The sequence below is a fragment of the Aegilops tauschii genome, chromosome 5 (genome assembly GCF_002575655.3).
Source record: "Aegilops tauschii subsp. strangulata cultivar AL8/78 chromosome 5, Aet v6.0, whole genome shotgun sequence".
Classification (NCBI taxonomy): Eukaryota; Viridiplantae; Streptophyta; class Magnoliopsida; order Poales; family Poaceae; genus Aegilops; species Aegilops tauschii.
Window position 1 is genome coordinate 347,304,932 of NC_053039.3, and position 72,089 is coordinate 347,377,020.

Here is a 72,089-nt window from a genome sequence, read left to right on the forward strand (position 1 = left end):
ACGATCTGAGCTTCTTATCTGATCCTAGGCTCGGTTATTTCGTCAATGTCCTGGTCCACGGATCAGGACGGCCACGTCCGAACTCCGTCGCACGCCTATGCCGCGGTCCCACAAACGCGCCACTGTTTCCTACCGTATATTGCGGACGGCCCTTTTTCCTTCGCCCCTTGTCAGATGCGTCAGCGCTATTATTCCGGATCCCAAGTCACGAACGCGCAATCGCGATTTCGGGAGCATCCGCGCCCGGTCGCCGCTTCCGGAGAAATGCGATTGTTCGGACTATCCTCATGTTATATCCAACACAAAAACCCCACCCCACAACGTATCGTCCTCTTTTTCTTTTGGACCCTCCCTTTCTCACTCGGTTTCCTGTCGTAGTGGGACATTTATCGCTGGAGCCTCCTTCTTTAAAATCAAATGACACCCACCTCACCTTGGTCATGCGTTGCAACAAAGATGATTTTTTTTTCATATTTACTGTATAATAAAGTGGATTAAACTAACACATACTATTGACACAAAATAGTAAATAACTAGAGAGATCAGTCTCAAAGGGCCATTCAACTTCGCAAATGCACACTGACATGGGAGGTAAGTGGCAACCTGAATGTATTCCTAGTCACCAATAAGCTCCACCTCCAGCCCAGATACCATTCATTGCTAGAAGGGATAATTGATGTTCTTCTCTTCCTCGTACTTCCCCACATCTTCTACTCCTAGTCTCTCCGCCAACCCGTTTCGTTGACGCCAACTTCAGCGCGTTGACGCCTCTTCTTCTTCTTCTTCTTCTTCTTCTTCTTCTTCTTCTTCTTCTTCTTCTTCTTCCTCCTCCTCCTTCCTTGCCAGTTTTAATTCTCATTCCTACTTATTTTTTATAATACTCTTTCTTTCTTGTTTCGCTTTATATTTTTGGAACACTCTTTCCATCTCCAACACCATGGACCACTTGGTCGCTTTAGTTCCTTTTTTCCTTCTTATTAAATGGAGCACTCTCCCTTTCAACTATAGCATGAACCACCTCGCCAATCTAGTGTCGTGTTGTACTCATCCACGAACTTTCGGAAACCGTCAACATGTGGAAATCCTGCAGAGCATGGTCGTCATCCATCTTGGTGAACGCTAGGTCGTCCATGTCGCGGGCGCATGGTGTCCGTTGTCCATGTTGGCAAGTGGTGCTCGACCACGTCGCTGAGAGCCTGTTGATTGTCCTTGCCGACGAGCGCTTTTAAAATGATTCAAAGTGATGAACTGCTTGCTTAATTAATTAATTACACAAATAATTAAAAACCTATTTAATTCTTCGCACGCCTGATTAACCGCAACCAAATCGACTAATTACCCGCCTAATTGGAAAAAAAATCTCTACTTCTAATTATCTATAGGCATAATTAAGTGTCTACCTAAACCATTAATTACATTAATGACTTGGTTTCAAAATTGATTGGGTGCAAAAAAATACTTTCTATTTAAATGGACCTAATTAATTGCATACATAATTAACCGTCTAGTTAATTAATTACATCAATGGTTATACTTTCAAATTGATTCAGCGCTCGATTTCCAAAATATTTTTGCATGAATGGCTGCTACGAGTGACGACGACTACCAAGTATTGTAGGACACATTTCCTTTACGAATTTCTTGATATTTGAATGGACAAACTTGATTTGAGAATGTAGTATGTGTGTCTCTGTGTATTAATGACAAGAAATATAATATGATTGTGTCCACGAACACCTGTACGTGGTGGTATGGCGACACGCCTTCCGTCATGGCCGTCCTTGACGTCGTGATGCACGCCTTGGCATTCTCGAGTATCATGCAAGTGTTAGGCCCGGCCGCGACATCCTCCATGGTGTCGCGCACGGCGTCCTCCGTAGAGGCGCGCGGATGCGTACGCCCACAAGTAAAAGATATGTTATTTTGTTGTTTAGGAAACTTGTGATAGTCAATTAATAGTGGAGATAATAATAATGACATAGCGCGCAGGATTACTGATTTGTTATTGAGGAATATCTCATTTTGTTTTGGAAGGTTATCGAGGAAAATATTACGTCTATATTTTAGGAAGGTAATCTCAAATATATGGTGCGAGTTTTGAATTCTTAATTACCTATTTATTGACGTGATTGGAATGAATCAGAACCTGCCAAAGTAAGCACGCAACAAGATATCTCCTTCAATAAGATTTGGTTTTTTAATGGAAAGGAGAAAAACCACTTGGTTGGAGGTGACGAATAAAAACCGAACGAAAATAAATCATACCAGGCTACCAACTCCTCCATTAGGAGTAGAGACTAGCAGAACGCCCGTGCATTGCTACGGGCTATGCATATATAAATTAATTAAACAAATGATTAAGGTTGTATATAAGGTCAAAGTTCATTTGTTCTCAAAGGTCCGGACGTGTTCAGACATCGAATGAACGCTTAGTAGCCTCTTCAAAATTCAACCGTATGGACAGTCCGAGCTCCCCCAAATTTAGACCATATATGGGGGAGAAATGCGATTGTTCGGACTATCCCCATGTTATATCCAACACAAAAACCCCACCCCACAACGTATCACCCTCTTTTTTCTCTTGGACCTTCCTTTTCTCACTCGGTTTCCCGCCGTAGTGGGACATTTATCGCTGGAGCCTCCTTCTTTAAAATCAAATGACACCCACCTCACCTTGGTCTTGCAACAAAGATGAATTTTTTCATATTTACTATATAATAAAGTGGATTAAACTAACACATACTATTGACACAAAATAATAAATAACTATAGAGATCAGTCTCAAAGGGCCATTCAACTTCGCAAATGCACACTAACATAGGAGGTAAGTGGCAACCTGAATGTATTCCTAGTCACCAATAAGCTCCACCTCCATCCCAGATACCATTCATTGCTAGAAGGATAATTGATGTTCTTCTCTTCCTCGTCCTTCCCCACATCTTCTACTCCTAGTCTCTCCACCAACCCGTTTCGTTGACGCCAACTTCAGCGCGTTGACGCCTCTTCTTCTTCTTCTTCTTCTTCCTCCTTCCTTGCCAGTTTTAATTCTCATTCCTACTTATTTTTTATAATACTCTTTCTTTCTTGTTTCGCTTTATATTTTTGGAACACTCTTTCCATCTACAACACCATGGACCACTTGGTCGCTTTAGTTACTTTTTCCTTCTTATTCATGGAGCACTCTCCCTTTCAACTATAGCATGAACCACCTCGCCAATCTAGTGTCGTGTTGTACTCATCCACGAACTTTCGGGGACCGTCAACATGTGGACATCCTGCAGAGCATGGTCGTCATCCATCTTGGTGAACACTAGGTCGTCCATGTCGCGGGCGCATGGTGTCCGCTGTCCATGTTGGCAAGTGGTGCTCGACCATGTCGCTGAGAGCCTGTGTGTGTGGACATGGCGGCCGGGGGAGGAGCTCATCGGCGAGGCGCGGCGACGGGGGGGGCGACGGGGACGGAGACGGGCGGTGACGACGGGGACGGGGACGACGGGGACGGGGACGGGCCGGGCGGGGACGACGGGACGACGGGGCGCGGCGACGGGGCGGGACGCGGCGACGATGACGATGGGGACGACGGGGACGGGGATGGCCGGGCCGGCGACGACGACGGGGACGGCGACGGACGGCGACACGGACGGCGACGGGGGCGGCGACGACGGGGCAGAGGAGAAAGAAGTAGAGGGAGAGATGAAAAACTGAATTTTTTTGAAGTGTTTTCTTATATAGAACACCCCTTTAGTACCGGTTGAAGCCACCAACCGGTACTAAAGGTCAGTTTTGGCCAGGCCAAGCGGCGAGAAGCGCCAACCTTTAGTACCGGGTGGTGGCACCACCCGGTACTAATGACCACCCTTTAGTACCGGTTGGAGCCACGACCCGGTACTAAAGGGGGTGCGCTGCCAGGCGAGGGGCGCAGAAGTTTAGTCCCACCTTGCTAGTTGAGGAGCGCCAAGACCAGTTTATAAGCCCCGGCGCGGGCTCTGCATTGAGCTCCTCTCAAAAGCAGGCCTTCTGGGCCTACCTCTCCTACTCGGCCTGTGGGCCTACTGGGCTTGCGGGCCTGCATCCTGGCCCAACTACAGGTTGGGTTTCTAGTCGTATGCAGGCCGCTCTGGCCCAGTAGGTGGGCTTTTTAATTTTCTTATTTTTTTGCTTTATTTATTTTTGAGTTGTTTTTTGCTGTATTTAAAGTTTCTTTGTGAATATTTTTGCTTTAGGTATAAAAAATTACAAACTTTCTGTTAGTGCCGGTAGTTTTCAAATTTGAATAGTTTAAATTTTGAATTATTTGAAATTTGTGTGAATAACTTAACTTTGAAAATAGATTTTTCAGTGATTCTTTTTTTTATGTTTAATATTAGTGTGTTTTATCATTATATTCAATTTGGTAATGCTTAGGTTATTTAAAAAATAAAATGCCTTTGTAACAGATGAGTTTTCGTCCGAAACCCTGATACTTCGAAAGAGATTGTCCATTTTGTACACGAAGTGCATCCAGTTTTTGCGGTAACCCTCTCTACTTTTTTGCACATGCTATGTGGGTGAAATTATGATACCATGCCAACTTTCAACCTTTTCTGAGTTCATTTGAATTGCTTTTCAATTTCAGGGTCATTTAGCTGAAAAAAATCAGTAAATGCATCAAAGAATTTGTTTGCACATAAAATTTCTTCGCGTTTCAAATGCCAAAACACATAACTACCCTAACTATTACAAAGATTCCCTCCTGGGTGTGAAACACAGAAGAAAGTGATGATAGTGAAGCCGATCACAGCCCAGATCTTTGGGTGTGAAACTTTTTCTTCGTGTGTGTCCCTTTGCGCCGTAGCCATGGAAAATCTTCATCATTTAACATGATGCTCGGGTCAATATTCACTGTGAATGGAGCAATTTCATCAAACTTTTCATAATCTTCTGACATGTCTGTCTTGTCATCCACTCCCACGATGTTTCTCTTCCTAGAAAGAACTATGTGGCGCTTTGGCTCATCGTATGATGCATTAGCTTCCTTATCTTTTCTTTTTCTCGGCTTGGTAGACATGTCATTCACATAGAAAACCTGTGCCACATCATTGGCTAGGACGAATGGTTCGTCTGCATACGCAAGATTGTTGAGATCCACTGTTGCCATTCCGTACTGCGGGTCTTTCGTTACCCCGCCTCGTGTCATATTGACCCATTTGCACCGAAACAAAGGGACCTTCAAACCACATCCATAGTCAAGTTCCCATATGTCCTCTATGTAACCATAATATGTTTCCTTTCCCGTCTTGGTTGTTGTGTCAAAGCGGACACCACTGTTTTGGTTGGTGCTCTTCTTATCTTGGGCGATCGTGTAAAATGTATTACCATTTATCTCGTACCCTTTGAAAGTCATTATATTAGAAGATAGTAACTGGGACAGCGAGTACAGGTCATCTTCAATAGAGGCGTCATGCATGGTACGTGTCTGCAACCAGCCGGCGAAACTCCTGGTTTGTTCACGTGTAATCTAGTCATCAGACCGCTCCGGGTGTTTGGAGCGTAGAAAATTCTTGTGTTCGTCCATATACGGAGCCACCAAGGCGGAATTCTGTAGAATTGTGTAGCGTGCTTCAGTGAGAGAATGTCCGTCCATACATATTAGTTGATTCCCTCCTAGCGTGCCTTTTCCCTCCAGTCTGCCCTTATGCCGCGATTCAGGAACACCAATCGGCTTAAGGTCAGGAATAAAGTCAATACAAAACTCAATGACCTCCTCATTGTGATGGCCCTTGGAGATGCTTCCTTCTGGCCTAGCACGGTTATGAACATATTTCTTTAAGACTCCCATGAACCTCTCAAAGGGGAACATATTGTGTAGAAATACAGGACCCAAAACGTTAATCTCTTCGCATAGGTGAACTAGGACGTGCGTCATGATGTTGAAGAAGGATGGCGGGAACACCAACTCGAAACTGACAAGACATTGCACCAAATCATTCTCTAACCTTGGTATGATTTCTGGATCGATTACCTTCTGAGAGATTGCATTGAGGAATGCACATAGCTTCACAATGTCTAACCGAACGTTATCCGGTAGAAGCCCCCTCAATGCAACCGGAAGCAGTTGCGTCATAATCACGTGGCAGTCATGAGACTTTAGGTTCTGGAACTTTTTCTCTGCCATGTTTATTATTCCCTTTATATTCGACGAGAAGCCAGACGGTACCTTAATACTAAGCAGGCATTCAAAGAAGATTTCCTTCTCTTCTTTGGTAAGAGCGTAGCTGGCATGACCCTGATGTATGCCGTCTTTTCTGTGCATACGTTGTTGGTCCTCCCGTGCCAGGTGTATCTTTTGTCTTCCCATACACGCCCAAGAAGCCAAGCAGGGTCACGCAAAGATTCTTCGTCACGTGCATCACGTCGATTGCGGAGCGGACCTCTAGGTCTTTCCAATAGGGCAGGTCCCAAAGTATAGATTTCTTCTTCCACATGGGTGCGCGTCCGTCAGCGTCATTCGGAACAGGTTGTCCGCCAGGACCCTTTCCAAAGACTACCTTCAAATCCTTGACCATATCATGTACATCAGCACCAGTACGGTGGCGAGGCTTCGTCCGGTGATCCGCCTCACCTTTGAAATGATTGCCTTTCTTTCTTACGGGATGCCTGCTCGGAAGAAATCGACGATGTCCCAGGTACACATTCTTCCTACAATTGTCCAAATATATACTGTCGGTATCGTCCAAACAGTGCGTGCATGCGCGGTATCCCTTGTTTGTCTGTCCTGAAAGGTTACTGAGAGCAGGCCAATCATTGATGGTCACAAACAGCAACGCCTTTAGGTCAAATTCTTCCCCCATGTGCTCATCCCATGCACGTACACCTGTTCCATTCCACAGCTGTAAGAGTTCTTCAACTAATGGCCTTAGGTACACATCAATGTCGTTGTCGGGTTGCTTAGGGCCTTGGATGAGCACTGGCATCATAATGAACTTCCGCTTCATGCACAACCAAGGAGGAAGGTTATACAAACATAGAGTCACAGGCCAGGTGCTATGGTTGCTGCTCTGCTCCCCAAAAGGATTAATGCCATCTGCGCTTAGACCAAACCATACGTTCCTTGCGTCATCTGCAAACTCCTTCCCGTACTTTCTCTCGATTTTTCTCCACCGCGACCCGTCAGCGGGTACTCTCAACTTTCCGTCTTTCTTACGGTCTTCTCTGTGCCATCGCATCGCCTTGGCATGCTCTTTGTTTTGGAACAAATGTTTCAACGTGGTATTATAGGAGCATACCACATCACCTTGGTAGGAATCTTCTTCCTGGGGCGCTCGCCCTCGACATCACCAGGGTCATCGCGGCTGATCTTATAGCGCAATGCACCGCATACCGGGCAAGCATTCAAATCCTCGTACTCACCGCGGTAGAGGATGCAGTCATTTGGGCATGCATGTATCTTCTGCACCTCTAACCCTAGAGGGCAGACAACCTTCTTTGCTTCGTACGTACTCTCGGGCAATTCGTTGTCCTTTGGAAGCATATTCTTTATCATTACCAGCAACTTTCCAAATCCCTTGTCAGATACACCATTCTCTGCCTTCCATTGCAGCAATTCCAGTGTGGTGCCCAACTTTTTCTTGTCACCTTCGCAATTCGGGTACAACAATTTCTTGTGATCCTCTAACATGCGCTGCAACTTCTTCTTCTCCAAATCACTTGCGCAGTTTATCTTTCCATCAGCAATGGCCCGACCTAGATCATCAGCGGGCTCATCTGATGCCTCTTCTTCAGCTTCTTCCCGCATTGTCGGCTCAGCTTCTTCCCCCATTGTTGTATCATCGTATTCAGGGAACCCATGGCCAGGATAGTCGTCGTCGTCCTCTTCTTCTTCATTGTCTTCCATCATAACCCCTCTTTCTCCGTGCTTGGTCCAAACATTATAGTGGGGCATGAAACCGGACTTAAACAGGTGGATGTGAATGGTTTTTGACGTAGAGTAATTGTGATCATTCTTACAGACAGCACATGGACAAGGCATAAAATCATCCGCCCGCTTGTTTGCCTCAGTCGCAAGCATAAAAGTTTGCACGCCATTAATGAACTCGGGAGAGCATCGGTCATCGTACATCCATTGTCGGCTCATCTTCATTACACAACACCGAAAAGACCAAATTAATACAAGTTCATACATAAAGTTCATACAACACTTAAATACAACAAACAAATAACTCTCTAACTAAAGCATTTAAATGCAACAACAAATGCGATCAAGATCGCAACTAAGGTAACAATTGATCCAACAGCATAATGATACCAAGCCTCACTATCAATGGCATATTTTCTAATCTTTTTAATCATCAAGCGCATTTTCTGCATCTTGATCTTGTGATCATCGACGACATCGACAACATGCAACTCCAATTCCATCTTCTCCCCCTCAATTCTTTTCAATTTTTCTTTCAAATACTCGTTTTCTCTTTCAACTAAATTTAATCTCTCGACAATAGGGTCGGGTGGAATTTTCGGTTCACAAACCTCCTAAATAAAAATATCTATGCCAACTTGATGGGCATAATAATTTGTCATAAACACGAAATGCAATAACTAGTTTTAAAAGAGAATATACCACATCCGAATCATAACAAGGACGAGGGCCGACGGGGACGGATGTCAAAACCATGGCACTATGTATAACAAACAACGTACGGGTAAGATAATTACACGAGTAACTATATATCCAAATCACACAAACATCAATTTGGTAATGTAAAACATTCATGAACAAGAGGCTCACCACAAGGTGGTGCCGGCGACGGGATGGTGCGGGCGATCGACGGTGGTTACGACGAAGATTTAGAAGGCACTAAGTAAACCACACCTACATATGCAAACTAAGTGTTATTTTTTACCTCAGATTGCATATAAATCAAATACTAGCACATATATTTCCTCCCAAATTACTAAACTCATAAATTAATCACTATACAAAGCATTGCAAGAGCTAATCTAGCAATGAGAGATGAAAGGACAAAGTTGCTAACCTTTGTGATCATTTGAATGGATGGGGGCCTTCAAATCTTGACAAATTTTGGGCAAAATGTGTGATGAGCTCGAGAGGAAGAGGGGAAGAACAGAGAGGAGAGGGGAAAGGGGAAGAACAGAGCGAGCTCGGGTGGACGAAGGGTTTATGTACGACGACCTTTAGCACCGGTTCGTGCCACGAACCGGTACTAAAGGTGCTGGAGGGGCCCCGGACTGACAACATCCTGCCACCACTCACTTTAGAACCGTTCCGTGGCACGAACCGGTGCTAAAAGTTAGCCACGAACCGGTACTAATGAGAGCGGCCGGCTAGCCGTTGGAACCGGCACTAATGCACACATTAGTGCCGGCTCAAAATCAAACCGGCACTAATGTGCTTGACATTTGACCCTTTTTCTACTAGTGCCTGTTGATTGTCCTTGCCGATGCACGCTTTTAAAATGATTCAAAGCGATGAACTGCTTGCTTAATTAATTAATTACACAAATAATTAACAACCTACCTAATTCTTCGCACGCCTGATTAACCGCAACCAAATCGACTAATTACCCGCCTAATTGGAAAAAATCTCTACTTCTAATTATCTATAGGCATAATTAAGTGTCTACCTAAACCATTAATTACATTAATGACTTGGTTTCAAAATTGATTGGGTGCAAAAAAATATTTTCTATTTAAATGGACCTAACTAATTGCATACATAATTAACCGTCTAGTTAATTAATTACATCAATGGTTATACTTTCAAATTGATTCAACGCTCGATTTCCAAAATATTTTCGCATGAATGGCTGCTACAAATGACGACGACTACCAAGTATTGTAGGACACATTTCCTTTACGAATTTCTTGACATTTGAATGGATAGACTTGATTTGAGAATGTAGTATGTGTGTCTCTGTGTATTAATGACCAGAAATATAATATGATTGTGTCCACGAACACATGTACGTGGTGGTATGGCGACACGCCTTCCGTCATGGCCGTCCTTGACGTCGTGATGCACGCCTTGGCATTCTCGAGTATCACGCAAGTGTTAGGCCCGGCCGCGACATCCTCCATGGTGTCGCGCACGGCGTCCTCCGTAGAGGTGTGAGGATGCGTACGCCCACAAGTAAAAGATATGTTCTTTTGTTGTTTAGGAAACTTGTGATAGTCAATTAATAGTGGAGATAATAATAATGACATAGCGCGTAGGATTACTGATTTGTTATTGAGGAATATCTCATTTTGTTTTGAAAGGTTATCGAGGAAGGTAATCTCAAATATACGGTGTGAGTTTTGAATTCTTAATTACCTATTTATTGACGTGATTGGAATGAATCAGAACCTGCCAAAGTAAGCACGAAATAAGATATCTCCTTCAATAAGATTTGGTTTCTTAATGGAAAGGAGAAAAACCAGTTGGTGGGAGGTGACGAATAAAAATCGAACGAAAATAAATCATATCAGGCTACCAACTCCTCCATTAGGAGTAGAGATATATGGTGCGAGTTCTGAATTCCTAATTACCTATTTATTTACGTGATTGGAATGAATCAGAACCTGCCAAAGTAAGCACGAAACAAGATATCTCCTTCAATAAGATTTGGTTTTTTAATGGAAAGAAGAAAAACCAATTGGTGGGAGGTGATGAATAAAAACCGGACAAAAATAAATCATAGCAGGCTACCAACTCCTCCATTAGGAGTAGAGATAGCTCCCGTGGATATAGGTCCCAAACATGACGCCTCTATGTTTGCGAGACAGGGAACCGAGAGCAACTAGTTAACGAGCGCTCCTTCGGGAGCCTCGCAACGATCAACGCCACTTGGCGCGGTCTCAGCCGCCCGTCACGTGTCGCGCTCTGGGGGCTTCCTTCGGATTTGTTTTTTATTTTTCCGTGCGTTTTTGGCTTTTAAAATGTTTTTATTTTTTTGATGTTTTGGTTTTTCACCGGTCTTCCTTAATATATTTGGACCAAAATTTTTTTGAATTTTTTTGCGCAAAAAAACGCGTTTTCTTATGTTTTTTTTCCTTTCGCGAGAGTCACAGTTTTGCTTCCGCGAGAGGCACGGTTTTGCTTTTTGCGAGAGTCACGGCCGTGCCTCTCGAAAACGAACAAAAAAACAAGTTTTCTGTTTTTTTCCTTCTGCGAGAGTCACGGTTTTGCTTCCGCTAGAGGCACAGTTGTGCTTTCACGAGAGTCACGCCCGTGCCTCTCGGAAACGAAACAAAAACGCGTTTTCTACTTTTCTTCCTTTTGCGAGAGTCACGGTTTTGCTTCCGCGAGAGGTGATGTCTGCTAAACTACGTCGGTATTTCCCCAAAGAGGAAGGAATGATGTAGCACATCGACGGTAGGTATTTCCCTCGGTGATGAGACCAAGGTTATCGAACCAGTAGGAGAACCAAGCAACACTACATAAACATCACCTGCACACAAACAACAAATACTCGCAACCCGACGTGTTAAAGGAGTTGTCAATCCCTTTCGGGTAACGGCGCCAGAAATTGGCAAACGGACGTGAGAAAGTTATAATAATTTGATAGATAGATCTCGCGGGAACGGGAGATAAAATAAATTGCAGCAAGGTATTTTTGTATTTTCGGTTTAATAGATCTGAAAATAAAAGCAAATAAAATAGATCGCAAAGGCAAATATAATAAGAAAGAGACCCGGGGGCCGTAGATTTTACTAGTGGCTTCTCAGACTATAATCCTTATGACTCTGCTAGACTTCGTTGCAAGCGCTTCTGGATAGCCAGCCAAATGAATTTCTATTCCTCACTACTGTTTGACAAAGACAAGGTATTTGACCATGAGCAAATTCCTCATTTGGATATGGAGTCTTGATGTTGGCTTGAACTACGTCGGTATTTCCCCAAAGAGGAAAGGATGATGCTGCACAACAATGGTAGGTATTTCCCTCAGTGACGAGACCAAGGTTATCGAACCAGTAGGAGAACCAAGCAACACTACGTAAACAGCACCTGCACACAAATAACAAATACTCGCAACCCGACGTGTTAAAGGGGTTGTCAATCCCTTTCGGGCAACGGCGCCAGAAATTGGCAAATGGAGGTGAGAGAGTTGTAAATATTGATAGATCGAACGCCAAATAAAATAAATTCCAGCAAGATATTTTTGTATTTTTGGTTTGATAGATATGAAAATAAAAGCAAATAAAAATAGATCGCAAAGGCAGATATAATGAAGAAGAGACCCGGGGCCGTAGGTTTCACTAGTGGCTTCTCTCGAGAAAAATAGCAAACGGTGGGTGAACAAATTACTGTTGGGCAATTGATAGAACTTCAAATAATCATGACGATATCCAGGCAATTATCATTATATAGGCATCACGTCCAAGATTAGTAGACCAACTCCTGCCTGCATCTACTACTATTACTCCACACATTGACCGCTATCCAGCATGCATCTAGTGTATTAAGTTCATGGAGAAACAGAGTAATGCAATAAGAACGATGACATGATGTAGATAAGATCTATTTATGTATAAATAGACCTCATCATTTTATCCTTAGTAGCAACGATACATACGTGTCGGTTCCCCTTCTGTCACTGGGATCAGGCACCGTAAGATCGAACCCATCACAACGCACCTCTTCCCATTGCAAAATAAATAGATCAAGTTGGCCAAACAAAACCCAAATATCAGAGAAGAAATATGAGGCTATAAGAAATCATGCATATAAGAGATCAAAGAAGACTCACATAACTTTCATGGGTAAAAAAGATAGATCTGATCATAAACTCAAAGTTCAGCTGATCCCAACAAACATACCGTAAAAAGAGTTACACCATATGGATCTCTAAGAGACCATTGTATTGAGAATCAAAAGAGAGAGAGGAAGCCATCTAGCTACTAACTACGGACCCGTAGGTCTACAAAGAACTACTCACGCATCATCGGAGAGGCACCAATGGACATGATGAACCCCTCCGTGATGGTGTCTAGATTGATCTGGTGGTTCTGGAACTTGCGGCGGCTGGAATTGATTTTCGTCGACTCCCCTAGGGTTTCTAGAATATTGGGGTATTTATAGAGTAAAGAGGCGGTTTGGGAGGCAATCGAGGTGGGCACAACCCACCAGGGCGCGCTTGGGCCTCCAGGCGCGGCCTGGTGGGTTGTGCTCCCCTCGGAGCACCCCCAGGTGCTTCTTCGGCCCACTGTATGTCTTCTGGTCCATAAAAAATCCACAAAAAGTTTCGCTGTGTTTGGACTCCGTTTGGTATTGATTTCCTGCGATGTAAAAAACATACAAAAAACAGCAACTGGCACTATGTCAATAGGTTAGTACCAAAAAATGATATAAAATGACTATAAAATGATTATAAAACATCCAAGAATGATAATATAACAACATGGAACAATCAAAAATTATAGATACGTTGGAGACGTATCAACATCCCCAAGCTTAATTCCTGCTCATCCTCGAGTAGGTAAATGACAAAAACAGAATTTTTTATGTGGAATGCTGCCTAACATGTTCATCACATATTCTTTTCTTTGTAGCCTGGACATTTGGACTTTTATATGGTTCAAAGCAATAGTCTAGTTTTGACATGAGGACTTAAATACTCAAGCATACAAACAAGCAACCATGTCTTTCAAAATATCAACACTAAAATAAGTTATCCCTAGCCCATCATGCTCAATCATTGATCCATTCATGAAACACACTCGCATATTAGCTACACCCAATTCTCAAGTACAATCACAGTGCCCCTTGTTGGTGCTTTATAAGAGAAGATGGAGACTCAAATTAAAAATAAAAATTGCATAAAGTAAAAGAAAGGCCCTTCACGGAGGGAAGTAGGGATTTGTAGAGGTGCCAGAGCTCAAAGCGAAAAACATAGAGATAAAAACATTTTGGGAGGCATGCTTTTCCTGTCAACGAGAACGATTGAGTAGTTCCCAATACTTTCCATGCTAGATATATCATAGGCGGTTCCCAAACAGAAACTAAAGTTTATTTCTTTTTCAACCATACTTTCACTTTCCATGGTTAGTCGTATCCACAGGTGCCTTCCATACCAACACTTTCCTAGGAATTTATTATTTGACAACATAAAGTAAAATCATTTTTCATTTCGGGACTGGGCATCCCTAATACCTTTGTGTTAATCTCGTGCAATAACAAGTGAATAAACACTCATCGTGAGAATAACATATCTAGCATGGAAATATATTAGCCACCCCCTACTGGTTCATGAGTGGTACGAGCACACAAAAGAGAAGTTTATTTTGAAAATTAGAGATGACACATACAAATTTGCTTAGAACAGCAAAATAATACCGCATATAGGTAGGTATGGTGGACTCATGTGGCAAAACTGGTTTAAAGGTTTTTGGATGCACAAGTAGTGATCATACTTAGTGCAAAATGAAGGCTAGCAAAAGATTGAGAAGCGACCAACCAAGAAACGAATAATCTCATAAGCGAGCATTGGGCATAATTAACACCGAATAATGCACCACAAGTAGGATGTAATTTCATTGCACAACTATTGATTTTCGTGCTTGCATAGGGAATCACAAACCTTAACACCAATATTCTTACTAAAGCATAATTACTCATCAACATGACTCACATATCACATCATCATATCTCAAAACTATTACAAGGAATCAAGTTTATTTTGTCCAATGATCTTCATGAAAGTTTTTATTATATCCTTCTTGGATATCTATCACTTTGGAACTAATTTTCATGTGTTGCTTTTGATAAGCTCAAACAAATATAAGTGAAGATCATGAGCATAATATTTCTTTCTCTGAAATTAATTTAAGTGAAGCAAGAGAGAATTTCTTGAAAATTTTACTAACTCTCAAATAAATCTAAGTGAATCAAGAGAGCATTTCTTCAAAAATACTAAAGCACACCGTGCTCAAAATGATATAAGTGAAGCACTAGCGCAATTCCATAGCTCATAAAGATTTAAGTGAAGTATAGAGACCAATTCTAACAAGTCATGGCATAATTTTGGCTCTCTCAAATAGGTGTGTCCAGCAAGGATTCAAGACTTAAAACAAAAAGCAAAACAAGCAAAGACTCATATCATACAAGACGCTCCAAGCAAAACTCATAGTATGTGACGAATAAAAATTTAGCTTCGAGTAAAATACCGATGGTCGTTAGAAGAAAGAGGGGATGCCACTCGAGCATCCCAAGCTTAGTTGCTTGCTTCTCTTTGGATAATAGCTTGGGATGCCATGGGCATCCCCAAGCTTTGGCTCTTCTTACTCCTTATTCCTTCATCCATCGTAACATCACCCAAAACTTGAAAACTTCAATCACACAAAACTCAACAAAACCTTCGTGAGATCCGTTAGTATAAGAAAGCAAATCACTACTATAAGTACTGTAGAAAACCAATTCATATTTTATCTTGCATTATATCTACTATGTTCAAACTTTTCTATGGCAAAAACTCTTCAAAGAAAACCATAGAATCATCAAAACAAGCACACAACGCAAAGAAAACAGAATCTGTCAAAAATAGAACAGTCTGTAGCAATCTGAATAGTTAGAATACTTCTGTAACTCCAAAAATTCTGAAAATTAGGACAACCTGAGAAATTTGTATATAAATCTACTGTAAAAAACTTCAGAAATTTCCGTCACTTATGTGATTTTAAAAAATTGTAACTCTGGAGGCAAAAGTTTCAGTTTTTCAGCAAGATCAAAGCAACTATCACCCAAGAAGATCCTAAAGGCTTTGCTTGGCACAAACACTAACTAAAACACAAAAAACACAATCATAATAGTAGCATAATTGTGCAAACACTCAAGAACAGAAAGCAAAAGACAAAAGTACATTTTATTCATTGGGTTGCCTCCCAACAAGCGCTATCATTTCATGCCCCTAGCTAGGCATAAAGCAAGGATCTAAGTATTGTCATCTTTGTTTCGAGATCCATAAGATGCCCTCATGATTGATTCATATGGTGGCCTAATTCTTGTTCTAGGGAAGTGTTCCATACCCTTCCTTATTAGAAATTGGAACTTAATATTGCCTTCTTTCATATCAACCATGGCACCAATAGTGCGTAAAAACGGTCTACCAAGAATTTGGACAAGACGGATTGCAATCAATATAAAGAACAATAAAATCTATGGGCGCATAATTCCTATTTGCAAGAATAAAAACATCATTAATTCTTCCCATAGGCTTTTTAATAGTAGAATCCGCCAAGTGCAAATTTAAAGAACATTCTTCAATATCGGTGAGACCAAGCACATCACATAAAGATTTCGGAATTGTAGAAACACTAGCACCCAAGTCACATAAAGCAAAACACTCATAATTTTTAATCTTGACTTTGATAGTATGTTCCCACTCATCATGTAATTTTCTAGGAATTGAAACTTCTAATTCCAACTTTTCTTCTAAAGCTTTCATCATAGCATCAACAATATGTTTAGTAAAAGCTTTACTTTGTTCATAAGCATGGGGTAAATTTATCATGGATTGCAATAAAAAATACAATCAATCAAAGAGCAACTATCATAATTAAAGTCTTTGTAATCCAAAAGAGTGGGCACATCACTAGTTCAAGTTTTGACCTCTTCAAACCCACTTTTATCAATTTTCTCAACAAGATTTTCACCCTCCGAATTATCGGGACACCTTCTAGCTAAAGTTGACTCTTCTTCGGTCCCTTTTTCATCAATCTTAATTTTACTAAACAAGGAATCAATAGAAGAAACACCAATCATTTTAAGATCTCCACTTTTATGAAAGCAATCACTAGAAAATCCTTTTTCTAAAAATTCTCTTCTAGCTCTAAGCATAGCGGTTCTTTTCTTACTTTCATCCATAGAAACATAAAGAGCTTTAATTGATTCCTCAACCTTAGGCACAAAAATTTTCATCTTGAGATTTTCTACATCATGAGTGTTGGAAATATGCCCTAGAGGCAATAATAAAATGGTTATTATTCTATTTCCTTGTTCATGATAATTGTCTATTGTTCATGCTATAATTGTGTTATCCGAAAATCGTAATACATGTGTGAATACATAGACCACAACGTGTCCCTAGTAAGCCTCTAGTTGACTAGCTCGCTGATCAAAAGATAGTCATGGTTTCCTGACTATGGACATTGGATGTCATTGATAACGGGATCACATGATTAGGAGAATGATGTGATGGACAAGACCCAATCCTAAGCATAGCACAAAGATCGTGTAGTTCGTTTGCTATAGCTTTTCCAATTGTCAAGTATCATTTCCTTAGACCATGAGATTGTGCAACTCCCGGATACCGTAGGAGTGCTTTGGGTGTGCCAAACGTCACAACGTAACTGGGTGGCTATAAAGGTGCACTACGGGTATCTCCGAAAGTGTCTGTTGGGTTGGCACGAATCGAGACTGGGATTTGTCACTCCGTTTGACGGAGAGGTATCTCTGGGCCCACTTGGTAATGCATCATCATAATGAGCTCAATGTGACCAAGTGTTTGGTCACGGGATCATGCATTACGGTACGAGTAAAGTGACTTGCCGGTAACGAGATTGAACAAGGTATTGGGATACCGACGATCGAATCTCGGGCAAGTAACGTACCGATTGACAAAGGGAATTGTATACGGGATTGATTGAATCCTCGACATCGTGGTTCATCCGATGAGATCATCGTGAAACATGTGGGAGCCAACATGGGTATCCACATCCCGCTGTTGGTTATTGACCGGAGAGTCGTCTCGGTCATGTCTGCATGTCTCCCGAACCCGTAGGGTCTACACACTTAAGGTTCGGTGACGCTAGGGTTGTAGAGATATTAGTATGCGGAAACCCGAAAGTTGTTCGGAGTCCCGGATGAGATCTCGGACATCACGAGGAGTTCCGGAATGGTCCGGAGGTGAAGAATTATATATAGGAAGTCCAGTTTCGGCCACCGGGAAAGTTTCGGGGGTTATCGGTATTGTATCGGGACCACCGGAAGGGTCCCGGGGGTCCACTGGGTGGGGCCACCTATCCCGGAGGGCCCCATGGGCTGAAGTGGGGAGGGGAACCAGCCACTGGTGGGCTGGTGCGCCCCCCTTGGGCCTCCCCTGCGCCTAGGGTTGGAAACCCTGGGGGTGGGGGGGCACCCCACTTGGCTTGGGGGGCAAGCCACCCCCTTGGCCGCCGCCCCCCTGGAGATGGGATCTCCCAGGGCCGGCGCCCCCAGGGACCCTATATATAGTGGGGGGAGGGAGGGCAGCAGTACCCTAGCCCCTGGCGCCTCCCTCTCCCTCCCGTGACACCTCTTTCTCCCGCTTGCGCTTGGCGAAGCCCTGCCGGGATCCCCGCTACTTCCACCACCACGCCGTCGTGCTGCTGGATCTCCATCAACCTCTCCTTCCCCCTTGCTGGATCAAGAAGGAGGAGACGTTGCTGCTCCGTACGTGTGTTGAACGCGGAGGTGCCGTCCGTTCGGCGCTCGGTCATCAGTGATTTGGATCACGACGAGTACGACTCCATCAACCCCGTTCACTTGAACGCTTCCGCTCGCGATCTACAAGGGTATGTAGATGCACTCCTCTCTCTCGTTGCTAGTAAACTCCATAGATGGATCTTGGTGATGCGTAGAAAATTTTAAATTTCTGCGACGATCCCCAACAGTGGCATCATGAGCCAGGTTTACGCGTAGTTACTATGCACGAGTAGAACACAAGATTGTTGTGGGCGTAGATCATGTCAATTTTCTTGCCACTACTAGTCTTATCTTGATTCGGCGGCATCATGGGATGAAGCGGCCCGGACCGACCTTACACGTACGCTTACGTGAGACAGGTTCCACCGACTGACATGCACTAGTTGCATAAGGTGGCTAGCGGGTGTCTGTCTCTCCCACTTTAGTTGGATCGGATTCGATGAAAAGGGTCCTTATGAAGGGTAAATAGTAATTGGCATATCACGTTGTGGTTTAACGTAGGTAAGAAACGTTCTTGCTAGAAACCTATAGAAGCCACGTAAAAACATGCAACAACAATTAGAGGACGTTTAACTTGTTTTTGCAGCATATGCTTTGTGATGTGATATGGCCAGAAGATGTGATGAATGATATATGTGATGTATGAGATTGATCATGTTCTTGTAATAGGAATCACGACTTGCATGTCGATGAGTATGACAACCGGCAGGAGCCATAGGAGTTGTCTTTATTTTTGTATGACCTGCGTGTCATTGAATAACGCCATGTAAATTACTTTACTTTATTGCTAAACACGTTAGCCATAGAAGTAGAAGTAATCATTGGCGTGACAACTTCATGAAGACACGATGATGGAGATCATGGTGTCATGCCGGTGACGAAGATGATCATGGCGCCCCGAAGATGGAGATCAAAAGGAGCAAAATGATATTGGCCATATCATGTCACTATTTGATTGCATGTGATGTTTATCATGTTTTACATCTTATTTTGCTTAGAACGACGATAGTAAGTAAGATGATCCCTTACAATAATTTCAAGAAAGTGTTCCCCCTAACTGTGCACCGTTGCGAAGGTTCGTTGTTTCGAAGCACCACGTGATGATCGGGTGTGATAGATTCTAACGTTCGCATACAACGGGTGTTGACGAGCCTAGCATGTACATACATGGCCTCGGAACACACGCAATACACTTAGGTTGACTTGACGAGCCTAGCATGTACAGACATGGCCTCGGAACACGGAAGACCGAAAGGTCGAGCATGAGTCGTATAGAAGATACGATCAACATGAAGATGTTCACCGATGTTGACTAGTCCGTCTCACGTGATGATCGGACACGGCCTAGTTGACTCGGATCATGTTTCACTTAGATGACTAGAGGGATGTCTATCTGAGTGGGAGTTCATTGAATAATTTGATTAGATGAACTTAATTATCATGAACTTAGTCTAAAATCTTTACAATATGTCTTGTAGATCAAATGGCCCACATTGCCCTCAACTTCAACGCGTTCCTAGAGAAAAGCAAGCTGAAAGATGATGGCAGCAACTATACGGACTGGGTCCGGAACCTGAGGATCATCCTCATAGCTGCCAAGAAAGATTATGTCCTAGAAGCACCGCTAGGTGATGCACCCATCCCAGAGAACCAAGACGTTATGAACGCTTGGCAGTCACGTGCTGATGATTACTCCCTCGTTCAGTGCGGCATGCTTTACAGCTTAGAACCGGGGCTCCAAAAGCGTTTTGAGCAACACAGAGCATATGAGATGTTCGAAGAGCTGAAAATGGTTTTCCAAGCTCATGCCCGGGTCGAGAGATATGAAGTCTCCGACAAGTTCTTTAGTTGTAAGATGGAGGAAAACAGTTCTGTCAGTGAGCACATACTCAGAATGTCTGGGTTACACAACCGCTTGACTCAGCTGGGAGTTAATCTCCCGGATGACGCGGTCATTGACAGAATCCTTCAGTCGCTTCCACCGAGCTACAAGAGCTTTGTGATGAACTTCAATATGCAGGGGATGGAAAAGACCATTCCTGAGGTATATTCAATGCTGAAATCAGCGGAGGTGGAGATCAGAAAGGAACATCAAGTGTTGATGGTGAATAAATCCACTAAGTTCAAGAAAGGCAAGGGTAAGAAGAACTTCAAGAAGGACGGCAAGGGAGTTGCCGCGCCCGGTAAGCCAGTTGCCGGGAAGAAGCCAAAGAATGGACCCAAGCCTGAGACTGAGTGCTTTTATTGCAAGGGAAGTGGTCACTGGAAGCGGAACTGCCCCAAATACTTAGCGGACAAGAAGGCCGGCAACACCAAAGGTATATGTGATATACATGTAATTGATGTGTACCTTACCAGTACTCGTAGTAGCTCCTGGGTATTTGATACCGGTGCGGTTGATCATATTTGTAACTCAAAACAGGAGCTGCGGAATAAGCGGAGACTGGCGAAGGACGAGGTGACGATGCGCGTCGGGAATGGTTCCAAGGTCGATGTGATCGCCGTCGGCACGCTACCTCTACATTTACCTATGGGATTAGTTTTAAACCTCAATAATTGTTATTTAGTGCCAGCTTTGAGCATGAACATTGTATCTGGATCTCGTTTAATGCGAGATGGCTACTCATTTAAATCCAAGAATAATGGTTGTTCTATTTATATGAGAGATATGTTTTATGGTCATGCCCCGCTGGTCAATGGTTTATTCTTAATGAATCTCGAACGTGATGTTACACATATTCATAGTGTGAATACCAAAAGATGTAAAGTTGATAACGATAGTCCCACATACTTGTGGCACTGCCGCCTTGGTCACATTGGTGTCAAGCGCATGAAGAAGCTCCATGCAGATGGACTTTTGGAGTCTCTTGATTACGAATCATTTGACACGTGCGAACCATGCCTCATGGGTAAGATGACCAAGACTCCGTTCTCCGGAACAATGGAGCGAGCAACCAACTTATTGGAAATCATACATACCGATGTGTGCGGTCCAATGAGTGTTGAGGCTCGCGGTGGCTATCGTTATGTTCTCACTCTCACTGATGACTTAAGTAGATATGGGTATGTCTACCTAATGAAACACAAGTCTGAGACCTTTGAAAAGTTCAAGGAATTTCAGAATGAGGTGGAGAATCAACGTGACCGAAAGATAAAGTTCTTACGATCAGATCGTGGGGGAGAATATTTAAGTCACGAATTTGGTACGCACTTAAGGGAATGTGGAATCGTTTCACAACTCACGCCGCCTGGAACACCTCAGCGTAACGGTGTGTCCGAACGTCGTAATCGCACTCTATTGGATATTGTGCGATCTATGATGTCTCTTACAGATCTACCGCTCTCATTTTGGGGCTATGATTTAGAGACTGCCGCATTCACTTTAAATAGGGCTCCGTCGAAATCCGTTGAGACAATACCGTATGAATTATGGTTTGGGAAGAAACCTAAGCCGTCGTTTCTAAAAGTTTGGGGATGCGATGCTTATGTCAAGAAACTTCAACCTGAAAAGCTCGAACCCAAGTCGGAAAAATGCGTATTCATAGGATACCCTAAGGAAACCATTGGGTATACCTTCTACCTCAGATCCGAAGGCAAGATCTTTGTTGCCAAGAACGGGTCCTTTCTGGAGAAAGAGTTTCTCTCGAAAGAAGTGAGTGGGAGGAAAGTGGAACTTGATGAGGTGATAGTCACCCCTTCCGAACCGGAAAGTAGCGCGGCGCGGGAAGATGTTCCCGAGGTGCCTACACCGACTGGGGAGGAAGTTAATGATGATGATCATGAAGCTTCGGATCAAGTTACTACTGAACTTCGTAGGTCCACAAGGACACGTTCCACACCAGAGTGGTATGGCAACCCTGTCCTGGAAATCATGTTGTTAGACAACGGTGAACCTTCGAACTATGAAGAAGCAATGGCGGGCCCAGATTCCGACAAATGGCTAGAAGCCATGAAATCCGAGATAGGATCCATGTATGAAAACGAAGTATGGACTTTGACTGACTTGCCCGATGATCGGCGAGCGATAGAAAACAAATGGATCTTTAAGAAGAAGACAGACGCGGATGGTAATGTGACCATCTATAAGGCTCAACTTGTCGCTAAGGGTTATCGACAAGTTCAAGGGGTTGACTACGATGAGACTTTCTCACCCGTAGAGAAGTTGAAGTCCGTCCGAATCATGTTAGCAATTGCCGCATTCTATGATTATGAGATATGGCAAATGGACGTCAAAACGGCATTCCTTAACGGCTTTCTTAAGGAAGAATTGTATATGATGCAGCCGGAAGGTTTTGTCGATCCTAAGAATGCTAACAAGGTATGCAAGCTCCAGCGCTCCATCTATGAGCTGGTGCAAGCATCTCGGAGTTGGAACATTCGATTTGATGAGATGATCAAAGCGTTTGGGTTTACACAGACTTATGGAGAAGCCTGTGTTTACAAGAAAGTGAGTGGGAGCTCTGTAGCATTTCTCTTATTATATGTGGATGACATACTATTGATGGGAAATGATATAGAATTCTTGGAAAGTATAAAGGCCTATTTGAATAAGTGTTTTTCAATGAAGGACCTTGGAGAAGCTGCTTATATATTAGGCATCAAGATCTATAGAGATAGATCAAGACGCCTCATTGGTCTTTCACAAAGTACGTACCTTGACAAGATATTGAAGAAGTTCAATATGGATCAGTCCAAGAAGGGGTTCTTGCCTGTATTGCAAGGTGTGCAATTGAGCACGACTCAATGCCCGACCACGGCAGAAGATAGAGAAAAGATGAGTGTCATCCCCTATGCCTCGGCCATAGGGTCTATTATGTATGCCATGCTGTGTACCAGACCTGATGTAAACCTTGCCGTAAGTTTGGTAGGAAGGTACCAAAGTAATCCCGGCATGGAACACTGGACAGTGGTCAAGAATATCCTGAAGTACCTGAAAAGGACTAAGGATATGTTTCTAGTATATGGAGGTGACGAAGAGCTCGTCGTAAAGGGTTACGTCGACGCTAGCTTCGACACAGATCTGGATGACTCGAAGTCACAAACCGGATACGTGTATATTTTGAATGGAGGGGCAGTAAGCTGGTGCAGTTGCAAGCAAAGCATCGTGGCGGGATCTACTTGTGAAGCGGAGTACATGGCGGCCTCAGAGGCAGCGCAGGAAGCAGTCTAGATGAAGGAGTTCATTACTGACCTAGGGGTGATTCCCAATGCGTCGGGCCCGATGACTCTCTTCTGTGACAACACTGGAGCTATTGCCCTTGCCAAGGAGCCCAGGTTTCACAGGAAGACCAGGCATATCAAGCGTCGCTTCAACTCCATTCGTGAAAGTGTTCAAAATGGAGACATAGATATTTGTAAAGTACATACAGACCTGAATGTAGCAGATCCGTTGACTAAACCTCTCCCTAGAGCAAAACATGATCAACACCAGAACTCTATGGGTGTTCGATTCATCACAATGTAACTAGATTATTGACTCTAGTGCAAGTGGGAGACTGTTGGAAATATGCCCTAGAGGCAATAATAAAATGGTTATTATTATATTTCCTTGTTCATGATAATTGTCTATTGTTCATGCTATAATTGTGTTATCCGGAAATCGTAATACATGTGTGAATACATAGACCACAACGTGTCCCTAGTAAGCCTCTAGTTGACTAGCTCGTTGATCAAAAGATAGTCATGGTTTCCTGACTATGGACATTGGATGTCATTGATAACGGGATCACATCATTAGGAGACCCAATCCTAAGCATAGCACAAAGATCGTGTAGTTCGTTTGCTATAGCTTTTCCAATTGTCAAGTATCATTTCCTTAGACCATGAGATTGTGCAACTCTCGGATACCGTAGGAGTGCTTTGGGTGTGCCAAACGTCACAACGTAAGTGGGTGGCTATAAAGGTGCACTACGGGTATCTCCGAAAGTGTCTGTTGGGTTGGCACGAATCGAGACTGGGATTTGTCACCCCGTTTGACGGAGAGGTATCTCTGGGCCCACTCGGTAATGCATCATCATAATGAGATCAATGTGACCAAGTGTTTGGTCACGGGATCATGCATTACAGTACGAGTAAAGTGACTTGCCGGTAACGAGATTGAACAAGGTATTGGGATACCGACGATCGAATCTCGGGCAAGTAACGTACCGATTGACAAAGGGAATTGTATACGGGATTGATTGAATCCTCGACATCGTGGTTCATCCGATGAGATCATCGTGGAACATGTGGGAGCCAACATGGGTATCCACATCCCGCTGTTGGTTATTGACCGGAGAGTCGTCTCGGTCATGTCTGCATGTCTCCCGAACCCGTAGGGTCTACACACTTAAGGTTCGGTGACGCTAGGGTTGTAGAGATATTAGTATGCGGAAACCCGAAAGTTGTTCGGAGTCCCGGATGAGATCCCGGACATCACGAGGAGTTCCGGAATGGTCCGGAGGTGAAGAATTATATATAGGAAGTCCAGTTTCGGCCACCGGGAAAGTTTCGGGGGTTATCGGTATTGTACCGGGACCACCGGAAGGGTCCCGGGGGTCCACCGGGTGGGGCCACCTATCCCGGAGGGCCCCATGGGCTGAAGTGGGGAGGGGAACCAGCCACTGGTGGGCTGGTGCGCCCCCCTTGGGCCTCCCCTGCGCCTAGGGTTGGAAACCCTGGGGGTGGGGGGGGGGGGGGCGCCCCACTTGGCTTGGGGGGCAAGTCACCCCCTTGGCCGCCCCCCCCCTGGAGATGGGATCTCCCAGGGCCGGCGCCCCCCAGGGACCCTATATATAGTGGGGGGAGGGAGGGCAGCAGTACCCTAGCCCCTGGCGCCTCCCTCTCCCTCCCGTGACACCTCTTCCTCCCGCTTGCGCTGGGCGAAGCCCTGCCGGGATCCTCGCTACTTCCACCACCACGCCGTCGTGCTGCTGGATCTCCATCAACCTCTCCTACCCCCTTGCTGGATCAAGAAGGAGGAGACGTCGCTGCTCCGTACGTGTGTTGAACGCGGAGGTGCCGTCCGTTCGGCGCTCGGTCATCGGTGATTTGGATCACGACGAGTACGACTCCATCAACCCCGTTCACTTGAACGCTTCCGCTCGCGATCTACAAGGGTATGTAGATGCACTCCTCTCTCTCGTTGCTAGTGAACTCCATAGATGGATCTTGGTGATGCGTAGAAAATTTTAAATTTCTGCTACGATCCCCAACAATGAGAAATTCTATCAACACTTCTAGACAAATCATCAATCTTATTCAACTTTTCTTCCATTGTAGTGTTGAAAACTTTTTGCGTGTTGATAAATTATTTAATATTATTCTCAAGACCAGAGGTGTACCTATTATTATTATAAGAAGGATTTCCATAGGAATTACCATAAATATTAGAGGAATTACTAGGAAAAGACCTTGGATTAAAATTACCTCTATAAGCATTGTTATTGAAATTGTTTCGCGAGATAAATTCACATCTACGGCATCACTGTTTTGCTCAATCAAAGTAGACAAAGGCATATAATTGAAATCAATAGGAGCCCTTTTACTAGCAACCAATTTCATAAGAGCATCAACTTTTTCACTCAAATAAGAAATTTCTTCAACCGAAATAACTTTTTTACTAGTAGGAGCTCTTTCGGTATGCCATTGTGAATAATTTGCCATGATATTATCAAGAAATTTGGTGGCTTCACCCAAAGTAATTTCCATAAAAGTACCTCCCACGGCGGAATCTAAAAGATTATGAGAAACAAAATTCAACCCCGCATAAAAAATTTGTATGATAACCCAAAGATTTAACCCATGAGTTTGGCAATTCCTTAGCATCATTTTCATCCTTTCCCAAGATTGTGCAACATGCTCATGTTCAAGTTGCTTGAAATTCATGATCTGGGTTCTAAGGAAAATAATTTTTGCGGGCGGAAAATACTTAGTGATAAAAGCATCTTTGCACTTATTCCAAGAACAATACTATTGCAAGGCAAAGAAGAAAACCAAATTTTTGCATCTCGCAAAGAAAATGGAAATAATTTCATCTTCACAACATCATTGTCCACATCTTTTTTTTTGCATATCGCATAATTCCACGAATGTGTTAAGATGGGACGCAACATCCTCATTAGGAGTACCGGAAAATTGATCTTTCATAACAAGATTCAGCAAAGCAGTATTAATATCACAAGATTCCGAACTAGTGGCGGGAGCAATCGGAGTGCCAATAAAATCATTGTTCTTGGTATTTGAGAAATCACACAACTTGGTGTTCTCTTGAGTCATTGTGACCACGCAACAAGATTGCACTCAAAAACAGATCCGGCAAGAAAACGGCGAACGAAGAAGAGGGCAAATAAAACGACAACTTTTTGTGAAGTGGGGGAGAGGAAAACGAGAGGCAAATGACAAATAATGTAAATGTCAAGGTGATGAGATTTGTATTTAGGAACCTGGTAGATGTTGATGATCTTTCCCCGGCAACGGCACCAGAAATTCCTTTTGATGTCTGCTAGACTACATCCGTATTTCCCCAAAGAGGAAGGGATGATGCAGCACAACGACGGTAGGTATTTCCCTCAGTGATGAGACCAAGGTTATCGAACCAGTAGGAGAACCAAGCAACACTACGTAAACAACACCTACACAAAAATAACAAATACTCGCAATCCGACGTGTTAAAGGGGTTGTCAATCCCTTTCGGGTAATGGCGCCAGAAATTGGCAAACAGACGTGAGAAAGTTGTAATAATTTGATAGATAGATCTCGCGGGAACGCGAGATAAAATAAATTGCAGCAAGGTATTTTTGTATTTTTGGTTTAATAGATCTGAAAATAAAAGCAAATAAAATGGATCGCAAAGGCAAATATAATAAGAAAGAGACTCGGGGGCCGTAGATTTCACTAGTGGCTTCTCTCGAGAAAAATAGCAAATGGTGGGTAAACGAATTACTGTTGGGCAATTGATAGAATTTCAAATAATCATGACGATATCCAGGCAATGATCATTATATAGGCATCACATCCAAAATTAGTAGACCGACTCCTGCCTGCATCTACTACTATTACTCCACACATCGACCGCTATCCAGCATGCATCTAGTGTATTAAGTTCATGGAAAAACGGAGTAATGCAATAAGAACGATGACATGATGTAGACAAGATCTATTTATGTAGAAATAGACCCCATCTTATTATCCTTAATAGCAACGATACATACGTGTCGGTTCCCCTTCTGTCATTGGGATCAAGCACCGTAAGATCGAACCCATCACAAAACACCTCTTCCTACTGCAAGATAAATAGATCAAGTTGGCCAAACAAAACCCAAATATCGGAGAAGAAATACGAGGCTATAAGCAATCATGCATATAAGAGATCAAAGAAGACTCAAATAATTTTCATGGATAAAAAGATAGATCTGATCATAAACTCAAAGTTCATCTGATCCCAACAAACACACAACAATAAGAGTTACATCATATGGATCTCCAAGAGACCATTGTATTGAGAATCAAAAGAGAGAGAGAAAACCATCTAGCTACTAACTACGGACCAGTAGGTCTACAAAGAACTACTCACACATCATCGAAGAGGCACCAATGGACATGATGAACCCCACCGTGATGGTGTCTAGATTGGATCTGGTGGTTCTGGAACTTGCTTCGGCTGGAATTGATTTTCGTCGACTCCCCTAGGGTTTATGGAATATTGGGGTATTTATAAAGTAAAGCGACGGTTCGGGAGGCAACCGAGGTGGGCACAACCCACAAGGGCGCGCCAGGCGCGCCCTGGTGGGTTGTGTCCCCCTCGGAGCACCCCCAGGTGCTTCTTCGGCCCACTGAATGTCTTCTGGTCCATAAAAAATCCACAAAATGTTTCGCTGCGTTTTGACTCCGTTCGGTATTGATTTCCTGCAATATAAAAAACATGCAAAATCACCAACTGGCACTTGGCACTATGTCAATAGGTTAGTACCAAAAAATGATATAAATGACTATAAAATGATTATAAAACATCCAAGAATGATAATATAACAACATGGAACAATAAAAAATTATAGATACGTTGGAGACGTATCAAGAGACACTGTTGTGCTTTCGCAAGAGTCACGGCCGTGCCTCTTGGAAATGAAAAAAAATATGTTTTCTGTTTTTTTCTTCCGCGAGAGGCACGGTTGTGTTTTCGCGAGAGTCGCGGCCGTGCCTCCCAGAAACGAAAAAAAAGCGTTATCTCTTATTTTTTTTCTTCCGCTAGAGGTATAGTTGTGATTTCGCGAGAGGCACGGGCGTGCCTCTTTCGGAAAGGAAAGGAAAACCCGTGCTCCCGGTTCGGTTTTTTCGTCTAGGTTTTTCGTGAAAAAAAGTTCGTCAAAACCTATCAACATGGGATCTGGTTTTGAAGATCTCGACGCGAGGAATCCAACGGTGAAAAACGGTTCGAGATTTGGACTCACGGTTTAAGAGATAAAACGTTTTGAATAAACGGATCTACGAAAAAAAGGGAAAACTCAGAGGTTGCAACAAGTGACGCACATGTTGCAACAAGTGACGCATATGCAGCGCGCCACTTGTCGTAACCTGGGAAGGTGGGAGTGATCTTTGCAACGAGTACTCCTCAATTAGTGATTTTGTAGGGAACTGCAGCTCAAGGGAGCCGCGAGTTGGGCCGGCCCAGGCGGCAGGAAAAAACAACCTAGTTTTCTGTTTTACTTTTTTTCTTTTGTTTTTTGCTTTTCTTTTTTTACTTTTGTTCATACTTTGAAATATTCTAAATAAATATATTATAAAAATCACTCTACATATTCTTTTTGGAAAATGTCATTTAAAATGTTAAATGTGTACAAAGAAAATATTTATAATGTACATAAAAAATGTATACATAAAATATGTATGAAACAATTTAATCATATATTTTTAAAAAGTAGCATTTGAAAACAAATATTGAACAAATGTTTGAAAAATGTTAAGCAAGCATTTGAAATGTGAAAATGTGTATAGAAAAAATATTGACCATGCATTTGAATGACGAAAGAAATTTGCTCATGTATATAAAATGTCAATGAAGTATTTGAGGAAATGTTAAGAAAGCATTTGGAAAATGTTATATGTGTATAGAATTTTTTTGAACATGTGTTAAAAAATGATGAAAAATTCCGTCATGTATATACAAATGTTAATCAAGATTTGAAAAAAATGTTGAAACAGGTATTTAAAAAATGGTAATCAACATTTGAAAAATGTTAAATGCGCTTAGAAAATGTTGACCATGTGTTCCAAAAATGTTAATATTACGTTTAGAAAATATTAATCAAGCATTTAGAAATGTTAAAATATGCATAGAAAAAATGTTGATAATGTATTAGAAAATGTTAATGTGGTATTTGATTTTTTTAATCAAGTAGTTGAATTTTTTAAAAAGTGTGTATTGCAAAAATGTTGACCATGTATTAAAAAATTGTTAATCTTGTATTTATAAAATATTAATAAATCATTTGAAAAATATTTAAGATGTGTGTAGAAAAAATATTGACTATGTATTAAAACGTGTTAAATATGTATTGGAAGAATGTTAATCGTGTATTAGAAAATGCCGTTGACATATATACAAATTGTCAAATAAAACCAAAAGTAACAAGGAAAACCAAAATAAATTAAAACCCCAAAAGAAACAAAATAAACGAAAAAAAGAAAATGAAAAATAAACCAACGAATCAAATGCGAAAAGAGTAAAAAAAAACAGCGAAGAAAAAAGAAAACGAAAGAAGCATTGAAAACCCGAAAAGAAACAAAAATCCGAAAAAAAAGAAAATGTATAAAAACCGGCTCTTTTCCTTCTTGTAGGTCGCGCCCTATGTATTGTACACTGCGCAATCTCGATGTTAGCGCATTGTCTAACAGAGCTGCGGAGCAATGAGGAGATGCCAACATCGATCCCTCGCGCGCACCCATTTTTGACTCCATTTTATTCGAAAATATGCGAGATATAGCACTCGCAGCCAAACAGTCTAATAGGCTGATAATACACGGTCCGGCGGCCCAAACATGCCGCTGGGCCGGCATGTTTACAATTAGGCCGTGTCTGGGCCTGGGTGCACAGCATGCGGGCTGCATGTCGTGGGCCGGGCCGTGCCAGCCCATCTGGCCAGGTTTGGGCAGGGCCCAGAAAAAATCCGCGCGAAGTGTCACGCCGAGCATGCAACCACCAGCACACCACCGGTGCGGTGACCCCTCAAAAAAAAAAAAAAACCCACCGGTGCGGTGACCCCTCCTCTATCCACTCCCGCCCACGCTCGCAGTCGCAGCTCACCGCCTGGGAAGAGATGATGCTGATGAGGCCGCGGTTCCTCTCCCCCTCGCCGCCCTCCTCCCGCCGCGAGCCCCGCCTCCGCACCCTCACCGAGGCTTCCAGAGTCTCCTCGTGCTCCTACCCCTCCTCCGCCCGCCCTCCCGGCCCCGCCCCCCGCCCCTCCTCCAACAAGCAGCGCCCGCCGCCCAACCTCCGCCGCCTCACCGCCCGCATCGTGGACCTCACCCGCCGCAGGCAGCTCGCCCAGGTACGGTACCCCTGCTGCCGACCCATTCGTCCCGTCGGTTTTAGATTGGGGGTGGTTTCCCGTTCTCATTCAAGGCTCCGCTGCGCTCGTGGCGGATGCTCGGCGGGCGCAGATCATGGCGGAGGTGGAGGCGTCCAAGCGGCGCGCGCGCTCGGGAAGGGGAGGGGGTGTCAACATCATCGTGATGAACGCCGTGCTGGAGGCCTGCGTGAGCTGCGGCGACGTCGACCTCGCGGTCCAGCTCTTCGACGAAATGCGCGGGCCCATGGGGTGTGGCGTCGACGGCGTCTCGTACGGCATCCTGCTCAAGGTATGCCCCCCTCTCCCCTTCCACTCGTGTACCAGTGCTGCCTGAGACATTCATTATTTGGACCGCTATGATTCATGAACGCTCTAGGTGCCATTTCGAGTTTTTGCGTCATATTCAAATGCATTCACCATGCTCTATGAACTCCATTAAATTTCCATCTCAGATTGTCTGAGCCATCAATGTGTTAACTCTGTATGAACAGCCGCCTTATATTTGTCTTTTGAGGGGCAGCTGCCTTCTATTTGTGCTCCTCAGAGTATTCCTTCTCTAATCACCACATTACATTCTTGCACCTTCAAGGGATTAACCTCAGTGATATCTCTGAAAATACGTGGTGTATTTTGCTGATTGCCTAGTTTAAATAAGTGTCTGGTACAATCTTATAATCAATGTGCTATAACTGAAGGGTCTGGGGATAGCTAGAAGGATTGATGAAGCGTTCGAGATACTGGAATCAGTTGAGAAAGATACTTCTGATGGGAGCCCCCGGCTCTCTCCTCATCTTTTATGTGGTTTTCTAAACGCCCTTATCGAAGCAGGTTGGTGCAAGATGGACCGTTTTACAATATGTTTGTATGTTGCACCAAGTATATTGCCCCTTATGCACAAAATCACTAGAGACGCCAGAGACAACTACTAGAAGTCTAAGAAGAACACTATGGCGAGAATAAGTCATTGGTCGGAATTACAAAAATAGCTTATACATAAAAATCAACTGATATCAGAATCAAAGTCCTAAATTCAATTGGCTCATCTGTCGGAAGCAGTATTCTGGTGTATAAGTAGTATTCTGGTTACACAGGCATGCCCATGCCCTAAAATATAGTGTTAGTTTCAGTGAGTAAATTGTACTCCCTCCGTCCCATAATGTAAGACGTTTTTTTGACACTACATTATGGGACAGAGGGAGTATTTTATTGTGTGTATATCAAAATGGGTTGCACACATGAGCCACCTCTAAGCAATCTTTTCAGATCACACCACATTTTGTTGAAATCTAGTTTTGCTGAACTTATTTTATAATATGCTGTGGAAAAATAGCCATGGAAGTAGGAAAAAGTTAGTTAAACATACAGTAAGATAGCCAAAGCAGTTTGGACAAATGAGATTATCATAATCCACCACAATGCCGAATTGAGCTCTATTGAAGCAGATAACTTGGCTATGAAGCCACTAACAAATAAGGCTGTTGTTGTAAATAAACTGGCCATTGGCCGCATTTCTTGCATTTTTTTTTGAAACGGAGGCAATAGATTTGTTCATCCATCAATTAAGAAGAAGAGAGTTGCCCGGTTAATCAACAGAAAACCGGGCGAAGACTGTCAGAACCCGCTCACAATATACCCCACACACCACTCTCAAGAAAGCCTCGTCGAGGTATAGAAGGCATGTCACTACTGAATACTTACTCGTATAGTGGAGATAACAAAAGGATACATCACTAACTAAATAGCCCTATGTACTTAGGTTTTGGGTGTTTTTTTTTGTTGCATAGTGTAGTGGAGCCAAGTTTGATGTGTTGCTGATTGGTTATGCTTATGACATGTTCTCATTATAGATTATTTGTTTTTATTACAATATTCTATGGATAGCTGTTTACCACTGGAAAGTTTTCTTACCTACATTAGCTGTACGGTTACTGATGAAATTCAACTTCATATTTTGTCCAGGAGATATGAGGCGTGCCAATGCTCTCGTTGCTCGTTTTCGCCAAGTCCTTTACGAAGGACAGTCTGTGTTACTATACAACTTACTGATGAAGGTATCTCTTAGTTTCCCTTGCAATTATTTCCCTAAGTTATCTGTTCTTTTGCATTACTGTCTCAATTGTAGTTTCTGAATTGGACACCCTCCAGGGATACATAAAAAGCAACTTCCCTCTTGGAGCGTTAACTGTTAAAGATGAGATCTTGCGTCAAGGATTGAAGCCTGATAGATTGACGTACAACACCATCATTTTTGCATGTGTAAAATCAGCAGAGATTGAGAAGGCTTTCCAATTTCTTGAAGATATGAAGGTGTCACACAAGGGTTGGAAAGGCCAGTTTTAGCCACAAAATTTTCTTGCATATACATGTAGTTGCCTCGTCAATGAAAATTAGTTGCTCATAAATGCAGGATGAAGCTAAAAGGGATGATAATCCTGAACTCCTCCCGGATGCTGTTACCTACACAACATTACTTAAGGTTATTCATTGATTGCCTTAAATACTTTGACATGCTATTTTGGTTAATTGTGTATTCAGCATCATTTTATGATTTTAATTGTGCAAGTTATTGAAGCATGTTGCAGGGTCTAGGAAATAGCCAAGATCTTTATTCAGTTCTGAAGATTGTGGTGGAGATGAAATCATCACTTGTTTCAATTGACAGGACTGCATACACAGCTATGGCAGATGCCTTTCTAGCTTGCGGGTCCATTGACGGTAAGCTATATATTAATTTTTAGTGGGCCAATTTGCTTGGTAACACACTGCATCTTTACAGGTTGGAAAATAGAAGCGGTATATCACTAAGGGCATGTACAGTGGTTGATAATGCAGTCCTATCTTAAGTCCGTCACATAATCTAGAGATGTCAATAGCAAATGATGTACAATGGGTTATCTCTTAATGTTATCTCTAGTAACTAGATATACCTAAATATGTGGTGAGAGATATTGTTCCTAAGACCCCTAAAAAAAAAGATATTGTTCCTAAGAGATCATCTCTTAATTAGAAGAAGGCAAGCCTTTTCTTCTGGTTTCTCTTTCCTCCACCTCACCATTTATCCTACATGGCACTCATAAGATAGCACCATTGTACACGCCCTAACAAGTGGCCTAGCTCCCAGCTGTCATCCTAAAATTTGATGTTACTCTATTTTCTAATTGAGAGACCTTAGTAGTGCTACTGTTCTAACACCCCTTATTTTACCATTTTATATCCCAAATGGGGAAACGGCATATCCAATTTATAAAAGCACATTTAGGCTTGTTTGGGTCAATTGACAGAGACTAAACCCAATTCCTTTTATTCTTATGGATTTTTGTTCAGTTTTCAGTCCCATCTGAGGGAATTAGGTCTAATCCCTTTCCATGCAAACTAGCCCTCAAGACACAGTTACATTTTCGATATTCTTAACCAAGCTATTAATTCCAAATCATCCTATTCAGGGATCTTACGCCAAAATTAGAGCTTCTGTCATGAATTGTGGATGACTTGCTCTTAGAGTGGTTGAGTTACACATTGCAACTGTCAATTTGATATGAAATGATTGGAATCTGGTTTCCACATCTGTTTTTTTTCCCATCGTATTTGATTTATGACCCAGCACATAACAACTCGATGTTTACTTGCCTAAACCTCTGTAACAATTAAGCCTCGTGTGACCTTCTGTTTTTGAGAAAAACATTACGTGACTTTTTTCCTTTATAGTTCTTAGTTCCTGGCCGGTCCAGGATGCCAATCTGACATCAATGATTTATGTGAACATAAATATGGAAAGACAATCATGACCAGCATATTGGGAGAAAAGTAGTGCTATTGCATGTTCCATTATATTTGGACCATATATTGTGAGAAAGGAAGAAACCTAAACATTTGTATGCGACAATCTTGCTGCGCCCTTAGTTGTCACCTCTTACAAAAATCTTCTTGCACAATGTAACTGCAAATAGAATTCTCATGTTTGAATATGTAGCCTGGTTGGTTTAAAATATATTGCTACCTTCTGGGTGTAGATGTCCTAATATGCTTCTGTTGTTGTAGGGGCTCTTTGCATTTTTGGTGAGATAATAAAGCAGGCTGGCGACAACAAAGACTTGAGGCCCAAACCTCATCTTTATCTTTCAATCATGAGAGCTTTTGCTACTATAGGTGATTTTGATATGGTAAGGAGATTGAAAGAACGCATGTGGCCAGATTCAGTTGGATCCATTAGCCGTTCAGCTAAACAAGAGGCAGATGAGCTATTAATGGAGGCTGCTATAAATAACAATCAGGTACGCTAAACAAGAGGCAAGTCAGAAATTAATTTGGATTTGCTGTCCATGCAATACTTCGGTCAGTTGATTGCTAAGTCTACTGAAGTTTTACAGAATTTGGTAAAATAACAAGACCTTTTGTAGTGGGATGCATACTATGTAAGAGAACAGTTGCACCTGTAGTGCTGACGTGCTTACCATGGATGCACCCGAAAGTATATTCTGTTAAAAGTCTATGTACCGTTGAAGGGATCTTGCCCAATGAACCAACTTCAAAGTCCTTTCGTGCAAATATATTCTCATGTTGTTTCAAACCTGTAGATAATTCACTGTCTTCAGTTCGTGTAATTTTTTTTTGAAGTCACATTGTTGTTTTCATTGTTTTCTGCGGTTCTATGAGGCTTCACTATGGTGCTAAGAGTATATTGTTCCCCATTTGTCATACCACACTAGATGGATACTGTATTATTATTATTTTGTTTCTTAATTGCATGATTTTAATCACTTTAAAAGATTGTGTTATGTGCTGTCGAAATCTTGTGAATAGATTCCTCTATTTTTTTGTTTGTCTAAGAAAGATCTTGGCAAGACTGAGTGTAAAACTATAAAGGAAAAAACAGGCCTTCTCCAGTGATCCTGTGATTGGATAAACTCCAACATGACTATGTTACCAGATGCAATACAGCAGTGCAATGATCATGATTTCTTCACTCTTTGCAGTGTCTTTTCTCTTTGCCAAAACAGTCTTGAGATTTTCAAATGCCCATTTTCATGCGACTCAATGCCTTGCTGGCTGATTTATTGTTGTACAGGTAGACGTGGCTAGAAGACTTCTCAGAAGAATAGTTAACGGGAAGGAGCATTTCTCTTGGAGAAGTAGAGTAGGCCTGGTATGTTCTTTTAATTCTGCATTGAAGTTTGTAATCTAAGTACTAATTCTAATTCATTCATTGCTTCGATTATAAAAGTACATATACGGAATCTCAATACGACTTTGCGATGTTTTGAGTTCTGAGATTTAAATGTACTCCCTCTGTAAAGAAATATAAGAGTGTTTAGATCACTAAAGTAGTGATCTAAATGCTCTTATATTTCTTTACAGAGGGTGCTTGGCATGTTTCTTCGTGTTAGCTCGGTTAGGAAACAATTGTGCCTAAGTCATACTTTTATTCTGTTACTAGTATAAAATAGTTGTAGTGTTCATGTTGAATATAATGTCAATTGCTTTGAGCATTGTGATTTGTTATTGTATGCATGTAACTTAAGAGGCTATTGTAACTTAAGAGGTTATTGTATGCATGTAACTTAAATATTGCTGTCCTGTCCAAGTGTCCAGTATTATTTCTTCTGCTCTAAATTCTAAATGCGTTCTTCAGCAAACTCACTGTGTACTGAGATGAGATCACATGCTTTTCTATTATTTTAATCTGGAAGCAAATATGGCCATCTTTCTGTTAGTTTCACTAATTAAAGTTCAGGAGCATTGATCTGCTTTCTAACCACTATATCTCAGGAATTTCTTCCTTCTGACACCATATATCTTTGGTGAGATACAGATGCTCTAGTTGTTAAATACAGTATTCATGATATTGTTATGACCTCCTGTCCTGTCAATTTGAGAGGATACAAATCTGACTGGTACATATGAAGCATGGATTACGAGTCAAACGACTAGTCTAGACTAGTCGCTCGACTAGTCTACGAGTCGCACTCCAGCTGTCGACTCCTTTTCTCGTGTAGACTACAAATACGAGTCGAGCCGTCGAAGGACTAATCGACGACTAGTCTGGACTAGTCGTGCATCTTGAGTCGTTCGACTAAAAAAAAAATCCAGGCTTGCTCCAGAGAGAGCTGCCTCAGCTGGGACGAGGCGCCGCCAGCACCCACTGGCCTGCCACTGCCGCCGCCACCCACCGCTGGGACGGCGGATGGCGCAGCCAAGTGCGGCAGCCAGGCGGAGCTCGTGCTCAGGCGGCGGCCATGGCCGTGACCCGTAGGTGCGCGCGGCCTTGAGACGAGAGAGGAGGAAGAGAGAGAGAGGGGAGAGGAAAGGAGGAGGCATGGCGGTGGTCGGCGGGCTCGCCGGCGGGAGCGGCTGAGGCCGGCGGAAGGCGGCAGGAGGCGCGGGTCGCGTGCGCGCGTGCTCTGTGCGTGATGGCGCTGGCGGCGGCGATTGGGTAGATCGAGAGCTAGGGTTCCAGTGGTTGGGGGACTAAGTAGGCTGGCCACTTGGGCCAAATGGGCCAGCTGGTGGGTGGGGGGCGTGCTGCACGGTGCTGAGCTGGGCTGGGCCTGACAAGTGTTGACTAGCACTGCTGGTTTTATTATGTATATACTGTAATGTGCTGTACAGTTTACTACATACTACTACGTACTACTACTAGGTATTAGTAGTTGAGTACTACAGTACTATGTCGACTAGTCTAGCACTAGTCTAAGACTAGTCCGATTAGTCTATGAGTCTCAACCTCGGAACGACTCGTCGACTCGTAATCCTTGATATGAAGTAATAAGTCAACTTATGAAGACCTATGACTGAGCTTTACTTACCTGGGATACTAACTGTTAAGGGCATCCCCAAACTCTCGATAGCCAAGGCACCACAACCCTTGCTTTTCTAGCTGAATCCGTCTTCCTCTGGCCGACCCTCAAACATAACCGATATCCTAACAATCGCCAGAAAGTTATTTCTGCGCCAGTGTTTATGTGAATGTTTTCGTTTTCTCTCTTTTCGACCCGAACCCCAATCTTGGGGCCCAGCTTGTATATTTTAATCCGCTGGCTTACCAATCAGATCCACTACCCATCCACGAAATGGCGGCGGTTTCAATATAGGATGCAAGTTTTCAGCTGGAACATTTTCTATGGATTCATTTCATGCAACTAATGAAGCAAATAGTTTATTCGAGCCTTGCATGCCATTTGTTGTTGTGAAGGGCAGGAGCATAATTATCTATCCTTGGTACATGAGCTCTCTCCTGAAATGAATGCTTGCTTAGTTTTCATCTTATGCATTGCCAGTCTAGTTTCTGAAGTACAGGGCCAACATATACTCCCTCCGTATGAAAATATAAGACGTTTTTGTTGGCTAGTTTAGCCTATGTATATCTGGATTGGTGAAACTGCAAAGTTTTTTCGATGATGGGACTGGGTGCCAGGATGATATAGCAAATATTCTGTTTGTTTTGCCAATTCTATGAACTTGATCTGACGAAGTGGAAACGCGGTCATTGTTAAGTTTTGTTCCTTTCTGTTCATACCAGGTGGCACTCAAAGTTGAAACGCTATCTGGATTCACCAACTCTCCTCTTAGACCACATGTATTTCCACAGGTTGTGTATTCATTTCGTTGTATCTAATATCCACTTTAACTTGGTTATCTTAACTTCTGTCTAATGACATTGTAGATTCTCTTGAATGATCCTGTTGAGAAGTATATGATTCCGTTTCGAGAAAGTCGACCGTTAGGTGCTGACTTGATCTTGGAAAATGTTGCGATGCGATTCTTGAAAGACTCTGCAGTTCCTCTTGTGAATGACTGGGGAAGTTGTGTTGGAATAGTTCACAGCCGCGATTGTACCAAGGTATGAAATCTTTTGGAACAGCTGGAACTGAATTTTGTTGCAAGGCACAGTATTTTGACATCTTAACGGGCGGCATAGTACCTGGTGAGGTAGAAGCTGGGCGTGGCTGGCAGCATTAACTTACGCCGTTGAAAATCTGTGTTGTGTTCATTAGTTGCCCACTGTTAAGTGTTAACTAGAGAAGTAGGCTAGATGACACGAAAATGCATGTACTGTTATTGCTTGGATTGGCCTAATAAAGCTCAAGTATGGCGGTGCATAGGAGAGCGGCTAAATGGCTCCAGAGCTCATCTGCTCCCCTCCTGCCTATGAACAGTAAAAAAAAATACTACTCCCTTCGTTCCTAAATATAAGTCTTTCTAGACATTTCAAATGGACTACAATATCGAAAATGGTGTTTGGTGGCCGAGCACCCTGCAGGCCGGAATCAGCCCCGTCAGTGCTCGGCGCGATCGGTGCCCAGCGTGCATAAAGCTACCGTATAGCGACTGTATCCATAGAATAGTCTGGTGTACAGCGCCCGTATTTGCTAGTATTAAATAATCACTGCTGGCTCACGTACACGCAGGCACACGAGTGCAGCACAGCTGCATAACAGGCACACGAGATGCAGCACACCTGCATGTCTCGTTCACGCGCGCAACAGTCCCTGCCTCATGTACACGGCACGGAATTGACTTGGTCAACATGTTTGGTTTTCTTGTTTTTCTTCGAGTTTCTCTTATTCAACATTATATTTTGGGTTTCTCCTTTTTTTTCACTTGGTTTTTATTTTTTTTCCTTTCGTTTTTCATTATACTTCTTCCCATACGCGAAAAACATGGTTTCCTTTCGGTTTTCATTATACTCTTTCCCATACGCGAAAAACATTTTTTTAATAAGCGATCAACATTTTTGGGTATACACGTGCAACGTAGTCCGAACGTTTATTCAATATTTTTCACAAACTTGTTCAACACTTTGATACTTTATTCAACATTTTTTCAAAATACTTGGTCGACATTTTTATATATTCGTTCCACATTTTTTTAGTATGTCTTCAACTTTTCAAATACATTATTCAGCAATTTTCAAATTCTAGTTTAACATTTCCCATACACTCGTCAAGATTTTTTAATACATGTTCAACAGTTTTAAATGCTTATTAAACATTTTCAAATTTTTTGTTCATAAATTTTTTCATTTCTCTGTGTCAACGTTTTCTAATACTTATTTCAGCATTTTTTTTTCAAAATTACTTGTTCAACATTTTTTTCAAATCGTTGTTCAACATTTTTTAATATTTATTTCACCGTTTCTTCAAATACTTGTTCAACGTCTTATAAAATACATGATCAACTTTCTCATTCACATATGTATTCCATTGTATCAATTTCTTTTGTTTAGATGATAATGATTTTTCAGGTTTGCATTCCCCCCTTTTCTTAGAATGATTACTTAACTTTTCTTAACCTGAAGCAGAAAACTCCACATTAAGCGAACCTTACTCAAAGAGAAAACTACAGTTTTGGGTTAAAATTTTTTTTTTTGGGGGGGGGGGGGAGCCTGCATATTAGGTGATACACCAAGCAAAAGCAACACAAATACAGGACCAAACAAGAGATTTCACATTTGGAAACAGATCATGTCCAACTAAATTCTTCTGACAACAAACGATACTACGGATTCTGAGATTCGCTAAACAGGTGAAAAAAGTTACTATCAGTCTGAGGGCAAGCCGTTGCAATCAAACAGCCGCTCGACAAGGTGTGGATGCGGCGCATTGATGCAGGTGCTTAGATCAGATTATAAGGGGTGGTACATATGTGAACACAAAACAGAGCACAACCATGCACAATCGGTTAACCGCATGGAGAAGCTGCACTGGAAGTCGCACCGGCACATAGATAGGTATACCAGAGACTTGGTGAAGCAGCTAAGAGAAAACAATATCAGCAGCTATGCTTCAAATAGTACTCTGGCTAGGAAGCTGGTAGGAGTAGGGTTCCTACCGGGCCTCCGGCGTAGATTGTACGGACAAGGAGGAGGACGAGGGCTGGAGCGGGCGCGCCGGCGATGAGGCGCCGTCGCGGCTAGGGTTGGGTGCGGCGGCTAGGGTTCCGGCTCCTTGGGGAGCCGGGCAACAGAAGATTATGGGAACGTTTGGATCCCTCGCCTGATTGCCTCGCTAGGCAGGGCCAGCCTTGCCCACGGAGGCGAGCCAAATCGGCTCGCTCGCTCAAACGCGAGAAAAGCTGGAAACTGCTGGTAACGAGGTGTGCTCGTCCAGAAACCAAATGCTTCGCCTGCTTGCTGGGTCAGGCTAGGCGAGCGCTTGCCTGAGATCCAAATGTTCCCTATAATATCTTTATTGCTTGCCTCAAACGGTGTCTTACAACTAGTATTTATAACTTTAGCCTAAGATAACTTGCCTAATATAACTTGCCTAAGATAACTTGTGGGTCAAGCCCCTAATACTAATGCCCGGTGGGCCTCTTTCTGGTATAGACCAAACCGGTCATAACATCTCTCCCCGCCTGCGCAAACAGCTCGTCCTCGAGCTGAAAGTCTGGATAGTGTTGGCGGAATTCGTCACGCTGCTCCCAAGTAGCCTCCTCCTCCGGAAGGCCCGCCCACTGAACGAGGATGAACCAGACGCCACGACGGAGCTGCGCCTGCAACACCTTTGCCGGCTCGAGAAGAATGCGACCATCGGCGAGTGGAGGAAGCGCCGGAGGAGCCGCCGGTGGCTCGCCTCGGAAAGGCTTGAGCAGCCCAACATGGAAGACATCGTGGATGCGAGCACGGGCTGGAAGCTGAAGACGATATGCCACCTTCCCAATGCGCTCCAAGATAGGGAAGGGCCCGGCGTAGCGAGGGCCGAGCTTGCGCTTCGCGCGCGGGTCGAGTGATTGCGTAGAGCGGTGGAGGAGACGCAGCCACACCCAATCCCCCACCGCGAACTCCGCCTCGCGATGATGATCGTCGTAGTAGTGCTTGGCCAGCTGCTGTGCCTGAAGGAGACGCTGACGAACCTCAGCAAGCATCTCGTCACGAGTGCGGATAAGGTCACCCGCAACCTCCGTCCGAGCCGTCTCCGGGTCCACCGGAAGTATAGGCGGGGGTGGTCGACCATAGACCACCTCAAACGGCGTCGCGCGCAGGGCAGAGTGATAAGAGGTATTGTAGCAGTACTCCGCCCAAGAGAGCCAATCCACCCAAGCGCGAGGCCGATCACCTGTCACACAACGCAAATACATGGCAATGACCTTGTTAACCACCTCGGACTGACCATCTGTCTGAGGATGGAACGCCGTACTCAGGCGGAGTTGGACACCCGCCATCCTGAAGAGATCGCGCCAGACATGGCCCGTGAACACTGGGTCCCGATCACTGACGATCGAAGCAGGGAACCCGTGGAGACGGACGATGCCGTCGAAGAAGGCCCGGGCCACTGACGCCGCCGTGCACGGATGGCCGAGCGCGATGAAGTGGGCGTACTTGGAGAAGCAGTCGACCACCGTGAGAATGACCGACTTGCCGCCCACCTTGGGAAGGCCCTCGATGAAGTCCATGGAGATATCCGCCCAAACCTGAGACGGCACCTCCAAAGGCTGAAGTAAGCCAGTCGGCCTCATGGTCTCCGTCTTGTTGCGCTAGCATGTCTGACAAGACCGAACCCAGTCGCGGACCAGGGCGCGATCGCCAGGGACGTAGAAGTCGGCGCGAAGACGATGGAGGGTTTTCTGCACACCCTCATGACCCGCCGAGTGGGCGAGCTGTAACACCTGGTGACGGAGATCATCATGCGCCGGAACAAAGATCCGGCGCCCATGGAGAAGCAGTCCGTCAGAGAAGCGCCAAGGCTCCTCCAGGTCGCCGGTCGTGAGCTGCTGCTGAAGAAGGACGGCGTCGTCGGCCGTCGCAGTGGCGCGGCGAATGTCGGCGAAGAGACCGAACGTCGGCCCGGAGCGGATGCACAGGGCCGCCCCGGCGGACTCGTCGGTGGAGGAAGCAGGGTCGGAGTCGCGACGGGACAGCGCGTCGGCCACGATGTTAAGACGGCCCGGCCGATACTTGACGGAGAAGTCGAAGCCGAAGAGCTTGCTGATCCACTGGTGCTGCGGTACGGTCGACAACCGTTGGTCCAGCAAGAACTTCAGGCTGTAGTGGTCCGTGCGAATGTGGAAGGACCGTCCCCACAAGTACGGCCGCCAATGACGAACGGCCTGTACAAGGCCAATGAGCTCCCGCTCGTATGCTGCCAGCTTAAGATGGCGTGGAGCGAAAGGCCGGCTGAAGAAAGCGAGGGGCCCATCGCCCTGATGAAGCACGGCGCCGAACCCGGCGCCCGAGGCGTCACAGTCCACCACGAACGGGCGGTCGAAGTCGGGCATCTGGAGGACGGGGCCCGTCGTAAGGGCCCCCTTGAGGGCCTCGAACGCCGTCGTCGCCTCGTCGTCCCAGGCGAAAGCGTCGCGGTGAAGCAACCGCGTGAGGGGCGCCGCGATGAGCCCGAACTCCCGGATAAATTTCCGATAGTAGCCGGCGAGGCCGAGGAACCCGCGGAGAGCCCGCGGCGAGTGAGGCGTCGGCCATGCAGAGACGGCCGCCACCTTGTCGGCGTCCATAGCCACCCCGTCGGCCGAGATGACATGGCCGAGGTAGGCGACGGTAGGTGTCCCGAACGAGCACTTCGAGCGCTTAAGGTGGAGGTGGTGCGCCCGAAGCTCGTTGAAGACGATGGCGACGTGCTGGAGGTGCTCGGCCCAGGTGGCGTTGTAGATAAGAATGTCATCAAAGAAAACAAGCACAAACCGCCGTAAGTAGGGTTGAAGGACGTCGTTCATCAGGGCCTGGAAAGTCGCCGGGGCGTTGGCGAGGCCGAAGGGCATCACCAAGAACTCGAAGTGGCCATGGTGGGTGCGAAACGCCGTCTTGGCGATGTCGTCTGGATGCATGCGCACCTAATGATAGCCCGACCGGAGATCGAGCTTGGTGAAGAAGCGCGCCCCATGGAGCTCATCCAAGAGCTCGTCGACCACCGGTATAGGGAACTTGTCCTTGAGCGTGAGCGCGTTGAGGGCGCGATAGTCGATGCAGAAACTCCACGTGCCGTCCGATTTACGGACGAGAAGCACCGGCGCGGAGAAGGGCGACGTGGAGATCCGGATGATGCCTGCCGCGAGCATAAGGGCACACTGTCGCTCCAACTCATCCTTCTGCAGCTGAGGGTAGCGGTAGGGCCGAACCGCCACGGGGGTGGAGCCCGGTACGAGGTGAATATGATGGTCGTACACCCGGGCAGGTGGAAGACCCCGTGGCTCGTCGAAGAGGTCGCTGTGCTGCTGTAGAAGGGGATCCAGGAGGGGGTGCTCGGCCTCCTGGGACGCGGCGGCCAGCTGGAGGTGTGGCACGGCTGGCGCGGTGCTCCCAAGGCCGTCCCACCGGATGCGGCGGCCCAGCCGCCAGAACGTCATCGAGAGTGCGTCGAAGTCCCACAGGATGGGCCCGAGGGTCCAGAGAAAATCCACCCCGAGGATGAAGTCGAAGCAGCCGAGGTCGATGCCTGCACATGTAATGGAGAAGTGCTCGCCACCGATGGAGATGGGAACGTCGCGGGCGAGCCCATGGCACCGGAGGCGATCGCCGTTTGCCACCGTGATCCGCAGGCGCTCCCCGCCCGTGGTCGGCAGTGCTAGCCGACGCATGGTCGCCGCGGGCAGGAAGTTATGGGTGGAGCCAGTATCCAGCAGGGCCACCAGCCGCTCGCCATGGACCGTCACCGGTAACAACATGGTCCGCTCGCCACGGATGCCGGCGAGAGCGTGGAGGGAAACGACGCACGCCGTCGCCGTGGAATCCGCGGGTGTGTCCGCGGCCGCCGCAGGTGGTGGCTCGTCGGTCGAGTCGTCCGCCTCGGTGTAGTCGACCGTCTCCAAGTAAAATAGGCGGGGGCAGACATGGGTCGGCGTGTAGGGCTCATCACAGTTGAAGCAGAGGCCCTGACGGCGACGCTCCTGCTGCTCGGCCGGTGACAACCGACGGAAGGGCCGGGTGGTGGCCGGAGGTGCGGTCGTCGTGGCTGGAGGAAGCTGGCCCAGCGATGGTGGAGTCGGCGCTGGTCTCGGCCGCCCCGGCCGGCCGGTTGCTGCAGCGCCTGAGCTCGCTGTTCGAAGGCCCGGGCGTAGTACATGGCTGTCTGGAGGTCGGGGGGATCCCGGAGCTCGACGTCCACGCGAATATGGTCCGGTAATCCGCCCACAAATAACTCGACGCGCTGAGTCGCGGAGACACCCGGCGCATGGCATGCCAGGGCCTGCAAGCGGTCGGCGTAGTCCTGCACCGTGGATGTGAAAGGCAAGCGGCCGAGGGCCGCCAGTCGGCTCCCGCGGATAGGAGGCCCGAACCGGAGGAGACAAAGCTCCCGGAAGCGCTCCCATGGTGGCATGCCGCCCTCGTCCTGCTCGAGGGCGTAGTACCAAGTCTGCGCCGCGCCTCGGAGATGATAGGACGCGAGCTAGGTACGATCCGAAGCGAGCGTCCGCTGCCCTCGAAAGAACTGCTCGCACTGGTTGAGCCAGTTAAGGGGGTCCTCCGTGCCGTCGTAAGTGGCGAAGTCCAGTTTGGCGAAGCGAGGGGGTGTCGGGCCACCGTGCCCGGGAGCTGCAGTCAACGGCAGTGCATGTGCCGGGTCGGGGATCTCTGGGGCGTAGTTCGCCGAGCTGGAGGGACGATCAAATCGGAGGGAGGGCATTGGGTGTTCCGGCGCCGTAGTATACACCGGGTCCGGAGACGAGCCGGCCGCCCATGCGGGAATCGGCGATGGCGAGGGCCGGAATTGCACCTGGTGAAGGGGCCGGCCAGTAGGTCGGGACGCGGGTGGTGGTGCTGTCGATGGCGGCGGCGCCTGGTGGTGCTGCTGCACCGTCGCCTGCGTCGTGGGGGCCGGCGGTGGCGCTGGGAGGAATTGCTGAGGCGGGCCCCCCAGCGATGCGGTGGCGGTCGGCCATGCTGGCCAAGGCGTTCCCGCGGCCGGGTAGTGCGGCAGTAGGAGCGGCGGCGGAGGCGCCCCTCCGTAGGGCGGACCACTGTAGCGGCGGCGGCGGAGGCGGACCACTGTAGCGGCGGCGGCCCATAGGCGGTGGTGGCGGCGCTCGGCGGCGGGGGCTGGTGCCCGGCGAGGTAGAGGGAGATGCCCCGGACGGCGTGGACGAGTTCTCGCAGGGTGCCCGACACCTCCTCGGGCGTCAGGAGCGGGGGCGGATCCGCCGTGGTGGTGGTCGTCGCTGGCGCGGTGGTGGTGATGGTCCCGGACGTGATCGCCGGCGCTGGCGGCAGCGGCGGCGGGGCGGACGTGGATGGCAGCGGCGGCGGTGATGGAGGAAGCGACATGATCGGCCTGGTGTCTCTGGATACCAAATTGGTAGGAGTAGGGTTCCTACCGGGCCTCCGGCGTAGATTGTACGGACAAGGAGGAGGAGGACGAGGGCTGGAGCGGGCGCGCCGGCGATGAGGCGCCGTCGCGGCTAGGGTTGGGTGCGGCGGCTAGGGTTCTGGCTACTTGGGGAGCCGGGCAACAGAAGATTATAATATCTTTATTGCTTGCCTCAAACGGTGTCTTACAACTAGTATTTATAACTTGCCTAATATAACTTGCCTAATATAACTTGCCTAATATAACTTGTGGGTCAAGCCCCTAATACTAATGCCCGGTGGGCCTCTTTCTGGTATAGACCAAACCGGTCATAACAGAAGCGAACTGGGAAAGATCACATCGCATGGTCCCTCCGGCTAGTTAACAAACCATGAGCTGCGCCACTTCGTCCAACTTGGTGTATCAAATTTTCTAGGACAAATCGTCAGTGTGTAACCGCCAACATAATATGCCCATTTTAGTGCACGAAATCACCTGAAAACATCATTTCTTTCTTTCTTTCTTTTCGAGTCATGAAAACATCATTTCTTGCTTGACGGGTTTAAAGAAAAGAGAAATTGTGCATAATTCAAATTGTTTTGCCTGTCACATCTCGGAATGACATTTTTCCTTCAAATGCATTAATTGTCTAGATGCATTTTCCAAATTACTTTTGCATCACAATTTTTTGTTAGAAAATTCTGGTGACAAATTTCCTTTTTAACACGTAAACACAGCCACCCTCGCATGGATTCAGTTTATGATGAAATTTTCACATGCTATCAACAAAAATGCGTTTGGATTGTTTGTCGTTTTATACAAGCATTTTTTTTGAAACAACCGCTCCCCTAGCACTAATAATTTCGTTACCAATTGAACAGACACCAACCCCCCTTAGTTCTTTGATGTCATACCGTAATTGCGGCTCACGTCAACCCCATGGCACTCCAAGTGTACTAATCGACATTTTCTAGGTGTGAAAATTCCAAGAAATCCTCATATCTTATATGCACATGGGCAGAAGATAAATCACACATATGGAATAATATTTCTTGTCGACCCCTTTAACAAAGGATGGAAACCGTTCGACTATTTTTTGCCAACCACAGATGTTACCCAATGTTCCTAATCATTTCAATAAGATGCACTCTACCATTTTTTATGGCGACTTTTTTCCAGAGGAAGCTAGACAAAAATTATGCTATTTTTTCATTTTAAATAATATTTCTTATTTCTTAAGCAGCTAAAAGAACACGTTGTGTGCTCATATTCTATTTTTAAATGAATTGCGCTCACCAGGTTTGTCACCGGTTTTATTTGTATTTTCTAACTAGCACTGCATTAACTTGTACGAAGAACCGTTTTTGGGTTTGTTGCATCATAGTAGTTGATATTCCCCGCACACCCAACCAAATCCCAAAACTAGAAGAAGCACAATTTTTGACAGATCTGCGAAATGATTACCTGAATGGCACTCCTCGGAGAAGAATTCCATCCCATCGATGACGAAATCGCTCATGTCCAATGTGCCAGTTTTTTCCTTTTAGAATATCCAGTGTGCCAGAATTTTTTTTGAGACAAATCCAGTGTGCCAGATGAAGGGGACGACGGTATCATTAGTTGGGCCATCCATAGCATTTAATGACACACCAGGCCGGCCCTAGCACCACATGTGAAAATTTTGGTTACACACACGGCCCACGTAGAATGCTAGCACAGCAGCGAGGCCCCGATGTATTTCAACTTTAGCAGTCCCTGTATAGCTGCGAAGAAACGAGCGCGCACACATCGCGAAGCTGCATTGCACGGCGCGAGATTCCGGCCTGCACGGTGCTCGGCCACCAAAACGCCACACTCCTACAATATACGGATGTATGTAGACATATTTTAGAGTGTAGATTCACTCATTCTTATGTAGTCATTTGTTGGAATCTCTAGCTTATATTTGGGAACGGAGGGAGTAGAAAAATAAAAAAGAAATCTGATTTTTTTTTGACATGGAACATGTTTGAGTGCTTGAGGACCGTGCCAATTTTCAGCTCGTTAGGACATCTGAGTAGCTCTCAACAAAAACAATAAAATTGGGGTCTGTGAAAAAGTGTACTGTTCATGCATTATTCCGACCGATTTGGTTTTTTGCTGAGAGCTACTTAGATGTCTAAATAAGCTGAAATTTGACACGGACCTCACGCACTCAAACATCTTACATGCAAACAAAAATCAGTTATTTTTTGTTTCTTTTAGTTTTTTTTTGTAGTTCACCAAGATCAGATGAGCTCGGATATTCGGTAGGCACTATTGCCTGTTGGTGTAGAGTTTGAGGAACACCGGTCAGAAGCATCGGCGGTGCCATTAGGATACTTGGTTCAGTTGTCCAGGAAAGAAGTAGAAAAATGTACGGGCAACGTCATACGAGTCGAGTCGAATCCATTCTTTGGATGGTAGATCAGATGTAACTGTCGGTTTACTCGGAGGGGGTTAATTATTCAAGTAATTTCGATTTGCACGGAAGGACAAACCTATACTCCACTTTCAATTGCAACATATTTGATATTTTCTCTTGGAAGCATTCTCGCGTGACCCTGAACACTTTTATTTTCCTTTTGCAGATGGACTCGCCTCTTCTTTCAATGGCGAGGCCACCACTGTGCGTGCCTTGTTCAACCTCGCTGGAGCACGTCATTGATCTCCTCCTCAGAGAGAAGTGCGAGATGGTGGTTGTGGTGAAAAGCGGCAACATGTATGAAGGCAGTTACACATCCAGCTCAAGGCCGCTGGGCGTTTTCTCCCTCGGTATCCTGTCGGAGGCCACCGCCAACACGGCAAACACCCACGACGAGTGCGTCCCGGGGGCAGCCACCTAGCCAGGATCCTGAAGCCAGTACACGTAGCTATTCTTGTGTTGTTGTCTACGAATCTACCATGATTCGTCATCAGTATGCTTACTAGCGACAAGTCGTTTTAACGCTGTACATGTCGATCGAGAAGAGCGGAAAGTTTTACCGTGGCAAATCTGTTAAGCTGACCCTACCGCTCTGTGCGAGTGATGTAACCTCTGATGCATACACGCAGCAAAGGTGTCAGTGGGCCAGAAGTTCTCACCCGGTGTCTGTCGACTCTGGGTGATGCTCCACGATGGCCCCGGCTTGTCGTACACGCATCTTTGTCCAGTCGGCACCACCAATTATGGGGAAGAAGAGCAGTGCTATGCATACCGTAGGTCTAGCCAGCATTTTATTGCGGGAGAGATCCTAGATAGGTCTGCCTGGCTGTTGTTACCTTTGTCCAGGTTTAGATCCCGACGGGTAACCAAGAAGCAGAGGACAACACGTGGTATATTATGTTCTATTGAGGTCTTCACGTACAGTGGCTTTATTTGTATGTCCTGAATCTCTGATCTAGCCATTGAAGGCCTGACTGACATGTGTCCCAATTCAATGAATGAGCAGCGCCGTTGGGCAGTAACTTCATCGCTTCGTGCTTCCCGGGCAGAGCGTACGGTTACGACATTCACTCCGTTGGGGCCGCAGCAGCAACTGTACTAGGAGCATTCTGTACCTATATTTTTTTATGCTTCCTGGTGGTATCGTTACAACATGTATAGGCGCCAGCCACGGGTTTGCATGGAGTCTGCTAGCCACAGCATGCAGCTACCGCGCGCCATGGGTTTGCACTGAGTCTTCTAGTTACAACACGATGATATGCAGCGACAACAACGCGGCAAGCGTTGTAAAAGCAACCAAAGATGATATGCGGCACTACACTGGAGCACGTACGTACTCACTTGTCTTCCTGGAAGAACGTCAATGGCGGCACGTAAGCTTTTGCGCAACCCTAGCCATCTGCCCATCTCACCCGCTCGCTCGCCGAGGCCGGCTCAGGTCCGCAGCTAGTACGCCTGCCACTGCCAGTGGCATCTATATTACACGCACCGCAGCAGCACTGCCCGCGGCCCGCAAGGCTGTGACAAGGTTTGGATCGATGGACCACCTCCTACGGCAAATTTGACAAATTTGATCTATAATCGAAATCAAATCACAGAATGAACTGTCCGTGAAACTATTTCACGCGGCTGACCCTTGGCGCCTAACTCTCAGGCGCTGCACTAATGCAACGCCCAGGAGCTAGGCGCTGTACTAGTGCAACGCCCAGGAGCCAGGCGCTATACTGTGTAGTGTGGCGCCTAGCTTTCAGGCGCTGCACGCTGACTTGGGCACATATGGATGCGACGCTGGCCGTGTAGCGCCTATCTGTGAGTCGCTGCACAGTAGGGTGTGGCGCCGGCATGGCGGGCGCTACACAAAAAGTCAGGGGAGTGAAATAGTTTCGCAACCAGTTCATTATGTGAAATGATTTCGTCCCGAGATCAAAATTGTCAAATTTGCCCACTCCTACCTTCCTGAGGAGCAGCCTTTTTGGTGACAGCTTGGGGAATGCCTTTCGAATAAAGCTCTCACGTTCCCCAGAAAGAAGGACGGTACGAGTGTCGCGCGCAACTGCCCTCACACAGACGGGGCCGCACCGCACCGCACGGCACGTAGCTACCTCTACCTGCCGGCCGACGCCACGGCGGCCGCAAACTGCGGCTCGCGCATGCACGCACCGCCGAGAAGCGCGACGGACGTACGTACGCACGTCCCCCGGCGGGCCGGCCGCATCCCTGTAGAGTAGGCAGGTCTACCCGGCCGCTACGTAGTACTATGCATGTATCTGCATGCAACGCCACAGAATATTGCGAGAACAACGTCTTGGCCTCTTGGGTGTACGTACTATGTGCGCTGGCTTTCCGCCGATCACTGTGTGCACGCGGGTTGGATCCGTCTAATGCGACACTCGCGATTATATAGTGCCAAGTGCCTTAGAGCATGGCGCCTCAAACCCGATTTAAACGCCCGGGCGAACAGCCCGGTCACAAAAACATAATTTAGACGGGCTCTTTAAACGGGTCTCAAACGTCTGGGGCGACTGATACTTCCATATTCAATCCAAATATGAGATGGACATAGAGCGTCCGGGTGCGTTCGCCACATTGAACTGATGATGGGGTCTCACACAGAATCGCCCAGAAACCCGGCGATCCGACGGATGTCTCCTCCGGTGGGGGGTGTAAACGCCACGTGGCGCCGCTCTGTCTCGGCACCCAAGGCCAAATCCGGCTATTTAAGCCGGCTGGCATCCCCCAACCCTAGCCACATCCACCTCATCCCTCTCCGCGCCACCAGCCCGAGCCCATCCATCATATCTCTCCCGCTCCGCCGCTCTTCCCACGCCCTCCGGCTTCTCCATGTTCGGCAAAAGTAGATCACTTATGTTATCCTTACGCCAGAGCGCCGGTTCCAGATTGAGCACGTGATCGGGGCGAGGCGCGCCGCAGGCATCGCGGCCGGCTTGCCTCCGGACTCGCCGGAGCAAGAGGAGGAGAAGCAGCCGGAGGTGGAGGAGGAAGAGGAGCAGCAGACGGCTCCGATGAAAGTGGTGGATCCGGAGGAGGCGGAGCAGCTGGCGCCGGCTCCGGCTCCGGGCTTCAACATGGAGGACGCGGAGGCGGAGTTCACGGTCGCCCAAGCGGTCAAGATGACGAAGCAGCAGACCATCCTGGAGTCCATCCAGGACGAGGCCTATGTGGAGGCTAACCAGCAGTTCATCCGACAGGAACGACAACGACCGACGCGCTCTTCGACGAGGTCGAAGCGGAGATGGATGCGGAGGCCAACGCGGAGGTGCCGCAGAAGCCGGAGCTGCGGCTGCCGCCCATGTACCCGGAGCCGGGCACAGAGATGGTGAACATCTTTGACGAGGATTAGGGTAGTATAGGTCATTTGATCTATGTAGTACGTTCATTTCATCCTTTGCATGCTTTTGTATGGATCTAAGGTTTTTAGTATGAGGTATCCGAATGCAGATAAACGAATTCGGTCACTCTCCATACGCGTCGGCAGGCGTTTGAGGGGTGGAATTTGCTGTCCACAGTCATAGATGCTCTTGTGTTCGTACATACGCACCGACTGGCGCCGAGCCAGCCGCACCAATGAGGCTGGCCATAGTGGGGGTAACATAAGTAGTATCATGTACTTGGGACTCGCAAATATGCTTATGTGGCAGACAATTAAAGAAGAGAGAGATGATTATAGTAACATAGGTAGATACCGTAACATAATAAATGTGGTGCTAATATGTGTCATGCATGGCAATAAATGAGACCACCTATGATACTAATCTATGATACTATGCACTATAGAGGTAGTAACATAGACTAGTAACATATGCATGTTACTAGTCTAAGGGGGTGTTTGGTTCAGAGACTTTTTAGTCCCAGAGACTAGAAAAAGTCCCTAGAAACCAAACGGGAGGGACTTTTCTACAGGGACTAAAAAAAAGACTCTACTAGAGAGTCTTTTTTGATTAGTCCCTGGGACTAGAAAAAGTCCTATGACTTGTGAACCAAACACCCCCTAAGTTATTCCCCACTATGACCAGCCTGAATCGCATGTGATGGTTTCTGCAAAGCCTGCCGCATGTCTACGCTGTGGATTTCCGCTCCACCAATCGCGAGCATGGACCAATAGGACTAGCCTACCTTCTTTTTATCGAGGGAATAGGACTACCAATAGTAGGTCTGTCGTCGTTGAAGGTCTTTTTGATTTGCACGATTCAAAACGGAAGTACTTCACACACGACATTTTGCTCAACACACTGGCACGATGGCTAATCTGACCACCCGTTGCTGAATAGGCCTGCCCATGGATGGAGAGCGATATGGCATGTCGTGAAAATTTCAGCTGGTAAGTGCCGTTCGTGTAGCAGTTCTCTTCAGAAAAACAAACAAGTAAGTAATATAGCAATTAGGCACTAGATATATTATATGCCATTGGCAAATATTGCATATTAATAGGTAGTTGCACCGGAGAGAAGGATTGCATGTTTGCAAAAAGAAATCCTTCATCAAATTTGACTTGATGGAAAATTTTCCTTCGAATTTCAGTCCTACAAATAAGCTCGTGTGCTACGGACCAAAAAGTTAGCCTCATGTCTGTAAAAATAAGGTTATAAATCTATTTAACTAGTAAAAACTCACAATAAGCATGTTATGTCGGCTCCTTTTTATAAGGCGCATTAGCTTTGAAGTTAAGATTGTCTATCTTTGACCAAGTTTAATAGATCCATTACGATCGAGATAGTACTCCATAAAAATGACTTTTGATATTTTTTCCTGTCTCCGATGTAATCTGCACTTTGCCATTTAGTGTTGCGGACATTTGATAGTTTTTTTCCTATTAACTTGGCCAAAAATAGCAAAAAATGACTTTTGAGAAAATGCAACGAGCCCTATACAAGGAACAAAGGGAGTATGGCATTTATTAAGATTGCATCTCTTGTTTTTGGCTTAGCTAGGATGCGATTTGTAAAAAAGATCACGCAGATTACGTCAAAAGCATATGACCAAATGGCAGATGAGTTTATCATGATCCGTCATAAAGTCGAACACAAATCTAAGCCATATAAGTAGATTAGTTGGTCAGTACAGATGGGATCAAGCGAAAAACCCTGACTCAGTTACAACAGCTGGCGGGTTATATTGCATGTCATATACTCATATGCTGCTCAGGTTTCAGGATCATTATTACTGAGCAGCTAACATGGAAAAGTTTGCTTACCACGTGACGCGTCTGGACAATCGATCTGCTCCAATATTCTCTACTGATACCCTTCAAACAGCATGCGATTTGTGGATATCTAACGGTAGTACGGTACACACATTAACCTATACCTACGAGGAACAGGCTCATAGGCTCCTTTGGGTTCGTATCCGTCTGTGTGGCTCCCATAGTAGTACAATCTCCACCAACCGATCGAGCTACAGGCTCCTTTGTCTGCTAATAGTTATACGGAGTATATATCTTGATCGAGGTGTGAAAATAGCACTGGAATCCCCTCCCTTTGGACCATTTTAAAGACGTGTCCTCTCTCACCAAAGCAGTCCTCTTCGAGCATTCCATTCCGCGTCGTTGAGATGTCCACTGATTTGTTTATATTTGGGTTACCACTTTCGGAATCATACCCTATGCCGACGGCCAGGGCCGTCGGCATAGCCCTGACTGGCCGTCGGGACAGGCCTATGCCGACGGCCCCCGTCGGCATAGGGCCGTCGGTAACATATCCGTCAGCGTAGCCCGGGTGGCCGTCGGCATATAAAGGCCGTCGGCATAGGACCTATCCCGACGGTGTTCGTACATCTATGCCGACGGCTCTGGCCGTCGGCAACGTTACCTCCTAACGGCGGCCGCCGTCAAGTGCTGACCAACGCCTGCTCGCCACGTGGCAGGCCTATGCCGACGGCTTGGCCGTCGGCTTAGTTTGAAACTATGCCGAAGGCTAGGCTGTCGGCATAGGCCTGCCACCTGGCGAGCAGGCGTCACCGTCGGCATAGTTTCAAACTAAGCCGACGGCCAGGCCGTCGGCATAGGCCTGCCACATGGTAGCAACTGGGCTCTCCTGGGGCAGGGCTATGCCGACGGCTAGGCCGTCGGCATAGACCTGCCACGTGTCAGCCACTGGGAGCTCACGCCAGCTCTATGCCGACGGCTAGGCCGTCGGCATAGTTTCTGTCTGCTTTTTTTTTTTCTTTTTTCTGTTTTGTTTCAGCCCAATTCATTTGGATATATACAACATATATAAGGATCATACAGCAATATATGCATCACATAACAATAAGGAGCAGCATCACACAACAAATTCATCATCACACATCATAAGAAGCATCACAAAGCATAAACATGGAGAACATACCCAATCTACACATCCTCGGGCTGTCCGTGGAAAACGCTGGACAATCCGAAAGAGCTGCGGTGATAAATATGCAATTGAATGCATATTTATCGATGCAACCCTTTCGGACGGGAGAAGCCTAGGTTACGCCACTTGACTTGAGAATGAAATCTAGTGATATGAAAAAATGGAGGAGATGGACTTGTAGCTCACCCTCGGCTGTAGAGGAAGTAGTCGAACAGCAGAGGGATGCTCAGGGGGACCAACGCGTCGGACAACGGTCACTCCGATGAATGCAACACCACAAAGCCTGCAAATTCCATCGCGACAAATAATTAGAACATCAGCATATTTAAAACATTTAAACATGCATTCATTTATTTTTGCATCATGTAGGCAAAAAAACTATAGGGGCTCATCATCTATTCGTCACATATTCATCATCATCATCTATCCATCTATATATCATGATGTAGTATCCACTCATCTATCCATCTATATATCAACAACAATTTTTTTCTCAACTAACCTATCAACAAATTTTTTATATCTTATAATCCATCTATCTAACTATTTATATATCTAACTAATCTATCCATCTAAACCCTAAACTAACTAACCTAACGTAGCAGCAGCAAGTAGCAAGCAGCGGCAGCAGCAGGAAGCAGCAACCAGCGGCAGCAGCAAGCATCAGCGGCAGCGGCGGTAGCAAGCAGCAAGCGGATGCGGTAGCAGCAAAGCAGCAGCAAGGGGCTCACCGGCGAAGCAGAGGCAGGGCGGGGCGGCGGCGAGGTCGGGGCGGAGAAGGGCGGCGACGGGCGGGGCAGTGGCGTCGGCCGCCGGCGCAGTCCAGGATGGGGCGGCCGGGGACGGGCCGGCCCGGCGGCGTCGACGACGGTCTTGGGGCGGCGCGGGCAGTGGGGGCGGTGCGGCGGCGGTGGGGGAGGGGATGGGGGCGGCGCGGGCAGTGATGGCGGTGGGGGAGGGGATGGGGGCGGCGCGGGCAGTGGGGGCGGCGCGGCGGCGGTGGGGGAGGGGATGGGGGCGGCGCGGGCAGTGGGGGGCGGCGCGGCGGCGGTGGGGGAGGGGATGGGATGGGGGCGGGGCGGCGCCGGAGTTGGGGAAGGGGATGGGGGCAGCGACGAGGGTCGGGATAGGGCGGCGGCGGCGGCGCGGGTGGGGATCGGGGTCGGGCGGGGGGGGGGGGGAGACGGTGGGGGGAGGAAGAATGAGTGGAGGGGGTGGGTGCGGCTGTGGATAAGGTCAGCCCATGCCGACGGCGGCATAGATGGACATGCCACGTGTCAATCTATGCCGACAGCTAGGCCGTCGGCATAGGTACTTTGCATTTTTTATTACGGCATATTTTTTATTTTTTTATTACGGCATATTTGTGAGCTCCGGTATTCATTAGAATTGTGTTAAGAAAATGGACAATTACGGTGAAACGTTCAGTTACCGGCCCAGTGCCCGGGTGTAAGCTGTGGTGGCCGTTTCCCCCTCCGAGACATGGAGGCAGCGACGCCCGTGAGGGGGGCACACCCCGGAGCCGCGTGTCGGGTGCCTGAGCGTGCCACCATGCTTCCACAAGCGTAGGAGGGCCCACCGCAACACCTGGCGGCATTGCTACCACCCCTCCGGTACCCCGTCCCGTCACGGACGCGTCGGGTCTACACGGAGGGGATCTTGCTGTGGGTCTGGCCCGGATGTTGCTCCAAAGTGTTCCTATGGGCTGACCTAATACAACCGGGTGGATAGGTCCACTGCTCAAATCCCGTTCGTGCAAAGTCAAAGGGCTAGATCCCGTGGTCAAACGCTACAGGGTTAGGCGGGACGGGGGCCCTGGGGGGTAGCAATGCCACCCGAGTGTCGCACCGGACCCTCATACATGAGGGGTGGTGTGGTGGCATGTCCGAAGAGGCGGCACACGTCTCCGGGGTGTGCCCCCCTCACGGACGGCGATGACACGGTAGCAGACGTTCTACGGTAACGATGCGGCGTGAATATTATTAAATACTTGAGGCGTGATAAAATCATGAGTTTTTTACACGACGTGGGCACATGTGCTGTAGGACTGATGGTAATTTTTCATAATTGTTCGTGATGGAGTAGTATCTGAACAATTCCCTCTACGCGGATTGCTCTTCACGTGTCTACGACTATGGCCGGCGGCCTCCGGGGGCTAGCATGCCGCCAAATCTTGCGTAGGCGGCCTCTCACAAGTCTGGAAGTGTTGTGGCGGGTGCAAACGCCCGGCACGTGTCTCCGGGGTGTGCCCCCCCTCACGGACGGCGCCGCCGCCGGCACCAGCTGGAGGGGGGAAACGGACGGTCGGGTCTACACGGAGGGGATCTTGCTGTGGGTCTGGCTCGGATGTTGCTCCAAAGTATTCCTATGGGCTGACCTAACACAACCGAGTGGATAGGTCACTGCTCAAAGCCCGTCCGTGCAAAGTCAAAGGGCTAGATCCCGTGGTCAAACGCTACAGGGTTATGCGGGACGGGGGCCCAGGGGTAGCAATGCCACCCGAGCGTCGCACCAGGCCCTCATACATGCGGGGTGGTGTGGTGGCATGTCCGAAGAGGCGGCACGCGTCTCCGGGGTGTGCCCCCCTCACAGACGGCGATGACACGGTAGTAGACGTTCTGCGGTAACGATGCGGCGTGAATATTATTAAATACTCGAAGCATCATAAAATCATGAGTTTTTTACACGACGTGGGCACATGTGCTGTAGGACTGATGGTAATTTTTCATAATTGTTCGTGATGGAGTAGTATCTGAACAATTCCCCCTACGCGGATTGCTCTCCGCATGTCTACGACTGTGGCCGGCGGCCTCCGGGGGCTAGCATGCCACCAAATCTTGCGTAGGCGACCTCTCACAAGTCTGGAAGTGTTGTGGCGGGTGCAAACGCCCGGCACGCGTCTCCGGGGTGTGGCCCCCCTCACGGACGGCGGCGCCGCCGGCACCTGGAGGGGGGAAACCGACGCGTTGGGTCTACACGGAGGGGATCTTGCTGTGGGTCTGGCCCGGATGTTGCTCCAAAGTGTTCCTATGGGCTGACCTAACACAACCGGGTGGATAGGTCCACTGCTCAAAGCCCGTCCGTGCAAAGTCAAAGGGCTAGATCCCGTGGTCAAACGCTACAGGGTTAGGAGGGACGGGGGCCTTGGGGGGTAGCAATGCCACCCGAGCGTCGCACCGGGCCCTCATACATGCGGGGTGGTGTGGTGGCATGTCCGAAGAGGCGACACGCGTTTCCGGGGTGTGCCCCCCTCACGGACGGCGATGACACGGTAGTAGACGTTCTGCGGTAACGATGCGGCGTGAATATTATTAAATACTCGGAGCGCGATAAAATCATGAGTTTTTTACACGACGTGGGCACACGTGCTGTAGGAATGATGGTAATTTCTCATAATTGTTCGTGATGGAGTAGTATCTGAACAATTTCCTCTACGCGGATTGCTCTTCGCGTGTCTACGACTATGCCCGCCGGCCTCCGGGGGCTAGCATGCCGCCAAATCTCGCGTAGGCGGCCTCTCACAAGTCTGGAAGTGTTGTGGCGGGTGCAAACGCCCAGCACGCGTCTCCGGGGTGTGCCCCCCTCACGGACGGCGCCGCCGCCGACACCTGGAGGGGGGAAACGGGCGCGTCGGGTCTACACGGAGGGGATCTTGCTGTGGGTCTGGCCCGGATGTTGCTCCAAAGTGTTCCTATGGGCTGACCTAACACAACCGGGTGGATAGGTCCACTGCTCAAAGCCCGTCCGTGCAAAGTCAAAGGGCTAGATCCCGTGGTCAAACGCTACAGGGTTATGCGGGACGGGGGCCCTGGGGTAGCAATGCCACCCGAGCGTCGCACCGGGCCCTCATACATGCGGGGTGGTGTGGTGGCAAGTCCGAAGAGGTGGCACGCGTCTCCGGGGTGTGCCCCCCCTCACGGACGGCGAATGACACGGTAGTAGACGTTCTGCGGTAACGATGCGGCGTGAATATTATTAAATAATCGGAGCGTGATAAAATCATGAGTTTTTTACACGACGTGGGCACATGTGCTGTAGGACTGATGGTAATTTTTCATAATTGTTCGTGATGGAGTAGTATCTGAACAATTCCCTCTACGCGGATTGCTCTTCGCGTGTCTACGACTGTGGCCGGCGGCCTCCGGGGGCTAGCATGCCGCCAAATCTTGCGTAGGCGGCCTCTCACAAGTCTGGAAGTGTTGTGGCGGGTGCAAACGCCCGGCATGCGTCTCCGGGGTGTGCCCCCCCTCACGGACGGCGCCGCCGCCGGCACCTGGAGGGGGGAAACGGACGCGTCGGGTCTACACGGAGGGGATCTTGCTGTGGGTTTGGCCCGGATGTTGCTCCAAAGTGTTCATATGGGTTGACCTAACACAACCGGGCGGATAGGTCCACTGCTCAAAGCCCGTCCGTGCAAAGTCAAAGGGCTAGATCCCGTGGTCAAACGCTACAGGGTTATGCGGGACGGGGGCCCTGGGGGGTAGCAATGCCACCCGAGCGTCGCACCGGGCCCTCATACATACGGGGTGGTGTGCTGGCATGTCCAAAGAGGCGGCACGCGTCTCCGGGGTGTGCCCCCCCTCACGGACGGCGAATGACACGGTAGTAGACGTTCTGCAGTAACGATGCGGCATGAATATTATTAAATACTCGGAGCGCGATAAAATCATGAGTTTTTTTACATGACGTGGGCACATGTGCTGTAGGACTGATGGTAATTTTTCATAATTGTTCGTGATGGAGTAGTATCTGAACAATTTCCTCTACGCGGATTGCTCTTCGCGTGTCTACGACTGTGGCCGGCGGCCTCCGGGGGCTAGCATGCCGCCAAATGTTGCGTAGGCGGCCTCTCACAAGTCTGGAAATGTTGTGGCGGGTGCAAACGCCCGACACGCGTCTCTGGGGTGTGCCCCCCTCACGGACGGCGCCGCCGCCGCCACCTGGAGGGGGAAACGGACGCGTCGGGTCTACACGGAGAGGATCTTGCTGTGGGTCTGGCCCGGATGTTGCTCCAAAGTGTTCCCATGGGCTGACCTAACACAACCGGGTGGATAGGTCCACTGCTCAAAGCCCGTCCGTGTAAAGTCAAAGGGCTAGATCCCGTGGTCAAACGCTACAGGGTTAGGAGGGACGGGGGCCCTGGGGGGTAGCAATGCCACCCGAGCGTCGCACCGGGCCCTCATACATGCGGGGTGGTGTGGTGGCATGTCCGAAGAGGCGACACGCGTTTCCGGGGTGTGCCCCCCTCACGGACGGCGATGACACGGTAGTAGACGTTCTGCGGTAACGATGCGGCGTGAATATTATTAAATACTCGGAGCGCGATAAAATCATGAGTTTTTTACACGACGTGGGCACACGTGCTGTAGGAATGATGGTAATTTCTCGTAATTGTTCGTGATGGAGTAGTATCTGAACAATTTCCTCTACGCGGATTGCTCTTCGCGTGTCTACGACTATGGCCGCCGGCCTCCGGGGGCTAGCATGCCGCCAAATCTCGCGTTGGCGGCCTCTCACAAGTCTGGAAGTGTTGTGGCGGGTGCAAACGCCCAGCACGCGTCTCCGGGGTGTGCCCCCCTCGCGGACGGCGCCGCCGCCGGCACCTGGAGGGGGGAAACGGGCGCGTCGGGTCTACACGGAGGGGATCTTGCTGTGGGTCTGGCCCGGATGTTGCTCCAAAGTGTTCCTATGGGCTGACCTAACACAACCGGGTGGATAGGTCCACTGCTCAAAGCCCGTCCGTGCAAAGTCAAAGGGCTAGATCCCGTGGTCAAACGCTACAGGGTTATGCGGGACGGGGGCCCTGGGGTAGCAATGCCACCCGAGCGTCGCACCGGGCCCTCATACATGCGGGGTGGTGTGGTGGCAAGTCCGACGAGGTGGCACGCGTCTCCGGGGTGTGCCCCCCCCTCACGGACGGCGAATGACACGGTAGTAGACGTTCTGCGGTAACGATGCGGCGTGAATATTATTAAATAATCGGAGCGTGATAAAATCATGAGTTTTTTACACGACGTGGGCACATGTGCTGTAGGACTGATGGTAATTTTTCATAATTGTTCGTGATGGAGTAGTATCTGAACAATTCCCTCTACGCGGATTGCTCTTCGCGTGTCTACGACTGTGGCCGGCGGCCTCCGGGGGCTAGCATGCCGCCAAATCTTGCGTAGGCGGCCTCTCACAAGTCTGGAAGTGTTGTGGCGGGTGCAAACGCCCGGCATGCGTCTCCGGGGTGTGCCCCCCTCACGGACGGCGCCGCCGCCGGCACCTGGAGGGGGGAAACGGACGCGTCGGGTCTACACGGAGGGGATCTTGCTGTGGGTTTGGCCCGGATGTTGCTCCAAAGTGTTCATATGGGTTGACCTAACACAACCGGGCGGATAGGTCCACTGCTCAAAGCCCGTCCGTGCAAAGTCAAAGGGCTAGATCCCGTGGTCAAACGCTACAGGGTTATGCGGGACGGGGGCCCTGGGGGGTAGCAATGCCACCCGAGCGTCGCACCGGGCCCTCATACATGCGGGGTGGTGTGGTGGCATGTCCAAAGAGGCGGCATGCGTCTCCGGGGTGTGCCCCCCTTCACGGACGGCGAATGACACGGTAGTAGACGTTCTGCGGTAACGATGCGGCATGAATATTATTAAATACTCGGAGCGCGATAAAATCATGAGTTTTTTTACATGACGTGGGCACATGTGCTGTAGGACTGATGGTAATTTTTCATAATTGTTCGTGATGGAGTAGTATCTGAACAATTTCCTCTACGCGGATTGCTCTTCGCGTGTCTACGACTGTGGCCGGCGGCCTCCGGGGGCTAGCATGCCGCCAAATGTTGCGTAGGCGGCCTCTCACAAGTCTGGAAATGTTGTGGCGGGTGCAAACGCCCGGCACGCGTCTCTGGGGTGTGCCCCCCTCACGGACGGCGCCGCCGCCGCCACCTGGAGGGGGAAACGGACGCGTCGGGTCTACACGGAGAGGATCTTGCTGTGGGTCTGGCCCGGATGTTGCTCCAAAGTGTTCCTATGGGCTGACCTAACACAACCGGGTGGATAGGTCCACTGCTCAAAGCCCGTCCGTGCAAAGTCAAAGGGCTAGATCCCGTGGTCAAACGCTACAGGGTTAGGAGGGACGGGGGCCCTGGGGGGTAGCAATGCCACCCGAGCGTCGCACCGGGCCCTCATACATGCGGGGTGGTGTGGTGGCATGTCCGAAGAGGCGACACGCGTTTCCGGGGTGTGCCCCCCTCACGGACGGCGATGACACGGTAGTAGACGTTCTGCGGTAACGATGCGGCGTGAATATTATTAAATACTCGGAGCGCGATAAAATCATGAGTTTTTTACACGACGTGGGCACACGTGCTGTAGGAATGATGGTAATTTCTCGTAATTGTTCGTGATGGAGTAGTATCTGAACAATTTCCTCTACGCGGATTGCTCTTCGCGTGTCTACGACTATGGTCGCCGGCCTCCGGGGGCTAGCATGCCGCCAAATCTCGCGTTGGCGGCCTCTCACAAGTCTGGAAGTGTTGTGGCGGGTGCAAACGCCCAGCACGCGTCTCCGGGGTGTGCCCCCCTCGCGGACGGCGCCGCCGCCGGCACCTGGAGGGGGGAAACGGGCGCGTCGGGTCTACACGGAGGGGATCTTGCTGTGGGTCTGGCCCGGATGTTGCTCCAAAGTGTTCCTATGGGCTGACCTAACACAACCGGGTGGATAGGTCCACTGCTCAAAGCCCGTCCGTGCAAAGTCAAAGGGCTAGATCCCGTGGTCAAACGCTACAGGGTTATGCGGGACGGGGGCCCTGGGGTAGCAATGCCACCCGAGCGTCGCACCGGGCCCTCATACATGCGGGGTGGTGTGGTGGCAAGTCCGACGAGGTGGCACGCGTCTCCGGGGTGTGCCCCCCCTCACGGACGGCGAATGACACGGTAGTAGACGTTCTGCGGTAACGATGCGGCGTGAATATTATTAAATAATCGGAGCGTGATAAAATCATGAGTTTTTTACACGACGTGGGCACATGTGCTGTAGGACTGATGGTAATTTTTCATAATTGTTCGTGATGGAGTAGTATCTGAACAATTCCCTCTACGCGGATTGCTCTTCGCGTGTCTACGACTGTGGCCGGCGGCCTCCGGGGGCTAGCATGCCGCCAAATCTTGCGTAGGCGGCCTCTCACAAGTCTGGAAGTGTTGTGGCGGGTGCAAACGCCCGGCATGCGTCTCCGGGGTGTGCCCCCCTCACGGACGGCGCCGCCGCCGGCACCTGGAGGGGGGAAACGGACGCGTCGGGTCTACACGGAGGGGATCTTGCTGTGGGTTTGGCCCGGATGTTGCTCCAAAGTGTTCCTATGGGTTGACCTAACACAACCGGGCGGATAGGTCCACTGCTCAAAGCCCGTCCGTGCAAAGTCAAAGGGCTAGATCCCGTGGTCAAACGCTACAGGGTTATGCGGGACAGGGGCCCTGGGGGGTAGCAATGCCACCCGAGCGTCGCACCGGGCCCTCATACATGCGGGGTGGTGTGGTGGCATGTCCAAAGAGGCGGCATGCGTCTCCGGGGTGTGCCCCCCTTCACGGACGGCGAATGACACGGTAGTAGACGTTCTGCGGTAACGATGCGGCATGAATATTATTAAATACTCGGAGCGCGATAAAATCATGAGTTTTTTTACATGACGTGGGCACATGTGCTGTAGGACTGATGGTAATTTTTCATAATTGTTCGTGATGGAGTAGTATCTGAACAATTTCCTCTACGCGGATTGCTCTTCGCGTGTCTACGACTGTGGCCGGCGGCCTCCGGGGGCTAGCATGCCGCCAAATGTTGCGTAGGCGGCCTCTCATAAGTCTGGAAATGTTGTGGCGGGTGCAAACGCCCGGCACGCGTCTCTGGGGTGTGCCCCCCTCACGGACGGCGCCGCCGCCGCCACCTGGAGGGGGAAACGGACGCGTCGGGTCTACACGGAGAGGATCTTGCTGTGGGTCTGGCCCGGATGTTGCTCCAAAGTGTTCCTATGGGCTGACCTAACACAACTGGGTGGATAGGTCCACTCCTCAAAGCCCGTCCGTGCAAAGTCAAAGGGCTAGATCCCGTGGTCAAACGCTACAGGGTTAGGCGGGACGGGGGTCCTGGGGGTAGCAATGCCACCCGAGCGTCGCACCGGGCCCTCATACATGCGGGGTGGTGTGGTGGCATGTCCGAAGAGGCGGCACGCGTCTCCGGGGTGTGCCCCCCTCACGGACGGCGATGCCACGGTAGTAGACGTTCTGCGGTAACGATGCGGCGTGAATATTATTAAATACTTGGAGCGCGATAAAATCATGAGTTTTTACACGACGTGGGCACATGTGCTGTAGGACTGATGGTAATTTTTCATAATTGTTCGTGATGGAGTAGTATCTGAACAATTCCCTCTACGCGGATTGCTCTTCGCGTGTCTACGACTGTGGCCGGCGGCCTCCGGGGGCTTGCATGCCGCCAAATCTTGCGTAGGCGGCCTCTCACAAGTCTGGAAGTGTTGTGGCGGGTGCAAACGTCCGGCACGCGTCTCCGGGGTGTGCCCCCCCTCACGGATGGCGGCGGCGCCGCCCACTTGAGGGGGGAAACGGACGCATCGGGTCTACACGGAGGGGATCTTGCTGTGGGTCAGGCCCGGATGTTGCTCCAAAGTGTTCCTATGGGCTGACCTAACACAACCGGGTGGATAGGTCTACTGCTCAAAGCCCGTCCGTGCAAAGTCAAAGGGCTAGATCCCGTGGTCAAACGCTATAGCGTTAGGCGGGACGGGGGCCCTGGGGGGGGGGGGGAGGGGGGTAGCAATGCCACCCGAGCATCGCACCGGGCCCTCATACATGCGGGGTGGTGTGGTGGCATGTCTGAAGAGGCGGCAGGCGTCTCCGGGGTGTCCCCCCCTCACGGACGGCGCCGCCGCCGGCACCTGGAGGGGGGACACGGACGCGTCGGGTCTACACGGAGGGGATCTTGCTGTGGGTCTGGCCCGGATGTTGCTCCAAAGTGTTCCTATGGGCTGACCTAACACAACCGGGTGGATAGGTCCACTGCTCAAAGCCCGTCCGTGCAAAGTCAAAGGGCTAGATCCCGTGGTCAAACGCTACAGGGTTATGCGGGACGGGGGCCCTGGGGTAGCAATGCCACCCGAGCGTCGCACCGGGCCCTCATACATGCGGGGTGGTGTGGTGGCATGTCCGAAGTGGCGGCACGCGTCTCCGGGGTGTGCCCCCCCTCACGGACGGCGAATGACACGGTAGTAGACGTTCTGCGGTAACGATGCGGCGTGAATATTATTAAATACTCGGAGCGTGATAAAATCATGAGTTTTTTACACGACGTGGGCACATGTGCTGTAGGACTGATGGTAATTTTTCATAATTGTTCGTGATGGAGTAGTATCTGAACAATTCCCTCTACGCGGATTGCTCTTCGCGTGTCTACGACTGTGGCCGGCGGCCTCCGGGGGCTAGCATGCCGCCAAATCTTGCGTAGGCGGCCTCTCACAAGTCTGGAAGTGTTGTGGCGGGTGCAAACGCCTGGCATGCGTCTCCGGGGTGTGCCCCCCCCTCATGGACGGCGCCGCCGCCGGCACCTGGAGGGGGGAAACGGACGCGTCGGGTCTACACGGAGGGGATCTTGCTGTGGGTCTGGCCCGGATGTTGCTCCAAAGTGTTCATATGGGCTGACCTAACACAACCGGGCGGATAGGTCCACTGCTCAAAGCCCGTCCGTGCAAAGTCAAAGGGCTAGATCCCGTGGTCAAAAGCTACAGGGTTATGCGGGACGGGGGCCCTGGGGGGTAGCAATGCCACCCGAGCGTCGCACCGGGCCCTCATACATGCGGGGTGGTGTGGTGGCATGTCCGAAGAGGCGGCACGCGTCTCCGGGGTGTGCCCCCCCTCACGGACGGCGAATGACACGGTAGTAGACGTTCTGCGGTAACGATGCGGCGTGAATATTATTAAATACTCGGAGCGCGATAAAATCATGAGTTTTTTTACATGACGTGGGCACATGTGCTGTAGGACTGATGGTAATTTTTCATAATTGTTCGTGATGGAGTAGTATCTGAACAATTTCCTCTACGCGGATTGCTCTTCGCGTGTCTACGACTGTGGCCGGCGGCCTCCGGGGGCTAGCATGCCGCCAAATGTTGCGTAGGCGGCCTCTCACAAGTCTAGAAATGTTGTGGCGGGTGCAAACGCCCGGCACGCGTCTCTGGGGTGTGCCCCCCTCATGGACGGCGGCGCCGCCGCCACCTGGAGGGGGGAAACGGACGCGTCGGGTCTACACGGAGAGGATCTTGCTGTGGGTCTGGCCCGGATGTTGCTCCAAAGTGTTCCTATGGGCTGACCTAACACAACCGGGTGGATAGGTCCACTCCTCAAAGCCCGTCCGTGCAAAGTCAAAGGGCTAGATCCCGTGGTCAAACGCTACAGGGTTAGGCGGGACGGGGGCCCTGGGGGTAGCAATGCCACCCGAGCGTCGCACCGGGCCCTCATACATGCGGGGTGGTGTGGTGGCATGTCCGAAGAGGCGGCACGCGTCTCCGGGGTGTGCCCCCCTCACGGACGGCGATGCCACGGTAGTAGACGTTCTGCGGTAACGATGCGGCGTGAATATTATTAAATACTTGGAGCGCGATAAAATCATGAGTTTTTTACACGACGTGGGCACATGTGCTGTAGGACTGATGGTAATTTTTCATAATTGTTCGTGATGGAGTAGTATCTGAACAATTCCCTCTACGCGGATTGCTCTTCGCGTGTCTACGACTGTGGCCGGCGGCCTCCGGGGGCTAGCATGCCGCCAAATCTTGCGTAGGCGGCCTCTCACAAGTCTTGAAGTGTTGTGGCGGGTGCAAACGTCCGGCACGCGTCTCCGGGGTGTGCCCCCCTCACGGACGGCGGCGGCGCCGCCACCTGGAGGGGGGAAACGGACGCATCGGGTCTACACGGAGGGGATCTTGCTGTGGGTCTGGCCCGGATGTTGCTCCAAAGTGTTCCTATGGGCTGACCTAACACAACCGGGTGGATAGGTCTACTGCTCAAAGCCCGTCCGTGCAAAGTCAAAGGGCTAGATCCCGTGGTCAAACGCTATAGGGTTAGGCGGGACGGGGGCCCTGGGGGGGGGGGGGTAGCAATGCCACCCAAGCGTCGCACCGGGCCCTCATACATGCGGGGTGGTGTGGTGGCATGTCTGAAGAGGCGGCAGGCGTCTCCGGGGTGTGCCCCCCTCACAGACGGCGCCGCCGCTGGCACCTGGAGGGGGGACACAGACGCGTCGGGTCTACACGGAGGGGATCTTGCTGTGGGTCTGGCCCGGATGTTGCTCCAAAGTGTTCCTATGGGCTGACCTAACACAACCGGGTGGATAGGTCCACTGCTCAAAGCCCGTCCGTGCAAAGTTAAAGGGCTAGATCCCGTGGTCAAACGCTACAGGGTTAGGCGGGACGGGGGGCCTGCGGGGGTAGCAATGCCACCCGAGCGTCGCACCGGGACCTCATACATGCCATACGGTGTGGTGGCATGTCCGAAGAGGCGGCACGCGTCTCCGGGGTTTGGCCCCCTCCAAGTGACGGCAGCACTGCCTTGCGTGCAAGGGGGGCACACCGCGGAGCCCCAAGACGGGCGTCTACGCATGCCTGAACACTTTCACATATGCATCGGGACCCGTGTGATGTTTCAGTGACATAGCTACACCCCAAATCCCCCCACCAACCAGAATTCCCTCCGTGTCGACCGTTTCCCTGCTCCGTGACACGGCGATAGCGACGTTCGTAATGGGGGGCAATCGATATACCATCGGGGTATGTTTTTTTAGATAAGGCATAATTATCTTATGCAAAAACAAAAACTAAAATAAAGTAAAAATAACAAAATAAAGTAAAAATAAAAAATAAAGTAAAATAAATGTATGCCGACGGCAAGGCCGTCGGCATATCTGTGCACACACGGAGGTGCAGTCCCACGGATCGATGACGTGGCAGAGGGGCCTATGCCGACGGCTATGCCGTAGGCATACCTTTGCCATAGATAGTATAAAGCAAAATTAAAAATAAAACTAAATAAACATATGCCGACGGCAAGGCCGTCGGCATAACTGCGCACACGGATCGATGACGTGGCAGAGGGGCATGGGCCAGGTCTATGCTGACGGCTATGACGTAGGCATACCTCTGCCATAGATATGCTGACGGCCGCAGTTACCTCCCGTCGGCGTAGTTTCAACGTCGTCGAACGGTCAGCGCTGACCGGGTAGGTGGGCCCGGGCTATGCCGACGGCCGCGCCTATGCCGACGGGCCCCGTAGGCGTATCTCGAGCGGTCTCGACGGCCTTGTCTATGCCGACGGCCCCGTCGGCATAGATGGATGTATGCCGACGGCTTTTCTACACCTACGGCCTGTCCTTGGCCGTCGGCATAGGTCCATCTATACCGACGGGGGCCGTCGGCGTAGATGAGGCCGTCGGCGCAAGCAGTTATTCTGGTAGTGTACCCGGCAGGCTGATGACAAACTGTTGCGCCGTCATGCTCACAACAGAGCTCATGACTCCATCAACAGGCCTTGACGGCCGCTAGCTGCTGGTGTGAGTGTTTTTGTAGGAAGAGTGGAAGACACACACACACACACGCATGCAGCACGCGCGCGCACACACATACTGTAAAGCTCATACAAGCAATTTGTCCTCTTGTGTGGATCCATTCAGCATGGAGAAGGCTAAATATAAGAGTATACTACAGTTATGATTTATTAACAAAATGCAACGCACCCTATGCAAGGAACAAAAGGGAGTATGGCATTTACTAATGATCGCAAGTTGGTGCACACATAAGGGTGAGAGGAATAGCCTTGGTTTGTCGCTCTGGCTATGTACGAATGATATGACTTTTAGTGATGAAAATTCCTCTCCGCTACAAGTTATCTACTAGTGTATGATCTGTTTCGTTTGTGGTCTACTCTGTAGAGATAGGAGCACCAACCTTTTATATACGACGGTGTTTACACGATTGGAGCAGGTGGCGCTCCACATCGGTGGCGTCGGGATTGTTCCCTAGTCTCTAGTCTTAGGCAGTCTCTTTGGCCTTGTTTTGACTTCCTGTGATTGCCAGACTATAAACAATGTGTGCGCGCGCGCTTAATTGTATGCATTGTAATCATGTAGAGGCTTGTTGTGTGAGCATTGTGCTTGCATCCATCGATGCTAAATTGTGAATCAATAAAGGGCATTTTATAAAAAAACATGTTCTACCACCATGCATTTGGGTGCCATGCGAACATATTTGAGATAGTCTTATTATCTTTTCTTAATGTAAGATCTCATTAGCTACACTTTTAGTTTTTCTAACACTAGCGTATTTAATGGTACACCCGAACCTATTTGTTGGCATATTTGCCAAGTGAGACCACACTAAACAATTTATATTCTAATTATTGACGACCTTACACTTACGAGGTGTAGCATGATACAAATTGTGCTTGCAACGCGTGGCACCCCCAGCGCTAAAATCGTATGCCGCCTGTGAATAAACAATGAAAGTCTTTAGCAAGAAAAAACAAGACAAACTAAGCCGATGGAGGGCCAACACACATGGTAAACCGCCATCTATACTGGGTAGATAACTCCCTCCCCACCCGCTTCACTTTTTTTGATAGAAGGATACTATTATTAACTCAGAATGTAGCATCAAATAAATACAAAGCATAATGAATAACATCTGACCTCTACATAGCTAAGATGCACAACCTTAAATTAACAGTCTAACAAAGTATATATATAAAAAAGCGACAAGTTGGGAACAGTAAAGCGATATGAATCCGAAACTATGCAAATGTCGACAGGAAGGTGGACCGATCCGGAGATTATGTTAGCATCCATGTTGGGTAAAAACCTCCCTGACCACCCGCTCCAACTGTATGCACACCGCCTTAAACAACAATTGATACTCCGTGCGCTGTAGTGTAGACCACATACAAAACCAATGCGTACAACGGTAATAACCTGCATAGAAGAAGAGATTTTGCCATTAAAAACACAATCGTTTCTACATGGCCAAAGCGACCATAATAAGACAGACGATCCCACCTATATTAGCGTTTTTTTTTGGAAAAGCAGGATGACCCCTGGCCTCTGCATCTGGAAGATGCATGCAACTATTTTATTAGTTATTCACGGATACCTTACAAAGCAGTACATTAATATGTCTGAATCCGTCATTTTGGCAACATCTATCGCTACTCCTATCCACTTGATGAAGGGGTACAAAAATACTGAGTCAAATACCCAGATATCTCACCTAAGCCCAACTTCTAAAAGCGGAGGCCCCAGCCCAGCCACATACCGGGTCTGGGACACAGACCGGTCCCACACTCTCAAAGGTCGTCATCACCGTCTTTCACCGATCTATCTTCAGTGCAAGTACTGATGCAACGACCTTGCTAGGCCTGCCGTCAACGCTCCCATGGCGCCAAATAGCCCCACCGTCCTGCGCTCGTCCATGCCGCCAATACTCATCGTCATCGACGCGGTAGATACAACACCGCTCATCCTGCCAACCTTCACACCGTCGCCGCTGCTGGAGCTACGTGGAGCTCACCACCCATAGCATCTCTCGCCCAAACATCTGAACCTCTCAAGACGACGCCTCCATGGAGGGTACGACGCGCAGGACGCCGCCGGCGCCCAATCCAGTCTGAATTTTGGACTTTTGTCTGTGAGGGGTTCGGAGGTGGACATGAAGGACCTTAGCTTCGCCTCCAGGGAGGGTAACGGCGTCGAGGGATGCCGCCGATGCCGGGCCGGACCAGCCGATCAAAGTTTCCTCCGGTCCCCAACCTATAGCACCAAACCTCCGTCTGCTTCGGATCCGGCAGCGAGTCATGAGCCGAAACCAGCAGAGATGAAAGTGCCAGGATCAACCCACCAGGAAGGATGATCGAGAAGAACCGCCACCGTAGATCTCCAGGCGCCAGATCCAACGATCCGACGTGGCCAATGGAGCGTATTAAAAGTATTTGATATTCCCTCAAATCAGTGACGATATATATTGGCAACACTTGTGGGTGGATATAAATTGCTGACCATATAGAACGCGCAAACTTGAATTGAAAGAAAAGGTGTTTAATTGTCTCATCATGAGTACAAAGCTACACTTTTTACTTCCTTGCCAGTTGCGCGAACGAGGATGTCTTTTGTTAGCACAACTCTTCTCTGAAGATACCATATGAAAATCTTAATTTTTAGTGACATCTTTTATTTTCAAATTAGTTTATTATTATTCATGGGAATCTTTGAGTGCAAGAGTGCACAGTATATAAAGTCAACTGTGAAGGATCCATATGTAGTGAGATTCCAGCGAAACACATCCCTTCCTTATATCAAGTTAATCGAATGCAAACAAAATAAAAGATGTTGCCATAACGTATGGGGAGGCCAATCCACTTGAGCACATGTTGTCATAACCAATTCCGGTACTCTGCATAGGTGCTGAAACTTGAGCACTTTCACACAAACCATGCTCTCGGGCGCTAGTCTTTAGATGCCGTCCTGTTCAGGTCACCATATTCATGCGATGACTTACGAACAGCCGAAATCTTGCCGCTTTCCTCCTAACTGAGACATCTTCACATACTCTAAATTTAAGACGGGTACAAAAGTTGTCTAGGATAGGGGTTTGTAACCATCTATAACGAGGGTTCCTGTAGTTTGACTTACTTATAGGAAAGCAAATTATTCATATCCATCTTGTGTGAAGAGTAACCAAAAAACATGAATTATTACATGGTAGGGAATTTTAGAACTTGCTACACACATATGATTTTTTTACAAAATATAGATAAGTTGAAATGATTATGGATGAAATTACGCGTGTGTATATATTGGGTAGGAATATGACCGTTTAGGGGCTCACCATGAATGAGAGAAGTACAAATCCATGTGTGGTAGTTTTTTTTGAAAGGAGCATGTACCCCCGGCCTCTGCATCTGGACGATGTATGGAACCATTTTATTAATTATTTATAAAGACCTTATAAGGTAATACATCAATAAGTCTGAAGCCACCATCTTG

The 72,089-nt window shown here is 48.0% G+C and overlaps 2 protein-coding genes across 2 annotated transcripts in view; one reads left to right on the forward strand and one right to left on the reverse strand.

Annotated features, from left to right (window-relative positions):
- LOC109735627 (uncharacterized) overlaps positions 1–14 on the reverse strand; it is a 1,622-nt gene extending 1,608 nt beyond the window's left edge. The window contains exon 1 of the mRNA XM_045233473.2: positions 1–14. This exon is cut by the window's left edge and continues 131 nt beyond it. The gene's annotated coding sequence lies outside the window, so the exon portion shown is untranslated.
- A 30,660-nt stretch (positions 15–30,674) lies between these two features.
- Positions 30,675–49,269, forward strand: LOC109735625 (pentatricopeptide repeat-containing protein At5g10690). Its single transcript, XM_020294839.4, has 12 exons — positions 30,675–30,963; positions 31,076–31,273; positions 31,680–31,812; positions 32,944–33,035; positions 33,130–33,291; positions 33,392–33,460; positions 33,567–33,699; positions 35,023–35,255; positions 36,050–36,127; positions 38,501–38,569; positions 38,645–38,821; positions 48,827–49,269. The coding sequence occupies exons 1-12, from the start codon at positions 30,730–30,732 to the stop codon at positions 49,079–49,081; spliced, it is 1,833 nt and encodes a 610-aa protein (XP_020150428.1). The 5' UTR covers positions 30,675–30,729; the 3' UTR covers positions 49,082–49,269.
- Positions 49,270–72,089: the final 22,820 nt, after the last annotated feature.

Bases quoted from the DNA above. Each gene is read 5' to 3' on its own strand.
- LOC109735625 (XM_020294839.4), top strand. From the start codon at position 30,730: ATGATGCTGATGAGGCCGCGGTTCCTCTCCCCCTCGCCGCCCTCCTCC. The intron at 30,964-31,075 runs GTACGGTACCCC...CGGCGGGCGCAG, and splicing joins GCCGCAGGCAGCTCGCCCAG to ATCATGGCGGAGGTGGAGGC. The intron at 38,822-48,826 runs GTATGAAATCTT...TTCCTTTTGCAG, and splicing joins ACAGCCGCGATTGTACCAAG to ATGGACTCGCCTCTTCTTTC.